General features: G+C 37.9%; 8 protein-coding genes across 39 annotated transcripts in view; 4 read left to right on the plus strand and 4 right to left on the minus strand.

The window, feature by feature from the left end:
- Window positions 1-9,012: 9,012 nt before the first annotated feature.
- Window positions 9,013-25,826, minus strand: LOC112288036 (uncharacterized). Of its 2 annotated transcripts, none has more exons than XM_024531809.3 (26): window positions 23,016-25,826; window positions 22,247-22,322; window positions 21,836-21,958; window positions 21,237-21,480; window positions 20,381-20,887; window positions 20,075-20,263; window positions 19,586-19,900; window positions 18,697-19,353; window positions 18,138-18,534; window positions 17,832-17,974; window positions 17,468-17,659; window positions 16,859-17,044; window positions 16,056-16,607; window positions 15,864-15,923; window positions 15,512-15,632; window positions 15,111-15,318; window positions 14,417-14,852; window positions 13,604-14,071; window positions 13,205-13,321; window positions 12,939-13,060; window positions 11,781-12,678; window positions 11,404-11,658; window positions 11,103-11,288; window positions 10,560-10,901; window positions 10,157-10,328; window positions 9,013-10,047 (listed from the first exon to the last, which is right to left on the minus strand). In XM_024531809.3, exons 1-26 carry the CDS (start codon window positions 25,696-25,698, stop codon window positions 9,467-9,469), a joined length of 10,230 nt encoding a protein of 3,409 aa, XP_024387577.1. In that variant the 5' UTR covers window positions 25,699-25,826; the 3' UTR covers window positions 9,013-9,466. The 2 variants fall into 2 exon arrangements, with proteins under 2 accessions (XP_024387577.1, XP_024387575.1); XM_024531807.3 differs by having other exon boundaries at window positions 15,111-15,327.
- Window positions 25,827-27,030: 1,204 nt separating this feature from the next.
- LOC112288038 (histone H2AX) lies at window positions 27,031-29,331 on the plus strand. Of its 3 annotated transcripts, none has more exons than XM_073536806.2 (3): window positions 27,031-27,133; window positions 28,031-28,283; window positions 28,747-29,331. In XM_073536806.2, the coding sequence occupies exons 2-3, from the start codon at window positions 28,086-28,088 to the stop codon at window positions 28,969-28,971; spliced, it is 423 nt and encodes a 140-aa protein (XP_073392907.1). In that variant the 5' UTR covers window positions 27,031-27,133; window positions 28,031-28,085; the 3' UTR covers window positions 28,972-29,331. The 3 variants fall into 3 exon arrangements, with proteins under 3 accessions (XP_073392907.1, XP_024387585.1, XP_024387584.1); XM_024531817.3 differs by lacking the exon at window positions 27,031-27,133 and adding an exon at window positions 27,240-27,404; XM_024531816.3 differs by lacking the exon at window positions 27,031-27,133 and adding an exon at window positions 27,240-27,277.
- A 4,843-nt stretch (window positions 29,332-34,174) lies between these two features.
- LOC112288037 (protein ROOT HAIR SPECIFIC 17) lies at window positions 34,175-40,127 on the minus strand. 6 transcript variants are annotated; one of them, XM_024531810.3, is made up of 13 exons: window positions 39,943-40,127; window positions 39,352-39,716; window positions 38,760-38,816; window positions 38,419-38,509; window positions 38,222-38,295; window positions 37,870-37,958; window positions 37,417-37,606; window positions 37,161-37,247; window positions 36,818-36,912; window positions 36,446-36,548; window positions 35,742-36,073; window positions 35,401-35,545; window positions 34,175-35,096 (listed from the first exon to the last, which is right to left on the minus strand). In XM_024531810.3, exons 2-13 carry the CDS (start codon window positions 39,541-39,543, stop codon window positions 34,752-34,754), a joined length of 1,800 nt encoding a protein of 599 aa, XP_024387578.1. In that variant the 5' UTR covers window positions 39,544-39,716; window positions 39,943-40,127; the 3' UTR covers window positions 34,175-34,751. The 6 variants fall into 6 exon arrangements, with proteins under 6 accessions (XP_024387578.1, XP_024387582.1, XP_024387581.1 ...); XM_024531814.3 differs by having other exon boundaries at window positions 39,352-39,595; window positions 39,943-40,085; XM_024531813.3 differs by having other exon boundaries at window positions 39,352-39,600; window positions 39,943-40,085.
- Window positions 40,128-43,889: 3,762 nt separating this feature from the next.
- Window positions 43,890-46,009, plus strand: LOC112287964 (uncharacterized). 3 transcript variants are annotated; one of them, XM_090253693.1, is made up of 3 exons: window positions 43,890-44,894; window positions 44,987-45,049; window positions 45,442-46,009. In XM_090253693.1, the coding sequence occupies exons 1-3, from the start codon at window positions 44,655-44,657 to the stop codon at window positions 45,643-45,645; spliced, it is 507 nt and encodes a 168-aa protein (XP_090109819.1). In that variant the 5' UTR covers window positions 43,890-44,654; the 3' UTR covers window positions 45,646-46,009. The 3 variants fall into 3 exon arrangements, with proteins under 3 accessions (XP_090109819.1, XP_024387436.1, XP_024387435.1); XM_024531668.3 differs by having other exon boundaries at window positions 44,992-45,049; XM_024531667.3 differs by lacking the exon at window positions 44,987-45,049.
- Window positions 46,010-49,029: 3,020 nt separating this feature from the next.
- On the plus strand, window positions 49,030-52,384 carry LOC112288061 (endonuclease 4). 12 transcript variants are annotated; one of them, XM_024531859.3, is made up of 9 exons: window positions 49,030-49,479; window positions 49,590-49,770; window positions 50,082-50,195; window positions 50,363-50,493; window positions 50,699-50,782; window positions 50,948-51,040; window positions 51,187-51,254; window positions 51,408-51,481; window positions 51,784-52,384. In XM_024531859.3, the coding sequence occupies exons 1-9, from the start codon at window positions 49,357-49,359 to the stop codon at window positions 51,891-51,893; spliced, it is 978 nt and encodes a 325-aa protein (XP_024387627.1). In that variant the 5' UTR covers window positions 49,030-49,356; the 3' UTR covers window positions 51,894-52,384. The 12 variants fall into 12 exon arrangements, with proteins under 12 accessions (XP_024387627.1, XP_024387628.1, XP_024387629.1 ...); XM_024531860.3 differs by having other exon boundaries at window positions 50,082-50,189; XM_024531861.3 differs by having other exon boundaries at window positions 49,032-49,479; window positions 50,396-50,493.
- A 983-nt stretch (window positions 52,385-53,367) lies between these two features.
- Window positions 53,368-54,412, minus strand: LOC112288062 (ylmG homolog protein 2, chloroplastic). The gene has a single exon (XM_024531869.3). The coding sequence runs from the start codon at window positions 54,293-54,295 to the stop codon at window positions 53,666-53,668; it is 630 nt and encodes a 209-aa protein (XP_024387637.1). The 5' UTR covers window positions 54,296-54,412; the 3' UTR covers window positions 53,368-53,665.
- A 10,855-nt stretch (window positions 54,413-65,267) lies between these two features.
- LOC149988254 (uncharacterized) lies at window positions 65,268-67,657 on the minus strand. Of its 11 annotated transcripts, XR_016505126.1 has the most exons (5): window positions 67,421-67,602; window positions 66,846-67,048; window positions 66,569-66,701; window positions 66,096-66,177; window positions 65,268-65,433 (listed from the first exon to the last, which is right to left on the minus strand). XR_016505126.1 is itself a non-coding variant. In XM_090253694.1 (4 exons), the coding sequence occupies exons 1-3, from the start codon at window positions 67,540-67,542 to the stop codon at window positions 66,571-66,573; spliced, it is 456 nt and encodes a 151-aa protein (XP_090109820.1). In that variant the 5' UTR covers window positions 67,543-67,602; the 3' UTR covers window positions 66,001-66,177; window positions 66,569-66,570. The 11 variants fall into 11 exon arrangements, 3 of the variants coding, with proteins under 3 accessions (XP_090109820.1, XP_090109821.1, XP_090109822.1); XM_090253694.1 differs by lacking the exon at window positions 65,268-65,433 and having other exon boundaries at window positions 66,001-66,177; XM_090253695.1 differs by lacking the exon at window positions 65,268-65,433 and having other exon boundaries at window positions 66,001-66,320.
- Window positions 67,658-67,663: 6 nt separating this feature from the next.
- Window positions 67,664-69,087, plus strand: part of LOC112288101 (alkaline ceramidase) — a 3,129-nt gene continuing 1,705 nt past the window's right edge. The window contains exon 1 of the mRNA XM_024531957.3: window positions 67,664-67,939. The gene's annotated coding sequence lies outside the window, so the exon portion shown is untranslated. The remainder of the gene's footprint in view (window positions 67,940-69,087) is intronic.

Raw genomic sequence — 69,087 nt, forward strand, 5'->3', positions numbered from 1 at the left:
AAGACTTCTCTCGAGTTGCAGCTCCACTTACACGTTTGACTTATAAAGACAAATTCTAATGGAATCAAGAAGCGGAAGTTGCTTTTGAATCTTTGAAGACATCGTTTATTTTTGCACCAATCTTGTATCGTGTTGATTTTTCCAAAGCATTCTTTATGAAAACAGATGCATCGGACTTTGCTCAGGGTGCGATTTTATCACAAGTGGGAACAGATGACAAACTTCATCCAATAGCCTTTCATTCGAGAAAATTCTGAGCAGCAGAAATCAATTATGAGATCCACGACAAAGAACTTCTTGCAATTGTGGATTCTTTTTAAGAATGGCATCATTATCTAGAAGGCGCTTCTAGTCTAGTCACCGTATATGTGGATCACAAGAACCTCAAATATTTTATGTCAACACGCGTATTAAATCGTCGCTAAGCTCGTTGGAGCATGTCTTTATCAAGATTCGAGTTCATCATCACTTATCGGCCAAGAAAACAATAAGGTTTATCTGATGCCTTGTCTAGAAATTCTTATCTTGTACCAAAAGAAGGAGATGTAGCTTTTGAGCAACAAAGAACGATTCTCTTGAAGCCGGAGCAATTTCATCTCCAAGCAATAAAATCAACATTGACTGTTGATTTAACTTTCCTTAAGCAAGTCCAGTTAAGTATGTCTTCAGACTCTCTTGTTCATGATATCAAGAATAATTCTTCTAAATCTCATGATCCATCTAAATTTGAATTCAAGAACAACCTACTCTATTTCGAAGGACGCCTATATGTTCCAGAAGGAGAAGCACGTTTACGTGTTCTTCAAGCTCGTCACGACTTCCCAGCAGCAAGACATTTCGGATATAATAAGACTTTGGAGCTGATATCTAGGGATTTTTGGTGGCCTCAAATGTGGAAGGTAGTTAAAGATTTTGTACAATCATGTGATGTTTGCTCAAGATCAAAAACTCCTCGTCATCGATCTTTTGGACTTCTTCAGCCATTATCCATTCCAAAACAACCATGGTCTTCTGTTTCTATGGACTTCATCACGGATCTTCAAATCTCAAGTTCTTATGACTCTATATTCGTGATAGTAGATCGTTTTATCAAGATGGCACATTTTGTACCATGTACAAAAACTATCATAGGTGAAGAAACAGCTAAGCTCTTTCTTGACAATAGCTATCGCTATCATGGATTACCCAAGGATATTATATCAGATAGGAGAACTCAATTTGTATCAAGATTTTGGCGGACTCTTTTCAAGATTCTTAAAGTAGATATAAAACTATCTTTGACATTCCATCCTCAAATTGATGGATAAACGGAGCATGTTAATCAAGTTTTGGAGCAATATTTAAGATGTACCATTAATTACCAACAAGATGATTGGACAACTCTTTTGCCATTGGCAGAGGTTGCTTACAATAACACGGTACACTATTCTACAAAATAAACACCTTTCTTTATTAATTATGGTTATCATCCACGACTTGATACTTTTGACTTTTCAAAAGTTCATAATCCTACTGCGAAAGATTTGACAATTCATTTATCAGAGCTACATGCAACGATGAAGGCGCAGTTAAAAGAGGCTCAAGAACAACAAAAGGCCAATGCGGATGTCTATCGAAAGGAACAACCATCATTCGTCTTGGGTGATAAGGTATGGCTACTTCGTCACAATATCAAGACCACTCGTCCTTGTGACAAATTGGACTATCGAAGGCTCGGACCATTTTCTATTTCTGCACAAATCAATCCAGTTGCATATCGTTTATATCTACCAGAGTCAATGAAAATCCATCCAATATTCCACATGTCTCTTCTTGAACCATACAAGACAGTGGACATACCAAGAAGACGACAAGCTCCACCTCCTTCTATAGAAGTGGACAATAATGAAGAGTTTGAAGTAGAAGAAGTCTTAGATTCAAGGCGACGCCAAAATAAATTAGAATATCTTGTCCATTGGTGCAGATATGATATTAGTGAACGCACATGGGAGCCAATAAAGAATCTTGCAAATGCAGCAAAGGCGGTGGAGGCTTTTCATTGACGATATCTATCAAAATTAAGATGAAAACCTTCTTTATAAAAGAAACAACATCTAGGCAAGATAACATTCTACTTTCAATTCTTCTTTGTAGTTTCATTGTAGTAGTGGCACTTAGGAGATGGAGAACCAACAACCAGCGGATTCAACTCAAGAGCCTTCATTTGCTGACCTATCGGATGAGACATTACGATTGTCACAACCTTCAAGACGACACAATCGAGATGAAGATCTTCAAGAACAACATGTTCTTCCTCGAATAGATGGTGAGATACAACGCGTTTGGTATCACGATTTGGGAAGGGACTCCCAATGTTTGGTGATTTTGCTAGAGGTAGGAACAACTCCTGATGGTGTTCCAAATATTCTATTCGAAGGAAGTTACGAAGGCCTCAACAATGATCAAATAACTGGGTGGTCTTCTCGCATTGGTATGGGACACTACCGATGGTTGAAAGGCCCTATCAATCATCTTTGAAGAGAACAAAGATCAGAGTATGTGGCGAATATAATTCATTGCATTATAGATTTTCTCAACATATGATGACCGCTCCTTGTGGAACTCGTCCCTAGAAAGGGGGGTAATGTCACGGCCATAATCATGTAAGCTAATAATTACATATAGAAATAGGTAGAAGTAAGTAAAAATAGGTAAAAGTAAGTTAATTGTATAATATTTAATATAGAAGCTCCCTAGAAACTTCCTAGACACTGCTTTGACTTCATAGGTGTCTTTAATTGATTTTTTGGATTAGAAACGTGGTCAACAAGTTGGCCATGTGCCACACATGTTGTTAGCTTGAAGATCAAGCTAACTATGTGGCCCACACATAGAAAAACTTGCTTTGTAAGTCAAGGCATGTGCCCTACTAAGTCAACACATATTGAAGGTCCTATAGAACATCGCCACATAGCTCCTAGTTAGAGAGTATATATAGAGACAAGAGTGAAGGCTTCTTCACTCTTGTCAACTCCTTTCTTGCTTCTAGTCTAGTTTCAAGGGTCTTTAGTTTTCTTGTCTTTTGGCAATAGCCATTCCAGTTTCTCTTTCAATATATATACTTGTTTATATATATTTTGTTACCTCTCTTTGAGTGAAGGCTCACTTGTCTGAATTGTTTTTTTCATCGAGTTCTTGTCCTTGACATAAGTGCATGCCGAAGGATGCATAGATTTAATGGAGGTAGATGTCATGATCTAACATGGCTAATATGTGAAAGAGTGAAGAAATTATTATATTATAAAAGATCTTAGTTAAAAACATAATGGCAAATTATATTACAAATATAGATAATAGTCAAAGGGGTAGTAAAACTAAAATATATCAATATTACCTTTTACAAAATGAACTACTATTCACTTTTATAGGACCATAAAGAAAGAAAAATAAATTAAATTAGAAAATTAAATGATGTAGACATGTGTAGGAGAGAGTTAAAAGTAGATTTTAGCAAAATTTACCTCAAAAAGCCAAGAATTGATACCTAAAGAAGATCGGTTGTCAACTTGGGTCGAAATCAGACCTTGAAGCACAAAATTAGACACCTACGGCAACTTCAGGGTTCTTTTGGAGATCAAAGAGTGGAATATGATAGTAAACTTGATAAGGTTTCTATGAGCATTGGTTTTGTGTGATTTCAGTTTTTAATGACTTTATAAGATCCTTACAAAGTTAAGATTGTTTCAAATGATTCAAAGTTTTGTGAAATAAAAGAGGGTTGATATTTTAGGCAGTTTCAAGTATTTTGTAGCAGATCTATAAGTGAAATTTGTCATATATGTGTGTGGATAGTAGACTTTTTTTTCTACATATATGAGAAATTTGAGACCAACTTAATAGTACAAAGGAGAGATATTAGCATTGAAAGATCAGTATCAAGGTTGGAGAAAGAGACCAATCAACATCTAAGCAGATTTTAGGATTTTTCTTCTATTTGGTGAGTGTAATCATCTTCAAATTTATTGTACTTGTTTTTTTATTCAAAGATTGAGAGGTGTATAAAATTTTAAATAAGATCAATAATTTGATCTAAAGATATTGAGGTTCTAAACTACCTTAAGATTTAGTTTAGGATTTAGGATTTGTTTAGGATTTGGTTTACGATTAAAGGTTTGATTAGGATTCGATTTAGGATTTAAGATTTGATTAAGATTTTATTTAGGATTTAAGATTTGATTAGGATTTGATTTAGGATTTAGGATTTGGTTAGGATTTGATTAGGATTTGATTTAAGATTTAAGATTTGATTAGGATTTAATATTTGATTAAGATTTGATTTAAGATTTAAGATTTGCTTAGGATTTGATTTAAGATTTGTTTAAGGTCTGATTTAGGATTTAGGATTTGGTTGAAATTTGATTTAAAGTTTAAGGTTTAAGATTTGGTTAGGATTTGGTTTAGGATTTAAAATTTTATTAGCATTTGATTGAATTCTATTAGGATTTAAATTAGGATTAAATTAGAACTTAATTGAAATTTATTTAAGATATATTGTGCTCATTTTAATATTTTTTTAGAACTTCTTAAGGATTCTTTTAAGGTTTATTGTAGATTATCTTTCAACTCTTTTAAGATTTCTTATTGTTTCTTTTGTAATTTTTTTAAGATTTCTTTTTAAATTTGATTAAAACTTGTTTAATATAATTAAGATTTAATTAGATTTTAATTAATATTCTATTAGAATTAAGATATTATTATTGTAATTTCCATTCTACCTTCTACAATCAAGTGCTCAGTACACTCTCAAGTAACATTTCATGTATTACGACACCAAGGTCTATGAAGATTGATCAAGTATTCTACGTGTCTCTTTTTGAACCATATAAAATAGTGAATATTTCAAGAAGAAGACAAATGCCACCTCTTCTTATTAAAGTGGATAATTCAACAAGCTGCAGTTTGAACAAGACATTGCAATTATCACAACCTTCAAGTTGACTTAATAGAAATGAAGATATTCAAGAATGACATATTCTTCATCAAATAGATGGTGAGATATAATGCATTTGATATCAAGGCCTTAGAGACTTTCAATGTTTGGTGATTTTACTATAGGTAAAAACAACTTTTCATGATATTATAAATATTTTATTTAAAAGAAGTTACAAAGGCATAAAAAATAATCAAATAACAAGGTGGTTTTCTTGCCTTGAAATAAGAAATTATCAATGGTTAAGAGGACCTATCAACTACCTTCAAAAGAAACAAAGATTAAAGTATGTAAAAAATTTAAATTATTACATCTTGGACTTTATCAACATGTAATCATTGCTCTTTATGGAACTCGTTCTTAGAAAGGAGGTAATGTCAAAAATATAAATAATTATTCCGATAATTATTAATATGATTAAATAGAAGTAAATAAAATTAAATTAATTAAATAATATTTTATAAAAAAACTTTCTAGAAGTTTCATAGATGTGACTTTGACTTTATACATGTTTGTAGTTGATTGATAGATTAGAAACTTAGCTAATTAGTTAGCAATGTGTAACATGTATTGATAGCTTATGGTACAAACTTACAATATGGCGCACATATAAAAAACTTGCTTTGCAAATTAAGCCATGTGTCTTACAAGTTAGATATGTATTGGAGGTCCTATAGAACATCACTACATAGCTCCTAGTTAGATAGTATATATGGAGGCAAGAGTGAAGCCTTCTTCACTCTTTTCAATGCCTTTTTAGTCTTTAGTCTTGTTTAAAGACTTTCTGGTCTTCTTGTCTTTAGTAATAGTTATTTTAATTTAATATTATACCATCTTTGAGTGATTTTTTAATCTTTTTGAATGACACAAGAGTATATTGATCTTTTGGTCATTTGAGATTTATGTCCTTGACACTCTATCAAAGAATATTTTTTAAAAAGAAGTGGTGCAATTTTTTTTTTAAGCTTTTTTATTGTGGATAGCTGTAAGTAGTAGAAGAAGGGTCTAGAAAGCATAAACCTAGACTAATTTGCAGCTTCATATAAGATTAGATAAATTTTAGGTAAAATAATCTATTATTAAATTTTTATTTTATGTATATTACATGATACACTCTGACCTTGAGGTTGTAATTTTAATATATGGTATATATATGTTGAAAGTATGATAGAAGTTCTGCTAAGAAATGACAAATTTTGTATTTTTAATGCTTCTTATGAGACTATGTTGTTGTTTTCTTAATTGACATATATAGGAAGAATTTTTGTTTATTATTTATTATGATTTTTCATTGTTATATATCCATAAGTAGAATGATTAGAAGTGAAAGTGAGAAGATCCTTCATTAGGAGGTTTAGATCTTCTATGCTTAATTTTGGATGATAAGCATTCTAGATCTATCAAATTAGTAATATTATTTGCAAAAAAATATTACACAATTAATTTTTGTTTAAAATATAAGTATGAAGCATTGATATAGTCACATAGAAACCTTCAAGAAACTAAAATTACTTTAGGTTTAGGCTACAAACACATCTCAAATTACTATATGCACACTTATTTTGTTTATATACACATCCAAGACCTCTAATTGGTTAATCCAAATTCTTTCTTCTTTCTCTTAGTTTAGTCCATAGGAGGTGAGAAGTAAGAATTATGTCCAAACAAAGAGAGAAGGAAGGAAGGGATTGATATCCACGCTAGAACTAAGAAGAAAAAATAAAAAGTCTAGGTCCGTGTTGGCACAAGAAAGGAGGAATCTAAATTAGCCAATCAGAGGTCATAAGTATGTGAATAGACACAATGGATGTACACATAGCAATTTGAAGTGTGCTTGTAGCTTGAGCAATTACTATATGGTCTTTAAGTAAGAATTTATTGACTATATAAACTCCTAGCTAAAAACTTTCATTAATCATTTTCAAAAATTGTGAACGGCAATAATAGGATACCAAATCCTTTGTCACAATCTTATTACAATTTTCTTGTATATTTTATCCTTAAAAATACACATTTAGATTGCTATAGCATTGGAGAATTTTGAGATTATACAAAATAAAAATTAAAAAGAACAAAATGCATGTCTAAAGTAATTAAAATACAATGTTGAAAAAGTCATTGTTTATCAAATTGGTCTTGTTGGATATTGTTTTTTTGATGTAATAGAAGTAGATATGGTGAGTTGCAAATGGATATTAATTGAACAAGACTTAGTGTGAAGAAAGTGAAAAAAGGTGGTGTAAACAAGTACAACAACAACTTTGCCAAAATAAATTGGAAGATGTAGAAGGAGAAACAAGCAAAAAATGAAATAGAATCCATCAAATATTTTCTTGTAAGTAGTTACATTCATGTTTTAAATTTAAAATATTTCAACTTTATAATTTATAATTTAAAATATTTAAAATAAGGAGGGATATGTCAAAGCACATTAGCTATGTTCTTAAGATGATATAAACCAATCTCTCAAATGTGTATTAAATGAGGACCATTACTAATATCAACATTGATCTAAAAAAGATAGTAGAACTTATATAATTTGGAAATTTTAAAGTTTGACTCCATATTATTTTCATATATTTAGACCTAAAGTAATAAAATTTAATTTTTCATAAAAATTTTAAAACACCATTATTTAATATAAATTTATTATTTATATCTTATACCTATTTTAATTTACTATTATATAGATTAATAAATAGAATATTCATAGACTTTGAATTATTTAATTATATATCATTTAGTTTTTTTTTTTAATCTAAAAAAAAAATAATATAGTTTAATTTTGATTTGATTTTTAATATGATGATCTTTTAGATTTATTTGAAATATTCAAAATTAATTCTTAAACCATTATGTAATTTATGTAGTTATATAGTTAATATTATAATAAAAAATAAAACGTGTTTTACTCCAAAAAAGCAATGGTGCTTCTATCACTATATTAATGAGTCAAAATGCCTGATAAAATAAAACAATGTATCAATTTTGATAAGGTGAGGCAAAAGCCTCTTATGGCAATGTGTAAATTAGAGATGCATGAGAAGGCACTGTCTTGGCTTCTAAGATTTGCAAGTCTGTTGGAGTTTTTTAACTTGTTTTAGATATTTTAGCCAATTCTAACATTTGAATAAATATTTGTAAGATTAAATCAGTAATAATATAATCACAACCTGATCAATAACAAGCCGTGAAACCTTTGTTGAATAGAATTTTTGAGCTTGTATAGCATGTATAAAAACAAGTAATATTTGATAAAAATCATTATTTGATGATATTATCAATAAAATTTACAGCAATTAGACTAAGTATAATTAAAATATTATCGAACAAATCTTAGATATGAATAAAGAATTGGTGTGATTACAAAGTATATACATATAAAATTTGGCATACATAATGTGTATGCATATGATATATTGTAGAATTACTAGTTCAAAAATCAAAAATCAAAAAATCAAAAAAAAAAAAAACACTTTAAAAAAAAAACACTTTAAAAAATGTATTTTTTGTTTAACACATGTATTAAAGAAAAATTAAAGAACTAAAAAGTGACACTGGCAAGAAGTAAGAAAAAAAGTCTAAAAAAATGCAAAAAAACTAACAAAATCTAATGTGATCAAAGGAAGCTTCTCACCTCAAAAGTTGAAAACACTAATTGAAAGGAACATGGAAATGAGGTATCAGAATGAAGAACCAGAGTTCAGTGCCATCATTTAACCAAAATGCTGATGAACAAGAGAACTTACGAATGCATGAGGTAGGATACCCCTGGGGGTTGAAATGGGCCATAGTGAGGGAGTTGCATGAGGTGATCACTTGTACCACTTGGCAAATCCATGAGGTTCCTCAGGTCCTGAGTCACACCAAGTCGTCTGTTGAGCTGTCTGCTGATACGGTGAGTTTCTCGAATGGCTGGACACATTGGACACCTGTGCTGCTCAGTCAGTACCAAGCGTTACGTAAGCAATGAAACAATAAGTAAAAGAGTTAGAGTTTCGTTTCAGAACGAGAGGTAAATTATACACCCACATCTGCAAAAGTCACAGGAATACAATGCTGGTATAATGAATGATACAACATTTACAGTTCAATGTCGCATCCTGAAACTACATCTGCAAACACCGATATGCACACCTCGCTTCTTATTACGAAGGAGCCCAACTAATATACACACTTTCACTAGTGTAAGTAAATATCGCAAATGAATGACGCAAGAATACCCCGTGAGTGGGAAGCCTAGTTAATAGGAACCTCGCCCTTCCATTCTAAAACAGCAATGTGATATATTGGCAAAGGGCTTATCCAATCCCTGCATGACTCACGGTGCATGTATCCACCACTGCTGCTCTTGGTGAAACATCAGTTCAAGTTTTCAGCCTTGAATAATATCTGTAGCCGTGGTCAGGCTGAGAAAATGCTTGTCATGCTTGTAAATCGTATTGAATGCCCACTCATCAAGTCATAGTAGGAGACGTGTACCAAATCAAAATCATACTACATAAGAGGGATGTAGGTGCCGCCATGGCCTTTTCGTAGGATTAAGGGCCCTGCAGAATCTGGCACCTTATCTAGGGCTTGCATGCCAGCATCAACAATATCAGAGAACCCAGTCGCAACGGTGGCCAGCTGAACACGCGACTTAATATCTCGGACAAGTTTTAATAAAAACCTCATGGACTTGGCCAAATATGTCGAGCCACCTGGAGGAGCTCCACCTGAAGTAAGCCATTTAGTATAATGATCCAAGTGATCTCCTCGTGCAGAGACCTCCGCACGATAGAACCGGGCCAATTCCATAAGGAGGGTGAATGGAAGGGGGAGAGACGCAACAAAGTCTGATAAATATTGATCGATACGACCTGACTGTAACATCTGATTCCATAATACAGGCACCCATTCTTCTGTTTGATTGAGATCATAGGCCTCGGCCACAATAAGAGCCTCTTGAAAGCGGGGCTGTTCGACCAGCCGACGCCTTGCATTTGTTTCCGACAAATTAAGCCACGTTAGCTCCGGGATTCGTAATTGAAGAGATATGAGTGACGCTTGTGCACAACACATACTGGTATTCCTGCCTGCGAACACCGAGTCTTTAGGGTAAGTACAAGTGAGTCAGGTGAAACCAACATACTGCAATTTTTCAGTTATGCAAATGTTCGGCGCTTTAAGGACTAGTATGCATACCAGCAGAAATATTTGAAAATGCTTCCGCTGCCTCCACGTACAAGCGCATTGATTCCAGCACATCTTCACAATGTTCAGGGTCAGTATGGTCTACCCATTTCTCCACAGATTTTCGTGCCCGCATAAGTAATAAAATAGCCATTTCCTGCGGCATATTGAAATGATTGTACACCTGTATTTCACACTCGGCAGATCCATCCCATAGTTGTTAATAAAAAGAACTTGTCAATGCGGCTTGAAAAGGAATATGTACACATGCTGCTCAAATCCACCAGAACCAAATCCATTAAAACCAGAACCCATGCGTAATCATACTTTAAGTCCACACACCAAATACGTTAAAAAGAAACCAATATTTACAGAGGTCCTTGCCAAGCAACCACTTGTCAGATCGGGCACACACCTGTATCAAGGCATCCTGGTCATTGACATTAAAGCGCTTGAGGGCTGAAAGTACAGCCATACAGAATCCACGAACAGAAAGTGGTGAAGTTTCTATTGCTGGATCAAAGAATGGTTTCTTCTGAAGAAGAAGTTGCAAAGAACCATGCTCGATTAAGACATCCAGTATGAAGCGGAGTCTGTGAAAGTTGCTGATACCCGTGACAAGTCGTGCAAGAAGAGCAAATTCGCCCTCCATAACATATAAATCCACACGTGCGGAAACCAAGGAAACTAATACATCAATCCCGTCTAAGCATGCAGATATTTCATAGTAATGATGCGCCAAGATGATAAGCTCCACCTGCACCATAATTCACCCGGCTTATGAAAATCTCGAACAATCCTTCTTCACCAATTTAACTTCAACATTGAATGTGATGAATGGCAACGTAATTTAGAACATCGATCTTTGACCAAAACTCTCCATGCCAACATTAACACATGAGGACGAGCTATTTCATGATGTGCTTGAGTAACTGAATAGGTCAGACGTTCCAGATACCTCGCACGAATGTGGGATTTCACGGCCACTGATGACCAAACGCATTAGTGCATGTCCAACTTCAGGTTCAACTGGACACAGCTGAGCCCATAATTTGAAATCAGAGGACCTCCACAGCAGCGGCGCCGGACCTTCTTCTCTGTATGAAGACTCCATAAAACCTCCACGATGCGCTGCTAAAAGTCCCTGAAAGTCACAAAATCAAAAAGTCTATTAAGCAGCTTGCACACGTTAGAAGATTCTTCATAAAAAATCAACAAACGGGTAAAATACAGAGAATTTGGAGTTATCCAGACGTTACCTTCAAGTAGGATTCAGCTAGGATCCTTGCAATGGCTGGTGCTTGTATTACGTGAGTGTCTACCAGCAACTTAGCCTGAGGAAGTGCTTCTTTTCCCTTAAGTGAGAGTAGTTGCAGTAGTTGGGGAGGCGTCTTTGAAGTTGCTTCTGTATAGGAGAGACCCAAGAAATGTCCGATTTGAGCCACTGCAGCAATTCTTTGGCAATGACCACGTCCACAACCCTCTGGACAGGCATTTGTCAATACCTTCAACACCTGCATTGTCACCAAAATCGAAGTCATTTAAACCTTGAGTATCAAATTCCACACCACATTAAAATCTATCGTTCATGCAAAGAGTAGAACAGCAATTAGTCGAAATGAAGGGAAGTATATACCTGCATGGAAGTAACTGAATCAGAAGTTTCAAAGATACCAGAGGAACGAAGACATTCTACCACTGTTGGATGAAGGAATGCAGGAACAGAACCCTTTGCTGTAGGCACAGACACAGTTGCAATCTTCTGAGCAGCTTCAACAAGAAGAAGCTCCAGAGGAACATGTGTAGGAGCCAGCTTCAACTGCAACTGTCTGGCTGCAGTAATCTGGCCAACTTCCACCAGAGCTAAAACTGCTCTTTCAACTTCTCCTTCTCCAACTCGTTCTTCCCACCCTCTTGTTTCAACATCGCGCATTGGAGCATGGTCCTCTGAAAGGTTCATCTGGCCGTCGTTAATTTGTGGGTCTCTAATCCGATCTTCGTCAACTGGAAGGCTGAGATGCCTGCTAAGAATCTCTCGATCCTCGCCGCTGTTAGAGCGATTGATACTTTCACGTCGATCAAAACTATGATGACGATCAATGCTAATTCTTCGACTTTCTTCTGGAGAGCTAGGAGAACCATCTTCCGTATTGTCCATTTGTGAACGTCTTAACTGCTTGCTTCTACGTTTCATCCTTGCAACTGACCCACCCTGCGAGCTGCTAATCTCCCCAATTTGAATGCTTCGAGAACGAGACAACGCACGATCATTCTCTTCGGCTACAATATCAGCTTGAGACCTCGTATTGAACCTTCTCAAATGACTGTCAACAGCTGCAACAGCGTTTGCTGTACGGTCGACAGGATTTCCAGAATCAAGTTCTCCATTCCGAAGTCCAACGGTGCTAAACACTCCAGACCGCCCCAACAGAATAGTTTCCTGATCTCGACCAGCTTGTGCCTCCACTTCAGCTTCAACTGCAAGAAGCCATATTCGAATCTCTAGCTCATGCAACAAATGCAACGGATAGACTCTGCCAGGAAAACAGCTGCATGTAAGCATTCTTGATCATGGTTTCGGATCCCACAGAACTCAAATTTTAAAATTAGATATCAACAATTGTGATCAAGTGAAACATCAAAGTGAAATAAGAAGCACAATACCCCACAGCTTAACAGGTATAACATTTTCATGTAACGTTCCCTCTCTCACCTTCCAACAAGAAAAAGACAAGATGCAGAAATAAACGCATGCTCTTAAACCACATGAAGGAGAAGAAAGGAGGATATTTACGGAGAGGAATTATTGAACGAGCCACTAAGCCACTGGAGGGCTAGCAAGAGAATACTATGTAGTTCTGTGGTTGGAACCTGCCCTTCTACTGCATTCGCATGTTTCAAGTAGAACAAACCTGCCTGTGTTCACGATGCCAACCGTTTCCATCAGTTCTGATCAATGCACATCGTATGTGGAATTCAAATGCTTATAAATCATACTGAGTTTTATACTCCAAGATGTAACATTAGTGACAGTGCATGCTAAATTGATAAAGCACTAACCTGCAACGGAGGATATGAGTGCCTCATGAAAAGTGCTTGACAATGACCCCAAAGAGCAGCATGTTCCTCTGGCACATCCCACAGCAACTCTTTCCACTCCTCTACCATTGCTTCTGCCTGTCATGAGAGCAAAAATAAATCTTAAAAGCGAGCCATTGTAGTGACAGAGTACAAATGATAGTGACTTTATGAAAAAATTTAGATACAAGACAAAAGGAATTCAAGTAAACTCCACCCAGTATTTCGAGGAGCCAGAGAATGGAAGGTGCAAATTATCTACTCGATGGAATCAATACTTCAGCAGGAACATTGGGTGCGGTAAAAATGGTTCAGGAATTGTGTCCTACAAACACAGTACCAAAATCTATTGAATATTCTGCTTTTGGTTAAGGTACTAACTTGAGTCTCAGTTACATGATGAAGAGCAGAGCTGGTGCGTTGTGAGCTGAGATCCAGCTGTCCCGCCCAACTCCGGGCTTCCTCCCACTGACCATTCTTCTCCAACTCCTGAAGCAATACATCATCCTCAAGATCCTTTGCATTAGCCAACAAGCCTGATCCAGAACGTAAATCTGGCTCTGCCAATTGCATCTTCCAATATAATTTGCGGAATCGAATGGCTGCTAAGCCACCATCCCCAAAATCTGCGGCTGAAAGTAGTTGCAAAAGGCAACGGCGCTCATACGAAGATGGGCATGCATCTAACATGGCATCTGCAGCTGCCACAGCCGCTGCTGTAATCCATACTGTGTTACCCTTCGTATTTCTAGAATACTGGCTATGCTGCTTGCGATAATCCTCTTTAAGGCAGTGTGAGAAAGATGCCAAATGAGCCCCCGCTTCAGAAATACGCATTTGAGCAAAAGCCTACGTTGGCCCAAAATTCACCATACGATTTGGTTAGATAGAACGTACGTGGTTATTTTACATCTCAGTACATGGTCTGCATAGATAACCCAGTAACTCATATCACCAGACATTCTTATCATCCAATTCTCCGGAATGAATAGCAGAGAAGGGTTTCATTTTAATAAACTATTCACTTGGTTGGATGAAACCCTTAATAAACACATGGGATGTACTAATTTCATTGTAATATGCACAGAGAGTTACGTTTGAAATCTTGAGGATGAAAAACATTTCCTCAAAAAAAAACTGATTTACTAATACATCCAGAGAAATCTTAATAAATGAACAATATTTTGAACTGACCTGTAAGAATCGAATAAATGGCAAAAGCGGTGATGTAGGTGTAAACAACTCAAACGCTCGAAGCAAGGGAACAAAACGTTGCTGCTCGCACAGAACAGCCACCATGGCTGCCAAAGACTCCTGTTCTTCAGCTGCGGTTGACCCAAAGGAGTTGATTACCTTATCCTTCTGTCTAGCACCAACCTCATTTACCAACTTGGTAGTATGTCTAAGGGTTGCCTCCCGAGGACCTATTTCAGCAGCGGGTTTCTTGACTTCTTTCGCTGCTACTATATCATTTGATGATGACACGCAACACTGCCTCTTTGGGTTTCTCCGGTCAAATCCGACTGCGCAGGTACTGTTTTCAAGCTGAGCATTTGTTGATTCCACAGCAGCTCCCACAGGAGCAGAAACTTGAGTGAAAACATCTTTCACCCGGATTGCAGAAGTTTCCCTGACAGATACAATACGCGTTAAGTTTTGAATGTAGACCAACATCAATCAATCCACTCGCTCACAAAAGAAACTCCAAATAATCCAAATACTGCTGCTCATTTCATTACAATGCATATGAGTCCCTGCTTCATGTTATGAAATACATGGAATGTTTTCAGTGGGGTTTCGAGACGGCAAAATTTCTAAAAAATAACTATAATAATAAAATCAGATGAAGATGTAAAGAAACAAGCAAAAACTGCGCTTTTGAACAGACCTGGCAGCTGTTAATTCCAGCCATGTAGTCAGGCATGATAAGGGTGTCACATCAGTAAAACACGACGCCACAATAGCGAGCAGTGGCCATCGCAAAACTTTGGCTCTGCACAAGAGTTCTCGACCTGCTTGTTTTTTTGTCTCACACTCTGCTAAGATGAAAAATAACTCTCGTGGCGCATCACTCTCAAAAGTAGCCAGCGTTTCACCTGCAAAACCTGCTAAAAATTTAACCTATCCAAGTCGAATACATTCCAGGCCATTGAACAATTAAATAATGGGCAACATTTTCTAATGCTTGAAAGACACCACACTACGGAAACAAGAACATCCAAACCATCCATAGTTGAGAATAAGAACCCTAAGAGTGTCACATGGACCCACGTATGTTTGGACAAAAACCTGATGAAAAGTGCGAAACGTTTCCATAAGTTGTTGGTGGTTTTGGTGAAGCCGTAGGTAGGCATTTTAGCACAGTCAAGATGTGGCTGCGAAGACGCAAATCTACGAATTCTTTGGATGCCTGCCCATGATAAATGAAATAGCAAGTCGGACGCTTATGAAACAAAGATAAAAAGAAAAAAGAAAAAAAATCAGACATGGAAATCACAGATCTAAAGATTAGTCAATATAGGATTGGATCTCAGAGGCGAGGTCCATCCATCACAGAAAGAACTTAGACTATGTGAGCAAGCAAATGGATTGAAAAGCCATTTAACATTGACATGAGCCTGGCAAGTTGAAGAGAACTTACCACATCAACAAGGATATCTAGGGGGCAACTTTCAATCTGAGCCTCTGCTAAAAATCCGACCTGTCAAACCAAAAACAATGTTACTCAGTCTCGCTCTTTTGCAATCGCTAAGCAGGTGTTACTTAAGAACAGTCCCACGCATACATGGCATGAAGAGTGTATCTCGTGAAAGGCAAGTAAAAACGTGATTACCCAATCATTGTATCTGGCTATTGTTGCCAGATAAGTTGTACTCAGAGGAAGCTGATGTCCACGACAGAAAGCTGTCACAAGACTCCACCGTGAACTCATCGATCGTTGCACAGTTCTTAACTCAGCACCATCACCAACTCCATTCATGAGCCAAGCTCCGGCATTGCTCTCTAGCTTCTTTAGGCCATCGTGATTCAAACTAGACTTCTCAAGTAGCCGCAAAATAGCCATCAACGGCTCTCGAGGCCTTGTATTCGCCACTACTTTGCCGTTAAGTATTCCGATGCCGGCATTAGTGTACTCCTCTGCAAGCCCTTCAACTAGAGATCTCATCAAAACAGCTCTAGCATATTCATTAGCTGCAATTTCCTGCGATCCTAGATTCAGGCTACCGTCCTTATGCTCTTGGTCTCTAATGTAGAAGGATATACGACTAAGAACTGCAACATCCACTTGCAGGAGTTGTGCTGAAAGGCCACAAAGCTCTATGAAAGTTACACAAGCGGCCACCACATTGATGTTCTCAAAACTTGTGATAGCTAGAGGGAGTACCTGCGAGTATTACTTCAGGTCAGACACTAGAGAAACCACTTCTATGAAACAAAATACGAGAATAAACCATGGCATATAGGAATCCAACATCAAGTATACGACTTCGGTAAGATGATCAACAGAATGTTGATTAGACTGAAGTTCTACTCTCCCTGTCCGGACTAAAAAGACATTAACATGCAAGATTTTATGCATATACATAAGAAGTCTAGCAATTCAATGGCATAAGGTTGCGAAAAAAAATAACGTACCGAAGAAATAATGGATTCTTCAGTTTCCGTTAGATTTGATAAAAGGTTTTGAGGGTCATAAAAGGATTGCCGATCTAGTTGTAAGTTGAAGGAGCCTGAGTTATGCAGCCGCGTGGAAAGAAGCGAGTTGAATGCTGCAAGAGGACGACCCCTTCGAAGATGAAGCTCAGCCTCCATACCAGCCTCCTACGCGCCAAGAAAAGAAAACACCACATTAATAAGTTTTAAAAAATTATATTAATTTTGAAGAAGCTGTGCTTACACATACATCAGCTTTCAAGCGCAAAAATAGTTCTGCTCAAACTTCGACAACGAAAAAACATACGTTCGCCGTGAAGTGTCAAAAGATAACCATTTTTTATATACCTCAGCAAGGCTATAAAAAGAAACATCTTGTTTCATTGACTTGAATGCGGGACTTAGAATCCTAATAATTTGTATGAAGTAAACTTTTTCAATGACGGGGCGTTCAACCGCAAAATGTGCTACAAAATATCCAAAACTAGAACTATCAGGATATCAAAACCTTTCTTATAAGCACAACAAAGCCCAATGTTTATCAAGTTCATTATAAACCCATACAATTCGTCAAGATAAACGCAAACTGACCTCCGGAGAAACAGCGTGTAACTCTCCCTTAATAGTCATCTGTGTAGATTCTTCCCAATTTGAAACGGTGGCTTCTTCCACCTCCATACCTACTCTTCGAGCTGCATGCTCTCTAGGGCCCGTGTCTGGCACGGATCCAAGTGTTGTATCATTTCCTTGTGAAATAGCCACATGACTTTTTCCAACAGCTCCCTGATTTCAATGGAAGAAGCAATTCATAGATAACATTTATCAGCGTGACACTACTGGTAAAGACTTTCAAAATTGCAGTAGAATTGTTATTCAAACTAAGCTTATCTAAAAATAAGCGAAATAAGGAATAGACTAAGATCACAGCGTCAGCTCAAACATTAAGAACAGAGACCTGAATAGCAAGTTGGAGGAGACGGCGGACACTTGTTGGTAGCCAACGGGGCAATAATTCTCTCAATGACGTATCGTCCGCTGCAGATCTGAACATAGATTCTCGCCATTCCAAGTAACCAGACAAACCCTTCATACTTCTTCCTTCACGTTCATCAAATAAAGTTTGAATCAGAAGAAGAAAAGGATACAAGCTAAACTGCATGCAATCATCTCACCTCGAGGATAAGAAATTTAGAAATAAGCAGGCAGATATGCCATCCTATGTTCTTGTGAACTTAATGACTACCATTAATTGACTGTATACCTGTTTTGGGTCCAAGAGGCCGAACAAAACTCCATGCATCGTGTCCATAACATGCAGCGAAGAGGGTGTGGTACAGAGTAGGAAATTTTTGAAGCCCAGGTTGAAGATCCACCATCAAACACTGCCATGGGCGGAGGTCCTCCCTGTTGACACTGTCCAATACTAAGCACTTCTGAATAGGCAAGGGTCCATACATAAAGGTTGCAACTGCAAATATTTCTCTATTCTGCAACAAACTGCTTTCCCCCATCATAGATTTTAATCCGCCGCCATCTCCTGACCCATGGCCAGAGGTTAAATCTTTTCCAGAGACAGTAAAAGCATTCGCAACAGAAGCATCGTACTCCCGTCCTTTCAAGCGTGAAAGAAGGAGCCACTGTGCCCAGTTGCAATTCCCCTGCACTCAAGTGGGTGCACTATCAGATGAACATTAACTATTTTTAAAGAAAATGACATATTCTAGATGTCGTCTGCCACTTGATTGCATTTGACTAACGGGTATAAGTAAGAAAATAGAAAGTTCAAGAACATCAAGCAGAGATTGAAATTAGGGTATTACCACAACAGATTGCATATCAGCCACGGACCCTTTAACGAGAGCTAGGGAGTGGTAATTCAGATATCGCTCCAAGAGATTGGTAAGTGAGTACTTCACACAATGCCGAACCACAAGTTCATGCAGTGCTTTAACAGTGTCTTTGTGAACAGTTTCCTTCCTAGGGACCCCAATCAAAGATGATGGTTGTTTACTAGTGGTGCCGGATGACTTTCCAGAACCACGTTGGAAAAGAAATCCGGCAGATGCTATCAACGACACAAGTTCAGAAGTTCCTTGCCAATGTGTGCGTAAGAATATCTGGCTTCTGGCAAGCTTCACTTCCATCATGTGCCATAACCAAGCACTGCACATGGACCGCATGTTGATACTCAAAATATGCACCTTAGGTATGCAGCACATTATTTCTTCACAATGTTGTGCTCTTGGTGATTGCTCATCAGATAAATCTAGATCCGGATGTTTGCATTCATCGTGCAGATATTCAACGTCCTCATCTGTATCAAGATGCACTCGTAGTTCGTCATCGTCAAGAACAGAATGAGGGATGTCGTCTAGTAAGGCCGAGACCTGGGACCAGTCGTTGTGTACAACATGGTATTCCAGCTGAGCACCCCAAGATCTATGTTCTTCAGTGACAAGTGATTGATCCAATATTACCTGCAAAAACGCCTCCCACATTCTCAGAGAAAACCCTGTGTAAAGGAAAAATGACTACGTATTAACGACATTCATTCGCCAATGATGTAACTAAGAAAATTTTATAAAAAAGATAGTTATACAACCAACGCAGAGTGAAACCCACCAGAATGCATCTTCTGAGAAATTGAATACGCAAACTTTATAAGCATCCCAGAGCGTTCGAGCCATTTAAAAAGGAGATAACACTTACCCGGTCTACAGTCACCTCGTCCCAAGCGTGCAACCACACAGCAGCCGTTACCAGGTACCCCGCAGCTGGGTTTGCTTGATTCCCATCTGCACCATCTGAAACTTCAGGAGGAGCTGCATAATTCCACGACCCCAGGACCACTCCATCTACCTCCCCACACCGTAGGATAAATGGGCTAACCAATCCACTGCCGCACCTTAATTGTAATGATTGATCATCGTCTTCATTTGACGAAGGCACCTCTACAGTATGGCTAGAAGATTTTATCTTCTTACTGCGGTACGAGCTGCGAAAACTGCTGATAGGATAGAGATCCTGTCAAGACAAAGGCCACTATCTTCAGCCAAGCACGTTCAACCAGATAATGGTCAGAACAAATAAATCATGCCAAAAATCTCGAAACCTTACCACTTGAACGTATAACACCTACCAACTTCGGGGCGAGACAAGAAAAATTCAATAAATTAAGAAGATACAGCACTCTGCTACCTCTAAATATGCAACGATTTCGAGGAGTTGAGAGTCCCGAGAACCCAAACGATTAGAACTGCGCCGCAACTCTGCCCTCATTTGCTTCCGAAGACCTCGCCTAACAGTTCCGAATGCTAGCTCATAGAGAGCAACGTCAATCTCCTCACCCAGCCTTCGCAAAGCTGCCATTGCCAGAGCTGTTTTACCCTGAAACAGAAAAAGCCATAAATGAGCAATTGATGCTTCACATTGTGTAAAACAAGTCCCCAAACATGAGTAATGATGCACTATCATATGGTTTCAGGCTACTAATGACACGTTTACCTTGCACAACAACTCGTACACGATTCCTCGCCCGATTCCCTGAACATCCTGAAACACATCAATCATCTGGGGCCGCTGGGTATGAGAACCACTCAAATATTCCCTAGACCGGATTTTATGTAGCTGTACAACAGCCAGAGGAACACGTCCAGCGCGTAAAGCATCTCGTACAACAATTTCAGCATCCACGTCCTCACTCTCCCAGCGTGCAAACATGTCCCCAGCACTTTCAGGCGCTGATCCTCGTTTAATCTTTCCATCAAAGGAACCACCAGTAGGGGCACCCCAAGAACTCCCAGAACCAACTAGTATTCCTGTCGGCACTAAAGCACCTGAAGTGACACTATCTTCAGAGGCTAGAAGCATTTTAGGTTGCTCCTCCTTATTGATAAGCACATTCTCTAGTTCAGCATTTTGCACAGCATTTTCAGGGGGGAGTTCAATGATTGGCTTTGTTTTGCTAAGCAAATCTCCTGATGATGCAACTGCTTCATTGCTCGCATCCGCCTGTTCAAGCACAAAAACAAGCCAGCACCCTGGTTGTTGAAGAACATAGGAATCGTATTCATCAAAACAACCGCACTAAGATAGTGTGAAGGATGAACCGTTACGAGACATTCCAAAGAGTAGTACTTTAGGTATATTGTCTCGTTATATTAACGTTTTTACAAAATCAAATAATCTAGATACCTAATAACACACGTAATATAGGCAGTGATTAAAAGACACTTCGCAGAAGCACTTAGTTTAATATCAGAGGGTTCGTTGCACTGTTTAAGACTCAGAAACGTCCAATACTTTCGATTTCTTGCACGTTCCTAGAGCTTCAAATGACGATGAAGGAAAGAAAAGATACCTTAACGCTTCTACTTGGTCCATTGCGTTTAGACTGTAATCGCCCCTGTACACTTCGAATCACCTCAAGCAGTCGAGAAAGTTCGTTAACATGATCTACAGGCTTGAGATTAGACAGGTTCTTGGGTGGGAATCGTGCAGACAACGCAGGAACTATTGTTTTACTAGACCTGGAGCGTTGTCGCTCCCAAACCCCATGAGATCGAATAAGCCTTGTTGAGAATCTAGCTGCCAATTCAAGAAGCCTGCAATAATCACAGCTCAACTCAGCAAGCTACTTCCAGTAATTGTTAGGATAAAAAGTACTCCCAACACGGTTTGAAAAAGGTGTTAGTTTGAATGAAGCTTAAGTTGAACAATGGACCTGGCAGCCCTGAAACAGACTATCCCTTCATAAACATTACCCTTTCACAAAGAACTAAATGCATTCCTATTTCCTTTTCAGGAAGATAGACATAGGTGGGAGGTTTATTCCATGAACTAAATTAATCCACTAGACCTCCAACAGCAAGGACACAGATTATCTGACCAACGCAGTTTAGTTGTTAAAATAAAGAGTTAAGGATATGTAGATTGGGAGTCAGAGGAAAAGTAGAACACCTGCAGGCTTGGGCAAGCTCGTTGTCGGATCCAAAAGAATTAGCTATAAGTTCAATAGCAGCAAGTAGCACCTGTGGTATTCCCGCTTCCGCAACCCCAACCTGCACAAGAGCCTCCAACGACCTGGATCACACATTTTGAGAACTAGTTAAGCTACTAGAGAACCGCGACTGCTCACAGACTAACGATATTCCATTGCTTACCGGGGTGAACTTACGAGACAGCATTTCCCAGGACAGAAGACAAGAAACTCAGACTTTCTGATCAATGTAATAGAAAAGTAACAGCATCGGAGAGGTAGAACAAGAAAGTAAAGAAGAGGGGACACGCGTCAAACAGTATCAAGATGATCGGACATTTCATTTCATAGAAACTGGAATAATGAACATTTCAAAAGAGGAAGATTCTTACTCCTCTACTTCATCCACTTGAACATAGTCCAGAGCAAGTTGCAATCTCCGAAACCTCATAAGCTGTATGCTCCATCCTACAAAACACGAACTTTGTGGTTAAAGATTCAAAAAGTTGATTCAATTAAGACCAGGTGGATCGAGGAGTATGAAAGCAGATCTCATAACGAAAAATGAGTTTCAAATGAAATTGCAAGTTCTCCCTAGTCTAGCTGGGAGTTCAAAAGTTTGCAGGGTCAGAGATCAGCTCGAGCAAAATAAGTATCCACAGAGGTAGTGAATTCATGACTTCCTAATTTGTTCACATTCTAGCCAACAGTTTTCAGCTTAGACTTGTGGTGACATCACCATTTAGTCCATCGGTGCTCCGATATTACATATTACTTGTAAATTCACAATGGAAAAGACTGTGTTCCAATAGGTCAAAATGAAACTCCTTGTATCCAATTACTTATATGCCCGCTTATAGGGATCCAACAACAATCTCAGTACAGCAGTTTCGATTAGTGTTAAAACATAAGCCTTTAAAAATGATTAGATGGAACGTGGTACAAAAGTTCTAGGTTAAATGTCCTTCCAGACTAAAACTACCTTCATTCAAAGGCTGTTGGATTTCACACGGTGGTGGAATAAGAAGAATTAAACGAATACTACATCGAAACATGTAAACAAACCAAATGGGATTCACACAGTAATCCTAACAAGCAGTATAAAATAAACCACAATATCACAGGCTCAAGCAGCTTAGTTAGTCGTATTGAGATGCTCACCGTTCTCCAAGCACAATTGTTCTGCCTCCTTCACGCTGTTGAAGACAAGGCACCTGTCCAACACTTCTGTCTGCCACTGCCGAGGAACGGGTTTGAGGCTTTCTAGAGGCAGCAAACAGTCCCATTTCCTTGACCCATTTTTCATTCCTATTCCACTTCGCCACTTAGTACCTGGCAATTGATGTTGTTGACTTGCCACAGGAGGAAGAACTACATGTAGCCCTGTTTGAGATATAATATATAAACACCCTTGAGAGCTGAACATCAAAACGTCGCCTAAGGAGAATTCACTTTGAAACTTAGAGAAGCCTTCATTGTCGTTCATTTGAGACTCATCTAATAGTCCATGTTTAATGCGCAATCCATGCTGAGAAAAAATGAACTTGTCGAAAGTGTTAAGTACAGCACACGTGATGCTGTATGGACTCAAAGCCATCCCAAGCAATCCCCTCGAAGGCTCGTTGGGCACGAATAACCTTCTCAGAGGCTGCGATTGTGTATGGACCAGGCCTAATCCTCGAATCTGGTATTGGGTGACACGGTCCCTGGATGTAAAACCACTTGCTCCCAGAGCACAGTTGCTAAAGCTGTTTTTCACAAAGGTAGGCAAAGACGAGTGACATGCCTCATGCTTGAAAGACGTGCCAGTGCCAGAATTTCCACCCTCAAATGACCAATTATTCCAATTTCGGTATGGAATAGCACTTCCATGATTTGCGCCACCTATATCTGATCCCGCTACTTCATAAATGGTCAATGGCTTCGTAGCGTGGCACTCAGCACCTCGATTCCCAGGAGTTTCTGACGAAATGAACGTATCGCTTGCAAAGTAATCATCAATAGAGACTAAAGATATAATCCCATTAGCATCACTAATTGCTAACAATGAAGAGTCAGCAGTTACCGTAACTTGGTAGAACCGGTTCTTGGCTCCAACATCAGAACCTCCAACAGTTGTCGTTAAACCCTCGAGAGTCTCTTGAGGTGCAACGCCCTCACTCGTGGCATGCTTAAATTCATGGTCTTCGCCAAATGGCGTCTCAAAAGACTTCTTCCCGTGTTCGATCTTTAAATCTACTCTACAGAATTGCGGGATATCAATTTTCGTAATAAAAGTTCCTGCAAATAAATTCCACAAAAAAACCATTCCATCTTCTTTCAAGGCTACAAAAACACTGTCGGATAGCTGAAAATCTGTCCATGGTACATTTCTCGTGAGCCCTGCTCTTGTGTCATGGGAAAGGATGCGCGAAAGGACCTTCAATTCCTGACAATAAACCCCTGTAATCACAGCACTAAAATCATCAAGAGATTTGAATTCCCTCGTTGTTGATCCAACTGTAAGTTTTTCCCCTGCCACTATTTCGTCTTCTGGAACATGCACTGCAGACTTCTCCACCAGTATAAGTGCTACAAGGTTCTGGATAGGACTGGACAGCAACCTTACAATCTGTAAATCCTGCTCTGGTGTATTACAGCCAGACTCTCCTGGAACCTGTGCACTTTGGGTGGTTGCTTGTGCAAACTTACTAAGGAGTGAAAAGGAAGGAGATGAATAGGACATGGAGAATGAGATACACTCGGCTAATGCAGGCCAAGGTTGATGTTTGAGAAACTCCATATGCAACTCGTCCTTCAAAGGCTCGAGTTGCCCATTTACGATGAAGGACTGAAATGAAGACCCGCCAACTATGCCAACGCTCGGTACCACTCCTTCGCTGCTTAAATCATCTGTATTAGTATTGTTATCGTCTCGAAAGCATAGTTTTCTTTTGCCACGATCATCAACAGAGTCTTTGATTTCTTCCTGCTCTTTCCAATTCCGCCATTTACCCTTCTTGTCACCATCTTCAGTCTCCCTCGAGTCCAGTCGCAATTGTCCACCATTATCTGATGTGTGGTCCACCGTGCTAACTCCCTCACCATCATAATTGCGGAAAGCATGAAGTACCAAACCATCTCTCCCTGCTGTAAAAAGTATGTCGTTGAAGGGTCTAGCTTCTAAATTCGCAGCAGACTCGTCCCCGCAGCATGCCCATGCGAAGCAGTCAATACCATCAATTATACTAAAAGAAGAAGATAGCTTAGTTGCTCCGTTGGACTTCACAACAAAGCTTGGCGCTGAGGCCTGTTGTAACGACGTCGGGGAGGAAGTACAAAGAGGAGTGGAAGCAGATGGAGTGAAGTAAGGAGTGGCTGGATGAGGTTGGACAACGGAGTTTCCATGAAATGTACTGGACAGGCGCCTGGGAACAAATGCAGGAGTTCCATAGGGTGTGAATTGTGGTCCTAAAGAAAACCGAAACTCGGAAGACGGAGTGGTCCTTGATTCATGGCTCTCGGAACGCAATGAATGATGGGGAGTGGAAGGAGCTTCGATCTGTGCCCCTGCAGAATAAACTTCAGAGGATCCAATGGATGTGGATGCTGGGGATGCCAAGCTGCGCAGCGGTGAGGAAACCAAAGATTCTGAGCACGTCGCAGCTTCTTCATGTTTTCTGGGAACGAGAGGTACAATTACAGCCTGCTGTTTGTGGGAGAGAAGAGCAAGGCGTGCTCGGGAGGATGAAAGAGCACCAAAATTGAAGAGGGAAATAGGAAGAGGTGTACTGGCCCAGTTATGAAGTCTAAGCAAGGCCACAGGACCTCCCTCCTCTTGTTGCATTCCATCTAACTGACCCATTGGCACACCAAGGTGTGGGATCGATGGAATCACACTGACATCCAAGTCGGACTGTCAATTTCCTGAACATAGGAATGCTGTGAGAGAATAAAACAGTCCCATATACGCCGTCTGTCATCAACTCCTACAATCTGAAAGCCACATTCGGCATACAAAGCAAGCGTCAGAAACTATTTGAGGTAAATGGCAATCTCCATTTGTAAAAGGAGTCGCACCTTGCAGAAATAGATTACTTAATTGACGCACTCGCGAACCTAGTACTCGAAAAGAGCATTGAAAATGTCTATATACTCATATCAGTCCAGGGTAACTTGTTTGAGGAAGGGAACAGGAACACAAGCATGATTACAAACTTTTTCACTCATTCAATTCTCCTACTATCAAGGTACGAAAATTACAAGTGATCAAAAGGAAAAAGTATTTGTCAGAATCATTATATTCGCGATTATTTTCATCATTGACAATTTGCAGATGGTCGCAACTCCTAAACCAAGGCCTTATCTCCAAAACCCTATTATCCTTATTCCCTTCTCTAGACACCGAAAGACACATGTTAACGCGTACTAACGTTACCTGCCACAACCGAGACGCTGACAAGAAAACTAGTAAACTAGACTCCGAGGAGAATCCCTCAGATCTCTAGGCGCCCTACACGCTTAATCACATGTTAATAGAACGCAAAGGAAGTGAGATTCGGGACCCTCAAGATACGCCAGGTTACACGGGTTTGCCCTCAAATCTCAAATCCCTTGTGTTTTATGTAGGCTCAGGCACGTTTCACGAAGATAAGCTACTCGAATTCCCATGATCTACACCTCCCGAAAAGAGATGCGAGACAGAAAAAGAAAAAGACCGTCTCATCGTCAGCAAGGTGAAAACAATCAAATGACTGCGTTTGTACATGAAGTCGACTGTTTCTCCCCAGCTACACTCTCCAACAAACCGAGATCAGAATGAAATCCTCTGGCAAGAAGCGACAAGACTCACCTCCGCAAACTAAAACACCATCACAAAAACCCAGCGACGAAAATCCAATAGTAATCCAGGCCGAACTAATCGCTTCCCCTCACGCTCGCCAATACAAAAATTTCTAGGCGTGCCAGTAATCTGTAGTGAGCTCTCTTTGTCCAGCACCACTCGAATTTTTCGCAGTTTGCGTAAAGCATCCGTTCCGAGTTGTCGATCAGCAATTCACCCCACTGATACCGTGGGAACTGGGCACATGAACCGCGCCCTTAGTCACAGACCATGCGATAATATTCATCTGGTTCTACAGGCCCAGTTCACTTCCCCGAAGCATATCATTTTTGCATTGGATTTCCGAGCTTCTCCGGGGTTCCAGCACCTACAAGCCCTAAATCTGCCCCAACTGACAACTCACACTGACTGAGATGAAGGAGCTAGCCATGTTGGATGACACGTAACGAACACTGAGGTAACCTTATTCACCCTCCAGTTGTGGCCTGGTAGCCCCCCCCCCCCCCCCCCCCCCCCCACATACTTTATAGTCCCAACGTCTTTCTGCTGTCCATCTCTCTCTTGCTGCCTTCGCTGCACCCTTTCTTCGTCAACACCGAAGGTGCGTCCTCCCATTTACCTTTCCCATTTCGAATCTTTTGTGTTGTTTATGTTAGTTTCGTGGTGTCAGAGACAATGATTTTGATATGACTTAATAGGATTTGCAGCTCTTGGATTTCCTTCTGGAGGTGTGTCCTGCCAGCCCGTCTCAGTTTTTTTTGTGTTTGTTTTGAAGTAAATTGTTTCTCGATCAATTTTGGGGAGTTGTTTTCGAAGAGCTCATTCTAACAAGTGCATGGTCCGAGATCTCTGTTGTCATTGATGTGTGGAAATCTATTGTGGCTGGTTTGAATTGGGTTTAGGGTAGTGCAATTGTTTTTTTGTGGGGATGAATTTGCATGTGTGAATGCGAAGAGTCGGTTCTTGTTATACGTGTGTGTTTGATAAGGTATGTTGGAGGATGATGCATAGTTCGCACGGCCTGGTGCCTGCCGTCAGTACTAGCTTCCTGTTCATGCTGGAAGTGAGTGTTAGTTTCTGTGAAATGTCTGTGAGCTTGTGGCGTGGAATAGTAAAAAATCACTTACATTTCTTGGAACTGGCATTCTTTCGCTGCCTGAGAACCTCACACGTAATAAGCTTTCCGTTTCCCTTTGATTGGTGCCTCAGATGTCGTTTATGCCCTGTCTGGTTAGCATATCTCATGGTCTGATTGAAGACGAGCAGTATGTCGTGCTTTTCTTGTGATCGAAGTGGGTTGACTAAGTTGCATAGCATTGTTGTACTAATTTTTGAACCGGATTGTCTTGAGCAGAGAGGCGCCTTCAAATATATTTGTCCGTGAAAGTGTGTGGGTGCCATTTGCAACCATGAGTTCTCCAGCTGCAACCGCCGGAGGCCGCGGGAAGTCTAAGGCCTCGAAATCTACTTCTCGGTCACAGAAGGCCGGTCTTCAATTTCCGGTAGGAAGAATTGCTAGGTTTTTGAAGGCTGGTAAATACGCCGAACGTGTGGGAGCTGGTGCACCTGTCTACCTAGCCGCAGTGCTGGAATATTTAGCGGCCGAGGTGATCATTCTTTTTCAATTCTGGACTTGCACCATTCCCATTAGCGTTTTGTAGAATATGTCCATCTTGTACAGTCTTATTTACTTTCATCATGACAGACAAACGAAACAAGTGCACGATCGTTTAACGGTAACTACGGGTGGGATTTGGAGCACTTGTTGCGCTGAGTGTCGCTGTTACGTCTTTGCGATATATTCACATTGAACGATGTTTCTGCACTTACGTTGCTGTTATAAGATCTTTGATTCCTCGATGACACTATGTCAACTACAATGAGCTACTGAGATTAGTGTCAGGCCTTTCACCGTTACGTGAATTAGGTTATCCAGAAATCCATTTACATCCTCTTGTTGTGTCTGCTAAGCTTCTGTCTCCACTTCGCGAGCAGCACTGCGCCTGAAAAGCGGCTAAGTGGTTTCAGTTTGTTCGTGGTCTGTTTCTGGCGATCCATACATTTGTGCAGGTACTTGAATTAGCAGGAAATGCCGCCAGAGATAACAAGAAGAATCGCATTGTACCCCGCCACATCCAGCTGGCAGTGAGAAACGACGAGGAGTTAAGCAAGTTGTTGGGCACTGTCACAATTGCCGCCGGTGGTGTCCTGCCCAACATTCACACAATTCTATTGCCGAAGAAGACTGGTAAGGGCGGCAAGGACATTGGTGGAAGCATCTCGCAGGAGTTTTAGAGCTACCCTAGTTTGTACATAGCTCCGTCGCTTTTTCTCCCTCAATTTGGAGAATGCACGAAAAAATGGCAATGGTCTTTTTTCTGGGAACTTCGACATCACACAATTATTGTGTTTGGGCTCATCGGCTTCTGAAGGCTCCAATTTACTTAACCCCGCTGAAGCGTAGGAATCTGTGTCGCGAGTGTGCATGGCATGCTGCTTCTGCTTGAACTGTAGTAGACGTGGCAACTTTTACAAGTTTTTGGATTGAACTTGTCTTCTTTACCGCTTTGTGTGGCAATCTGCCACTCATACTGCCGTATAAAGAAGTCATTTTTGTAATGTGACTCGATTTTCAATTGACGCACACCTTAGCGATGTATGTCTAAATGGCGGAGGACCATAATCTTGCTTGCCCCTTGGAGTCCTGGAAAGCTTCTTTTCAAAATTTGAGAAACTAATGTGGTTTTCTGTGCATAGCATGCCCCAGTCTCGTGGGTTTGAATCAGGTTTGTGCCAAACTCTGAAGTCTTCCAATGTCGTTCACTGTTGCACCCTCGTGCTCTGTTAACGTCCTTCAATCCTCCGATCAGACCATCGACATTCATCAAGTACGTGCATGGAACATTATGTCTACGAAATTACAGCACATCAAGGACATTGATGGATGCCTTCCTTGATCGCTTTACTCAACGTTCATGTCTATTTATGTATATACAGAAGAACAAATGAAAGACAAGAGTTGAGCTCATTTTTACTTTGTATACATATACATGTATATTTAGCATAGTTATACACCAGGGTGAGTTGACCTCATTTTTACTTTGCACATATATAGTGTTCCCTTCATTGAGTAACCCCCCTTCCAAAAAAAATAATAATAACTCACAATAATTAATTATAACTTTGGGAAGCAATTTTGTTTCACGATATATAGCTACTAACCTTTTGATTTCTAATAATTAATCTAATTTCATTGACTCTTACTAATTGATAGGTAATAAACATTGGCATTTGATTTTTTGAAGTCCTAAGGTATCCAAACTTTGACAAGGATTTTGAAGTGCACACGGATGCTAGTGGTTTTGCAATTGGAAGAGTGTTGATGCAAAAGGGAAGGCCCATTGCATATGAGAGTAGAAAACTCATGGGTAGCCAACTAAGGTGGCCCACCTACGAGAAGGAACTCTTTGCAGTTGTCCATTGCCTTGAAGTATGGAGACATTATTTGGGTGGCAGAGAGACAAAGGTCTTTACTAACAATATATCATTCAAATATTTTGAGACTAAAGCACAAGCCTAAAGAACTAAGGTGGTATGATGTGATAGTCTCTATGAATGTAGTCCTCATTCACAAACCGAGATGTGAAAACTTAGTGCCAGATGCATTGAGTAGGAAGGAGGAACTCATGACCTTGTTAGCCTTGACCTCAAGCAAGAATGACACTCCTTTGGAGATGGAAGTCAAAGACATATACGAAGAGGATGAAGAAGCTATTGAGTTAAACAAGATGTTTGACTACAAGCTAGTCTCAAAGAAGGCATTGTCTTCTAAGTTCCCTAGACTGAAGATAGTCAAAAGAGTCAATGAGCTGATCTATTACAAGCAAAGTAGATTATATCTTCCCGAAGGGAACCTAAAGAAGAAAATGATGAGGGAGTTCCACAATATGCTCAAAGCGGGACACTGTGGAGTACTAGTGACAACTAAGGAGTTGTCCAAAAGTTATTATTGGCCGAATCTCAAAGGAGATGTGGAGAAATATGTCTCTTTTTGTGCCAAATGACAAATGAATAAGGCTAGCACTCAAAAGACAATGGGATTGATAAACCCTCTACCCATCCCGAAAGCACCATATAAGTGTCTTTCAATGGACTTGATGACATCCTTATCAATAGTGCAACGATATGATGTCATCTTTGTGGTGGTTGATAGGTTTAGCAAGCAAGCAAGGTTCATCCCAACAAAGTAGGGCGATGGCAGTGAAGTCACAGCGTGACTCTTCTATAAACACAGGATATGCAAAATGGGATATCTAGAGAACATAGTGAGCAATTGAGATGCTGAGTTCTTGACTACCATTTGGCAGTACTTAATGAGGAGGTCAGGAACCAAGCTCATTTTGACAACTACATTCCATCCTCAAGGAGATGATCAAACCGAACGCATGAACGCTATTCTCAACATGTACCTGAGAAACTATATAGCGACAGATCACGGAGACTAGATGGATGTTTTATCGTAAGTTGAATTTTGCTACAACACCACCTACTCAACAAGTATTGGCATGAGCCCATTCAAAGTGGCTCATGAGTTTGATGCATTAAAGCCTACTAACCTAGTATTAGCAAAGAAGGATGAGGATTTCTCATCCACATTCTTTTCTAAGGAAGCGGCAATGTGAGTCTCCAAAAGAGAACACATATAGAAGAGGGCAACCTACTTTCTGGAGTGCACTCAGAAGAAATAAAAGCAAGTGGCGGATAAGCACCGATGCAATGTTGTGCACCAAGTAGGAGACATGATATGATTAAATACCACAAACTTATCGATTCTCAATTCTTTGTCATACAAGTGGGTACAAAGATGGGCAGGACCTTACAAGGTGATCAAGGTGTTGCATAAGGATGTATACCTTATTGATATTCCAAAGAAGGGCAGGTTCCACCATGTATTCCATGTATCAGTATTGAAGAAATTCACACCGAATAAGGACGAGCTCCACCCAGAGCAAGTATTAAGGCCAGAGCCTTCATACAAAGTTTGGGACAAGAAAATGGGACAAGTTAATGGAATAGTAGGTAAGAAAAGATTGAAACAAGGTCTAGTATATCAATGCACCTTTGAAGGGTTTCTAATGATGGAATACCAATGGATATCAGCCAGTTACCTCAAGCATGTGAAATCACTCATCGCGGCCTATGAAGTGAGAATGTGTGGTACTAACAATGAGAAGCGAGATATTAAGAGAAAGACTCCGAAACGATGAAGACATTGTTCTCTCAAAGTGGGAGAAAACAAGCCACTCATCAACACAACAATATAAGTAAGAAAGCTAATAATGTGAAACCAATATCTTGGTTGGACATGTGGTTGAGTAGAAGAGTGAAGTTAGTGGAAGTTACCGCAAGGAGGCGTGCCGCTAAGTCAGCTCTCGAAGTAAAGTAAGAGACCTCACTCGAGACGGGGGTGAGATTGTGAATCCGGCCTTATTGGGATTAACTTGTGATTAGTGAAAACTATGCATGAGAGTTGCTCCTTGCGTCCGAAAGGAATACAAGAACCAAGGCAAGGTGAGTCTTGGTGCAGACCTGAGAGTCGACAATCGCTCATTGCACACCTGGTTGGATCAGGGCTTTGGAAGGGAAACAAAGCTAATGGAACTGAAAGAAGAAAAAGGGGAAGAAGTGACAAACAATGATTCTTCCACACACACACACACACACAAAAAAGGTATAAGCGCCAAGTGAAGTGTGGCAACTTCACAAGAACAAAAAGTCCATTGTAAAGGATTATAAATAAGAGACTTAACACACCAATGTTAATGCAGACATTAACGTTTAAAGTGAGGGAGAATGTCACCTTCCTAAAGTGTGGGCTAAGGGATGACTCACGTAAAAGGAATCACTATAAGGTAGTGATTGTGAGTAAGACCCATAAAGAAGAACAAGTCACCTAGGTGACTCGGAGTGGCACTTGGAGATGATGACTTGGGGAGGTCGCATGAGCTTAAGGCACATGAGGACTTCCTTGGCCCCGCCGTGGCATAAGGATGTCACAAGATGCTTGGATTGGCTCCAAATACGGATAGGGTGTTGGCCAGAGCGCAAAGGCACTCTAGGACGACTAACACTGGGAGGGGGTAAAGTTGAAGCCCCTCTCACCAAGAAGTAACCTTGGTCCCGGGTGTCGGAGGATAGATGTCGGCGCTAGGGTCCAAGACGCTAAGAAAGAGGTAGGATCGTCTGACTTAGCTACTAAGCGAGGGTGAATGGAAAGCTGCTAACCTGGAGGGGTAGTTGGGTACAGGTGACAAAATACTCGAGACTCAAGTAAAGTGACTGGTAGGGTTACAAAATCATACACGATTGGGTGAAGCAAGGCCATATGGCCACTAAGGATAACATAATCAAGGGCCTTGACAAGAATGGTTTTTTTTTGTCTTCAATGAGCCACCTCTAACAGTTAATTCTTTTTCTTGCAATGAATGATATTATAACAAGGAAACACTGTGAACATATATATATATATATATATATATATATATATAAAGAAGGATGAAAATTTGAACTCGATTACATATTTATAAACTGGAGGGTGTGAGTTGTGATCCAAGAAAATGGCTTCTAGCATTTCCAACAGTGCCAAAACTAGCAAATCTAAAATTAAAAAAAAAAAAAAAAAAATGAAAAAAAAAAAATATATATATATATATATATTGAGTCATGGTCTCATAAAGATGAAGTGAAGTGGGCACATCTCAATTTGGCCAAGCTCAGTGGATGTAGATGCTTCTAGGTCAGGAAAATAAAGAAGAAGAAGAAGTAACTTTAAACATAGAGATTATTTGATATTAAAAAAAATATATATGCATCTTATCAATTATACTTTTTTATTAATATTTTCTTTATTTGTAATTTTGAAAGTTACAGCTATAATTTTTATACTTGCATTTGTTTGTGCAAACTGCTAAATCCAAGCAATTCTTGTGATTTTGCATTATTACAGCACAAACAAGAAATTTATCTTCTTATATTAAATAAATGTATTCTAACCTATGTTTTGAAATTTTGGGTTTAGATATATTATACTGAATTTAAATCCATCTTGATTTAGTTTTAGGTTCATCTTGCGCTGAAATATGGATTAATTAGTAACTAGAAATTTGTCAATAAGGGAAAATGCAATTTTTGTATAAGCTAAATAGTTTGACAATCACAAGAAAATTTCCTCAAAATTCTCTGTTTTTTATCATAAAATTAAGAAGCAACCATTACAATGTAGATAAAAAAAAATGCAAGACTAAATTTGTGTATCGATGAACACAAATACGAAAGGTCGCACAAATTGAAGTTGATACAATATGAATCTTTTCTCTTAAATATATCATAGTTGAAGAGGGTTGTTTTGTTTCTATGTTTAATATTCCTGTGTGTATGAGTGCGTACCAGAAAAACCAAAAACAAACGAACTGCTTGATGGGTGTAACACTGCAACATGTGCCTTAATGTGCAATTTTTCTTCAATTCAAAAGTAGTTTGTTTCAGTTATTAGTACAGAAAGTTGAAGATTACATGTGGTGATGAGAGGGGCTTCCAAGCTATTCCCCAGCAACCCATCCACTTAAAGCGTTAACCAGGAGCAAATAGCCTTCGACCAAATGCATTCAAGGCTAACTGAAATCCTAACCCAGGTGATCACATTATAATACCCATGTGGACTCCTTGAGGTGAAGCTCAAGCCTATGCACCTGCATCGACTTACCAATCACCTTCAACTTCAGTGAATAACACCAACAAAAAATACGGAGGTGCTGTTTGTTTTGGTAATCAACCTAGCGATCAAAGATATGCGATCTGAGCTTGTTATTCAAACTAGAATGAATGAATTGGAAAACCATGGGGAAAGAAGCTGGGTGATGTCTGTGTCTAATAAGTTTCAAACTTGAAGTTGATCCAAAACTTGTTACCAGCTGCAATTGAGGGCCTTGTGATGGCTCCATGCACCCTTGCACGAACCTAGAAAGTCTAAAAAACCACAGTTAAGCGTGTCTCACCAATTCGTTTCGAAGTGGTGTTTAGTAATTGTCGCCATCATCGTCACCTTCAGCTTCTCCCTCGGTTTCTCCGTCGGTATTCTCCTCTTCATCAGCAACTTCGTCTTTCAGAGGTAGCTCCTCAGCTGCCTCCGTGTCACTACTTAGGCGCACTCCTCTCAAGTCATTGAACTCTTCCATTAAATCACTTCTGTCTTCAAGTGGTATAACTAGACTTGAACCCACTTCAGATTGGGCTTGCAATTCCTTTTCTTTGGGCCTCTGAACGTGCTGCTCCCGCCAAATCCGCAGCGTCTCATTTGCTTCCGGAACCTCACATATACAAGCTGCAGGGTTGTCGTGGAACCCACCACGACCAGGTTTAACCTGCAGTTCGCAACGAGGAATGGATGTATAATCAGAGGCTACTCTGAACAAATTTAATCCCCTTTGATACAAAACATTGATCCGTTAGAGAAGCTTCCACTTGCTATCTGAGTGCAGGACGATAAAGAAGTATTTTGCCTTGGGTGAGGGCACCCCAACACACGCTACGCATTAGCTTTGAACAAACAAAGAGATTGAAGTCACTTCAGAACAATACAACACATAGAGATCAGTTGAAGGTACGATGGTTCTCATGACACGTAGAAAGGTTTTGATAAAATACTTATAACTCTTCAATACTAACCTCCATAGGGTCACCTATGAAACCCTTTTGATGATGTCTCACGCTCTTGGCAAAATCTTCCCAGGACATATTATGCCTGGCAGAAAAAAGCACTCCCAACTTCCTGACATTGGGTCTGATAGTTCGCTTGTGGCCATTGAAACGTCTGCATAAGACACCATAGCAGCAAAAATAACCTGTTTAGATACTAATGAAAATAGAAACTCATAACTTCAAAAATACGTACTCAAATCCACAAAAAAAATGGTGCTAAGAAACAGACGATTCGGGAATGCACAAGTTGATTCCATGCATCAAATCAAAAGTGATGACTAACGCTTAACTAAGCTGAGCCTAGATACCTTTCACCCGCCAAAATCCGAACCATATTCCCATTATTGTTGGCCACAAACACATCACTTCTTGAACAGACGATATAGTCTATTGCAGCCATTCGTGACGAGAAGTTAGCAAAAGGTGTCAACTCCACCTGATTTGCTAAAAGCTCTTTAGTATAGAAGTTTGGAAACAAAGCTTTTAGAGGTGCCAAAGAGGCTTCTCCATTGTAAACATCACCAGATGCCACATACAAATATGTGTTATTCCCATAACCTAGTGCACGGAGCATGATGCCAACTTCTTCTGGAGTCAGAGGGCATTTCCCGAGGCGTCTTTCTCTCTCAGGGTTTTGAAGCTGCAAATTTAACGAGTGAACAACAAAAACAACTTCAACATCATATTCTGGCTTCCAAGTAGCAGAAGAATCACTCAAGACTTCCAAGTAACAAATCTTTCCCCAACAAATATATTACTATATACCATCATGAATATGAAACCATTTGCCACTTGTCTAATAGTATCTAGAAAACTACATTGCGGAAGCAAGAAAAAGCAGCAAACACGAAAGCCCCTAAAACTAAAAATTGATTGAAAATCAAACCAGACAAAGATTCGCTAATATATTTGATTTCAAAATCACAACAACAGAACCCTGATTTCACTCGAAACAAGATCCTCAATCAGCCAACTACAGAAACGATACTCAACTTTGCAGTAGATGCCTTACACGTAGTGACTTCCAACGCTTGCGGATGGAGCCTAAATCCCGTCTCTCTCTCTCACCGCCACCGTAATAGCATCCCGAAAAAGCTAGCATATCAGATTCAAATCTGCAAAAAGAGGTGATCGATAGAGATTAATACAAACTCGGCATTCAGAACCACTTGAGAAAGATGACATGTCCAGGATTCACTGAGAATTTCGGCCAAGTCTCTCTGCACAATGAGAACATAGAGAACAAAGAACGAGGTGCTAAATTTAGACCTTTTTCATTTGGTAGCTTGCTGATATGAAAAATACTAAACAATGAAATAAATTAAAACAACCCATGTGATGTCAAGAATTGCTACCGTATGATGTAAGACGGTTTAATCCAGACCTTAAATGCAATGCAATATATCGCCTACCCTTAGCCCTCATCCTGTCAACAAGCACTTGTCCTATGTCTTGAAGAGATTTCGTGAACCTCAGTGCCTGGAAAGAGCATAAGACGTGTCAGAAGCCGACACCAACTCATTTTTCTCCAGGAATTAGAAAAAGTTAATTGAATTTCAATGAAATTTCATGGCAACAACAGATCCTTCGCTTGTGGAAAAAGAAAGCGGTTAAATCATAGGAGGTTTTCAACTCAGTCTGTACTAAGCACAAAATTCCATAATGCAATTTTCTGCTATTTTTGAAAAAGAAACTATGGCCACTATTCATGCAGTTGATGGAGAAACCTTGTAGTTTGTGCGACATCTCAACTTTTGAAGGTCTGTTTCCAGCTCGTTCGCCAGTCGGTAGTCAAATTTAGTAAGCCGAAGAACCTGCAACAATAGTTTACAGGAATTGAACTTACAACTAAGATTTTATTACGAAAAACTGAGGAGTACCATCGAAAACTTAGTGAAGAATGCGACTTAGTGGTTCACAATAACGTAAACATAATACAGCTGATCATTAATATGCTTTAGTAGGAGTGTGCAAGATCCTTACATGTTTCCTTTTAAGGAGATGCCGAATCCGTCGTGAATAATACCATGCTGGGACCTTACGTGGGACTCGTAGATTATAAACCTGCTTCGGAAGACTTTTTCTAACAGTTTGAGGCAGCTCTTTGATCACTGTCACGTCAGGAGCTACAGATTGTATGAACCAGTCCACATCAAAAATGTCACTAAAATTGCTGTCATCCACAATCCCGTTCAAGCACACCATCACAACTTTAATTATCAGATAAAGCAATTTGGAATCAAGATTGCTTGATACTTAACAACATTCAGAGAAATGTCAAATTGCATGACTTAGGTCATCAGCATCGATGATATCGAATTAAACTGGACTAGACCAACTCAAGATATTAAAGAAAGCATCTGATAACTCTCATAATCAAAACATTGAAATGTAAACCTAACGAGTTACCCCAGCAGGAGAACATGAGAGTTCTACCTCGGATCCTTCCAGTATGATCGATGGTCAAAGTGCGGAACAACAAGTGTGGCATTCAGGAGCCGAGCAACCACCACAGAATCCGTAATCTGCAGCGCCAGTGACCAGACGCTAGTTCATTATGGACAGATTTAAGAAGTAGCGACGAGACAAAAACTTGAATGAGTTGTAGATGACACATGAGACTGGCCAGAAATAGATGAAAAAGGAAGTGGTAGAATCACTATCACAACCCACAGGACTCAAAATCAGAAGCACATCTATATCACTCGAAGTACAGAATTGAACCTGAATAATTTGAATTGATAAACCATGGACATCACATGCTGTGCAATATAATGTCAGAACATACCCCTACTCTCTGCTGATTCAGGCCTCCGCTAGCTGCAATTAGAAGATATCCATTAACTTCCATATTTGGATCGACTGCATCACAATTACAGAGCTGTCAACAGAATGCCATATTCCTGGGCAGCACACGGTTATCGAGAACAAAGTCTATAGTCCTGTTACAAATGAAAAGTGCTGTAAGGAATGAATGACACCTACTTGAGTAGTTCTTGCTAGGTTTGATGCATCCATAGTAATATTCAGCGTTTTCAGAATCCCAAACATGCGCTGCGGAGGCGTCCCACTGGTCCTTTCATCCACATTTTCAAACCACCAACCGTAAATTTTAACTACATAAAGCTGCATGACTTCATCACGAAGTAAAAGTAATCCAAGAATGGGTAGGAACAGTATTCGAAGATAAACCGCTCAGCTATGGATACGTGCTAGGAAGTGCCAAAGCAGAGCTGAAATTCATGCGCAAAAACTCAAGGCAAATGTATAAATGAAATGCTGAATAATGGAAGGAGCTACTAAATTCAGCACAAGTTAAAACTTACTGGAACATCCCGCAGCTTTCGCAACAAAGAAGGTATGTCTTCAGCTCCTGAGGTAGCCTTTTGCATAAATGCCGAGAATCAGTATTAGGTGAAAATGGAACTAATGAATATAGAAGACATTGATATGGTTCTTTGGAATGAAAATAACTGTGGTATTCTTGTCAGCAAAAGGTGAATGACCACCTTGACACGTGGAGACACATTTCTCTACAACTGCTCCAATAATTTACTGTGCTATGTATGACTATGAAATGCTGTTGAGAGTTTGCATCTCCGCACATCAACTCGATGACAGCGTATATGTCTAGTTCACAAGAGGTTTGAGTCCGAATGAAATAATTTCTTGATCCATTTTAATGCTTTCTCGCAAAAGAGCCACCATTGCCTTCTAAAAGACTGTCACGAAAATTACATCTTCAAACCATCCAAGCAAAATCCTCAACTTCATTGTGATCGTCTAGACTCAAAAGTCTGCGGAATGGTCGCCTTTTCGAAGGCATCATGGGCAGGAAATACACTACACATGGGTTGAACTCCAAAAGACGCACTGTCAGCTAAGTCGAGGTTTAAACAGATTGCAGATGTAGCTTACCTGTGCCTCAAAGTCCTTGTTGCGAGACTTGAGAACTGGATCTGAGTAGCGCAGAGGATTCTCCATTTGAAGAAACCGGAACGTAAGCATTAACATTGTCACCAGGAATATGGCGCTGAGGCAGATCACGTAAAAATAGGATATTGAAGTACAGAGCACCTGCCTCGATTTGCTTCTAGCTCGCCCCATCATGAAGTCCACTAAAACAAACTCATTTCGTGGGTGGGCGAGAGGATCTCAGCCACTTAGCTTGGAGATTCCAAATACCCAGCACTCAGTTCGAAAGTCTCATAAACCCAAAGCCCTAGCTCGAATGGAAAGATACACATTGCATTGCGTATACCAACAAATAAATCGACAATAGACTGAACAAGGAAAAAGTTAAAATTTAGCGTCAACATTGCAATTGCAACTCAGGCAAACACGAATCTCCATGATCCTCCAAAATCTCCGCAAGTGCAGGAGAAATAACATAGTTCGCACAGGTCTCGTAGTAATCATTCCTAGTCATTTCTACAAAATGATACGTAACCTGAAACATCATCACAAATTCAGCACCATAAACTGAAACCCTAATTGAGTAACACAAACCTCGATTATAAGCTCCCCACACACGCGTCGCATCTTGTCATTGAATACATCACAATTAACCTATTCCACAGGAATCATAATCTGCACAAGACTTCCTGAAGAACTGCAACGCAAACCATGACAGACGCGTCCAAACGAAATCCGATTTTCCAATTCGTACGCATTGGATGCTTTTACCGATTTATAACCACACTCTTGATTAGGTTTCTATCAACTAGTTAAATCTGCCAAATTATTCGCAAACCCAATCTCCTTGTCGTTTTCATTCGTGCCAGTGGATTGGACTATTTTTTCGCACTTTTTAGTCCGCAACGTTAGATATCCACTATTTGCCGATTGCTGCGACTAATTTTGCGTCTCACTGAGCCTGCTGTAGAAACTAGGTCACTCAATTATTCTCACCCCAGCTCTCAGAACTTTGACGAAGGTGACGTAAGAAACCGATTCAATTTAACCGCTCCCTCATTTAACAGCGAGATAAGCTATGTAATCTTTGACATCTATGAGTTTTCAACAAGTTGCCAGCATTGGAGCTTCTCAACAGGAGGATGAGATGATTTCATTGTTGATTACGAATTTATTGACCATGGCTAATGTCCAGCTTGATCTTCCAAACTGTCAAAGATTATAAGAACAGCGATAGTGGTGTTTCGAGTAGAAAAAAAAATTAAGTGGAAGAGAGAATGTTGACAGTTCAACATCTCGACCAGAATTTATTGTCAGGCCACATACCACTATACACTTTATTAGACTGTAAAAATGTATGATGATAATGCTTAGAAATGTCCGCCAATAAAGACTGGATGCGCTTCCTGTGGGTAACATTCGACTACTTTTACTCGTGCTCTCAGTAAGAAACCTCGGCTCAAATTACATGAGTTCCTCATGACCAAACATTGTATTAGTGCACAACGGATGCATACCGTGTGCTAGATCGACTAAAATCACTTTTCGATTGAAAGTGCAGGTCTTGCGTTGAAGTCATTATCATTTACTGATTGATGTCTTCACTGTAAGCTAGAGCTGTAGAGTCGCCGACCACCGAAGCACTCAGAGTTGATGATGCCATCGGAATCTCTTAGGACGCCTATTTAACTGTTGAAGGCTTATCCGACAATGATTTCAATGTGATTGATGAACCACTAGATTACATGCACTCCAATTTCGATGTTGAATGAGACCCCCCGCAAGTGACTAATCAAGCCGCTTCCATTTCATCATCAAACACACTTTCGCCTTAACTTGATCATGCGTAGATTCATGAAGGTCAAGGGTGAGTCTGAATACTGGACATGGAAATTACCAAGGGAGAAAGTACTCAGCGATCACGATCAGTGGGATTTCTGAACTACTCCTTCACCTGAGATCATGTCACCACAAGAGGCAACGGAACGACGATGATCGCTGACGACATTGTTTCACTCGGCTCACAGGGTTTTTTACAGCACCTTGTTGAATTCAAGTAGCTGCTACTTCTGCTGTGTTGGACTGGATTGGAAAAGATGTATGAGGCAAAGAATAAAGGGAAGGGAGGTGACCAACATGGCGGCGGACTGTCAAAATTTTCAAGATGACGGAAAACTTTGGCTACGGATGATCATGTAAGCATCAAAAGCAATAATGGCTCAAGAGCTCAGTAACATAAGTTCAAATGACGCTTCTATTAGGTTCATTGCCATCTGCGCACTCAGGCCAACACACGGCCATCACCTGTCACTATGTAGAGATTAGGTTCGACCAACTTCTAAGCACAGGAGGGTCGACTCAAACTTTGACATCACTAAGACGGTAGCGGGTAAGCCTCGCCTTTCACGTCTTCCTCATTTCTCCACGGCGGTACCATTCTCCACGAACGAGTTGATACGGCAGTTCCGCAGGCAGCCCTTCTCACTATATCTAGAGCTATCTAGACAGGTCCAGGGACTCTAACCGATGGACTTCTGACCTACGTCACTTTTCTCAATCAACACGCTCTGCGTGACCATAAAGTGCCTCGTTTGCGCTCAAAAAACTCACTGAGAGCGCACCTGTCCACTTTCATGTCTTGAAGACAATGTAATGACGACGATCAAGGGGCCGAAACTAAAAGAAAAAAACCCAATTCCTTCCCAATCTCGTTGAAGATTCCGAGAGCAGAAGCAATACAGAGCCAGAAGATAAATTTAGACCTTTCCGGTCCACGGCCAAGGCCAACCTAACCAAGCATTGCTTCAACGCCAGCTTCAGACCGGAAGCTAAATTGGTTTTTTCAGTGTCGCAGGCTGATTTCCCATGGGTTCTGAATAAAGACACAACCCAGCATGTCATGGGCTCAATGACAGTAATGGGCCCCCCGAAGTCACAACCGGTCATAACAGTGTCACTCGCAATGCAAATCGTTGAGACCTGCTCAAGCAACAGCACACCATAACATACTCCTCCCACAAGAGAGCAGCTGCGTGGATTTCGGACGCGATATTCGCTCTTGGGGGTCCTGAAAAAGCCTCCCGTCACATGCAGCAATCTGGGATGGCGGCATCACCCTCCATTCGTTCCGAATCTATTCTCCCATATTGAAATGCACGCAATCACTGTCAGAGCACCTTCGCAACACTCCAGTGAGCTGTACAGATTACTTTTAACAAGCTATTTATCAGAAACTTCAAAACTCATGCGCTTCAATTGTGGGTGGGAAGATGCCACGACAACGGAGATGGAGTCGATTGCAAAGGCCTTGCACCTTGACAGATCGGTAAAGTTGGAGGGTACAAACTCGAAACCAGCGGGGCAAGAGTGGATGGCAAGGCTGGAGGGTTCAACAAGTAAGCAAACAAGCAGGAATTAGAGACTAGGTGCGGGGACAAGTGCACTGGAAGCTCAAGAGCTGCGAAGTGAAGAAGCAATGGGGGTGAATGGACAGTCTTCAAATTAGGATTTCCTCAATTGGACATGAACATCACGTGCATGCGTGAACGCACTTATATAGAACTATCGTTCGTTCATTCGTAAAATTCATTCATTCGTGCAGGCCTTCCATTCATCGAAATTGTGCGTTCATCCACTTCGGTTGTTCATTTGTTTCAGTCGTTTGTTCTTATCGGTTGTTCATTCTAATTATTCATTCATTCTTATCTGAAAGAACAAATGGTGTCATGGTGCAAAGTGAGCATGACACCATCAAAGGCAACTTGAGAGAAAGACGTAGTAATATTGAAATTGATATCCATCTGGTAACTTGCAAGAGCTTCTACATGGATCAAAAGAACTAATTTGACATTCCTTTTTCTTCCCCAAAATTAAATGTACCATACACATATGCATGTAAATATAAATATAAATTTTCACACACACACACACACACACACTTATCAAAAAAAATTACATGTGTGGAAAAATTCTGCTGTGTAATTTATGTTTAAATTGATGCCAATGCAAAATATGAATCTTGGAAGCCAACAATTGCATTTATTTTGAAAATATAAAAAAAATCATATTAAAAAAAATATAATAGATGTGTTTCAAAAAGTCAATTAGAAAGTTAGCTTTTCCTATCAGTCCTAGATAAATATGCATGTCCTATAAATATACGTGAGTGTGTGTGTGTATAACATGCAATGCTTTATTCACAACAAAATCACTGATTTAAAGTTGGACACCTCACACACTCAACCACCAACACATGATCTGGATTGCCTACATGTATGTATGTATGTATTATTACCACCATTCTAAATGGACAGTAGGGGGATGCATGCTGCATTCACTAGAGATAGCACAGGAAAGGTAACGTTTGCGTTTTGGACAAAGAAAAGAAAAACGGCTAAAGTTATGTTATCGGGATCTGCGGCTGGGAAGACACCGCAAATTATGCAAAATGGGAGAGAGGGGGGTGCCAGGTTGGCAGCGGAATTAGGATGAGGTGGACAAAAGGTAAAGTCCGATGCTCTCGGTGTGGAAGGAGATATTATCAAGTGGTTTCTCTCTCGCAGGTTGGCTGTGGTGGCACAGGCACACCTCCCCAGAGCCCATCATCCATCGCTATTCCTGCTGCTGCCTCTTCTCGCTCGCTCTCTTCCCTCATTCCCTCTTCTTTGCTGCTCGAATCCCTTGTGCCTGCTTCCCACTCCCCTCGCTTTCCCGTTCCGATCCCTTTTCTCGCCGCAGAATTCCGTCTGGGTTTGAGTTTTTTTGGTGCAGTTCGAGGGTGGGTGTGAGCTGTGCAGAAGCGAGGAACGATGCTTTGTGGGTTGTGTCATCTCAGGTAGTGGATTGCGTCTGAGAGTTTTAGCGTGTCTCATGGTGTTGTGATTACAGGTGGATCGAGGATTTGTGGGTGGGGGGTTTTTTTTGGGGTGTTTCTGAGGGTTGGAAGGTTAGGGTTTCGTGATTTTTGTAGAGGTTTGCATCTTGGTCTCGGGGTGTAGATTTGGTGGTGACACGAGATACAGCATATGGGTTAGGGTTAATAGTGAGGTATGCGTTTGGTCGCGTTTGGTCGCCTCCCAATGTGTTCAGCTCAATTTGGATTTGTTGTGGTTTGGAGTAGATTTGAGTTTGATGAGTCGTGGGGAGGATTTTAGTGTGAAGCGCTTTTTTGGTTTGTTTTGAACGTTTTTGACATTAACATCGATTTGAGATTTTTGTCTCCTTTACTTTTTTCGAGTCTGTAGGCGGAAGTACTTGGAAAGGAGTTCCTTTTGCATCTGAATCGTGGTGTAGGTTAGAAAAGAGAGATGGCTGGGATCTTGAAAAAGATTTTTGGTGGTTTTTCGCACCACCATAACAAGAAAGAGGAGAAAGAAAAAATTGAGAAGGAGAAGAAAGTTTCAGAAGTTGTCGCTCCACAATCGATACCTGAAGAAGTAAGTTCGGGACGAGGAGGACGAGGTTTCAGTGTGCAGGTTGCCGTTCCGGCAGATCCTGTTGTTCATGCCCCTGTTGTTTCTGAATGTAATGGTGATGGCGGAGTCCAAGTAAGTTTTAACTTCGTCAAATGCCTGTTCCTTTTGTTTTCTCGTCATGGCAGTGTTCCATGTTCTGTTGGTTATAAGTGTCGAGGTTGAAGTGCAGTAGATCCAGAAGTGAAAGCTGTAGCAGCAGCAGCAGCAGCAGCAGCAGCACATATTTGGCAAGTCACGTGTGATTTAAAGCCCACTCTCTCTGATGCAAGACGTGTAACAAGGATGTTGCTGTAACTTCAGAGGGCATTCAAATTTTCTGGCTGCCATTGTGTTTGACAATGCAGCTCCTGCAATGTTATACACACACTGGGCAGTTTTTGATCTCTTGCTGAATTCTTCAAGTTAAAGATGTGTGACCTGCTTGAGTCAATTATATTAGTTTAGAAGACGAGGATTAAATAGGTAGTCAATCGGTTCCTAGCGTTGGCCAGCTGTTAATGATTACGGCTTCATTTCGTATCTAGGAGTTGTCGAAGTCTGACCTCTTTCGTCTTTACATCGAATAAGTGTTTAACTCGATGTTTCGGCTTTCGACACTTACTCTTTTCGGTATGCACAGGGGTTGACATGGTATGCTAAAGAGCTTCGTGCAGACGACGATGGCGACGTTGCGCAAGAGTTTTTGAAGGAAGTCATTCCTGAGTCGCGAGACCCCAGTGTAATTACTCCGTCAGGTTTCGAAGCAGTGGCGGCAAAGCACACAAGACCGCTGAAATTTAAAGGCCCTGTTTGCACACAGAATGGAAACGTGCATATTTCTTGAGTTTTCTATGAAATAGCTGTGGATATGAAGAGAACTTCATGCCGCATTAACTTAAATTATAATTTGAGGTCAGTCGTGTAAGGATAGTTTGGCTGTTTCCTCCATTCTTAAGGTATGCATGCCTTTATTTGGACTTTACGTCCTGACGATTAAAAATCTACATCTAGCGTCAATTCTATGAATTGCTGAGAGATTCACCTTTCAGGTGCTTGTTTCTGATCTTCCCAGATCGGATTTAATACTCCTCCTAAGGTAGGTGGAGTTCAACTTGGTGTTGAGGTATTTTGTTCATCTGCTGCACCTATTGATGCTTATGTGCACAATGGTGCTGCCTGTTGAATATGGATCGAATTTCCCTTTTTTACTGAGGCTTGTCCTTAGCAGCTGTATCATGTCTCTCATACTGCGTCATCTGAATCTGCAACTCAATTGTTACACTGTTGTTTAGAGTTCCATTAGGAGTCTCATGTGGTTCAGGACATATGTCATATTTATCTTATTTTAGAATGTGCTGCAAAGATTTCTGATGGGAATGTGAGATGTTGCCTTTACTTCCGAGGTTTTACTTCGTGGACGCTTGTCAGTCTCGCCACTTTGAGAGGGACCATTCGTCAAGGTGTATGTTCGCAGCCCATCACGTGATTAATTTTCAACAATATAGAAGCTCTACTGCTACAGGTAAGCCATACTGGAACCTTGCAAGTTCACATCAGAAGTGAATTGGCGACTTTGGAATGTGACACACATTGCTACGGAATATCCAGAACGTGGTGGAGGTATGGAAGTAAAGTTAGTGCTCATGGAAATAGCATGGATTGGACAAATCTACTTGTTGTGGGATGCTAAGAGTTGTCAACTGTACGATAAAAGCATTTGCATGGTTGTCAACATTTTTATATGTTTCATTGCTTGAACAGCTTTGCAAAGTTGTAAGCATTTTGGCACTTAAAATAGCATTTTCCATAATTATGCATTCAAACTTCTTCTTCGATTCAATTTCGATACAATACTCAATTCATTAATGTGGGGCTAGAATATCACATTACCACTTCTATTTTTGTGTTGTTAGTCAAAAGTTGCGGCTTAGAATTGTGAACTGGGCTAGTCATCAGGATTAATTTGCTTTGAAGACATGGTTTGTGATGCCATTTCATTGCATTTTAGTTGTAAAATGGTATCACTTGACTATATTTGAGGTCATATCTCTTTTAACAGACGACGCTTTCGAATAATTCTGATTTAACATTGTAAAATGTTAAAAACTCAAATAATATTTCAAAAACCCAATTTGCAACGAAGCTAAAAATAGAAACGCCTTTGCATGATGTTCAAATAGCAAGCTGTAAGAGAAAGCATATGTTTTATTTTTACGAATTGCATTACACAAATTGCTTTGATACTTTGATGGAAATCTTTGACAGCATTCTTAAGCAAAGTTCATAAAGTGAAGCATTTTTGTTCTAAAATTTATTTCCATTCATTAAATGATTGATTTCTTTTGTACCCTTACGAGGTTTGTTTTTAAAAATATGTGTATATATTTAACACATAGCATTATTTTGCTATGTGGATATATTTAACATGTTCACTTATAAATATATGTTTATATATTTAACACATACTAAAATAATAAATAATGGGTTTATTTTTAACAAAAAAACACAAAAAATCAAAAATAAAAACATGTAATATATACATATATATATATATATATAGTGAAAGTATTTTTATTAGCTTTTTTTATATAAAGAAAAAAAATGCATCCATTGACTCTTCAGAATACATATATATATATATATATATATATATCACTTATAACTTATATTCTAAATTAGGTCTTGTGAAAAAATAAAAATATCAAAAGCAATACTCATTCTACATGTATTTATTCTTATAAAACTAAGATTGCCTAAGCTTAAATTTAATGCAATTTAAGCTTCTAAAAATACCTCTACTATAGAGAAATAAAATAATAAATATTTTTATTTTAAAGTTCATTTAAATAATATTATTTTATCAATAATAAAAGATAATATTTATTATCTTAAAAATATATTTTTAAAATTTTTAAAATAAAATAAAATAAAATATTTCACTTTTTAAGTATTTTTTTTTTGTTAACATCAAAAAATATTATATATGTCAATGGTTGAGTTTGTTGAAGTTTCAACTTGCAAGTCTTTGGTTTGCAAAAATGTCTTTAAACTATCCAAGCTTTGAACTACCTAAACTCTAGTAGTTCAAAATATTTAATATTTTGATTTAACAATTCAAATCTTCATGTTTTTGTTATGTAATTTGATAGTGAATTACAACTAACCTTAGTTTTTTTTTTAGATTTTAATATTTGTAAAAGCATTACATTTAAATATGATACTTTGTAATAATACAAAGTAATTTTTTTCTTAAATAATTTTATTTATTAAAATATGCACAAATTCAATTTAACACACAACATAAATGAAAATTATTTTGGGACAATTTTTCTTAGTATAACTGTTTGATAGCAAGTGATTTAGTATAGTATTTTCTTTTAATCAATTCTAATTAAGAAGTAAAATTCCAAAACTAGTCCATAAAATGTTGACAACGTTCATCTATACATTGCACTTTTCAATGAGTTTCAAACCTCAACTAAACTAGGAGTAAATAAATCAACATGTGTAAGAGTGCTATGACTAACTCTTTGCAAGTTCAACAAATACAAATATCAATCATCAACATTCTCCAAAATTATACAATGTGCACAAATCACAAGTTAACAAAACCTATTATATTATCCATAAATCTAGACAATAATAAACATCAATACAAGGAATGAATGTTAGACATTCTAAATGAGTAACACAAACCATTAAACCATTGATGCTATAGTGTGTGGTGCAAGCATAGGAACAATTAGGGGGTTTCAAACATGGCACTTTTGCAAAACTAAATAACTGAAATTCAATACCTAATATTTTTAGAATCACTCAAAATATCAAATCCAAAACATTACCATTAACCATTGAGGGAAGAGAGTTGAGGCGAGTGACCCTGTTTTTTATACTTGAAATGCCCCTCTTTTCATATTTCAATTTCAAAATCATCCAACTCGTGAGAGGTAGGTGATTTGGTGAAGTATCAAGTGATATTTTGAAGTGTCAAAAGATTTTGAGCAAATATCATGGGTGAAATATCACCCGAGAAGGCCATGTTTGGACCCAATTGACATGTATCAGTCAGGACAGAGGAATATTGAGGAGGAGGAGCTTGGCCACCACCTACACAGCAGCACCACCACCAGAGTTGTTGTTGTTGTACCATAGCTAGTGTGGGAGTGAGGGAGGCGTGGGAGGTGCTGCGTAATGAATGAATGGAGCACTCACCTGTCAAGTTGCAGGTGGTGGTGGTAGTGGTGCTGCATGGATTACACACAGTCTAAGGGAGCAGCTCCGCCATGCCAGCAATCTATCTAGTCTGAGCAAACTCCAGCTTGGGTTTGCATGATCTCATGCCCAATCTCTGCCGATATAAAACTCACCCACAACATGGGGTGTAGCCACTCAAACCTCTAGCTGGACTGCAGTACATTAGTGCAGGATTCAAGGACGCTGGGTTAGTGTTTGTCTTGCCTTTGTTGTGGGTTGAACGCCCACTGCATCGCTTGCAATCATCAGCATATTCTCCACATGCTGTGAGTTCTGTGGATACAGTTGGGTGGGATACGGAATGGCGTTAACGATGATGTTTGCTGTTGTTACTGTTGCTGTTGCTTTTGGAGTGTTGTTTCGTGTCGAGCAGGTTGTTGCTTGGGGAGCTGACGGACACCGAGTCACTTGTCTGATTGCTGAGGTGAGTTGGACTGCGAGGTGCTGCAGGTTGAGTGGTTGGATGTTTGTGATAAGTTGAGGATGTGTTGGCTGGAAGATCTGTTGGAGATTATGATTCTGTGGGTGCTGCAGCCTCTGTTGTATGAGCCTACCAAACAAGCTATCGCTGCATTGCTCCCCAAATCTGCCAACGGGAACTTGGCCGACTTGTGCACATGGCCAGACGACGTGCGCTGGATGGATAAGTATAAATGGACCCGGGAGCTTCACTGGGTTAACACCCCAAACCACGTGTGCAAGTATGACTACAATCGTGAGTCTGCAACTCCCATTCAAATTACGTATAATTATGCAATTTTGTTTCAGTCAGAGGGTTGTGGAAGATGCAGTTTTCTTTTCATGTTTTGGTGCAGATCTGGGAACAGAGGATATGATCTTTGGTCTTCAGTCTCGACATCCTGAGGGAAAATTGAAGTCCACTCTTGAGTGTCGCTTCTGCTCATAGATTCACACATCTCTACAGAGGAACTTATGAAAAAAATTTATAAACTGCAAGACCATGTTTTTCGTGGTTTGTTATTATCCATGTCGTGCTGAGAAGAAATGAAACGATTTGTATGACAGGAGATTGCCACGACCACATGGGAACTCCAAATGTGTGCATCTCAGGGGCTATCAACAACTTCACCCATATATTGTGGAATCACACCAGAAACCGCAACATGAAAAACGGTAGAGGTATTCTACTTTGCTGCTATGAAGTTGCATTAAAAATGTTTCTCTGTTTGTTTATTTTCATTCCTTACAAGTTGGAGTTAGAACCAATGTGTTCGAAGATCTCGCATGGTTTTCTATTGAGCTCACAAGCACACTAAAGCCTGCAACTAGAAAAAGAATCCACTCAGATTCTGGATCTTCAAGTTATGGATCCTCATCAGACATATTCACTTGTTACCGGGCATTTGTATTTGGGGAAGCGGAAGATGTGACAGAAGCTCTTCTCTTTCTAGCTCATTTTATGGGTGACATCCACCAAGTAAGTACTTGAATCACTGGTTTTTAAGATCCCACATAGCATCATCCATCTAATTTAAACGTATCCTTCTCAGCTCCACAATCAACTACAGATGTGTGTTTCTCGAACAAGAAATTGTGTACAATTCTGATGTGTAGGATATTTTTAGTATGCGAACCATCGAGGTGAAGTTCGTGTTTGACAAGCTTGACTGCGTTGATTGCAGCCATTGCACACTGGCTTTCGATCAGACCAGGGAGGAAACAACATCAGCGTATATTGGTACCATCGGAGAAGTGACTTGCATCATGTAAACCCTCTGCCTGGAAATGAAAGCAGCCCAATTACCTCGATCCTTTGTCGAATTGAAAAGTCCCACATGCTGTTTAACCAAAAAATAAAAAATAAAAAAATAAAAAAAATAGAACAAGTTAACTTCTCATTTCTAATCTCAGCGTTTTGTGTTGCGGAGCAGGTATGGGATACTGAAATTGTTAGCAAAGCATTGAAAGAAAACCACAACTCAGATCCGGAAATCATGGCTGACAGTATACTCAACAATGCAACAGTAAGAAAACCTCACATGCCATTAATAACGAAAGCTTCATATCGAAGAGATGAGCAATTGCACATCAATAGCTTCTAAGATCTGAACTGTCTACATGCTTGAGAAACTGTTTCATATATCCATTGATGGGGAGGAGAGAGCTGCAGGACAATTGGGCAAGTGAGGTCGACGCTTGGGGCATTTGCCACAACCGCAAACTTTCCTGTCCCGACACGTGAGTGAATTCTCCAAAGGCTCTCTCAATCTTCTAATGGCAAAAACTGAAGAACCGAGAGTGCAAAACCAGTGCATGTTATTTATACCCAAGTATCTATATTTTACGCTTTTGAGATCATTGATATAGATAATTGATCTCCATCCTTGGCAGGTATGCAACGGAGAGTATAAATCTTGCCTGTAAGTGGGCATACAGTGGTGCTGCCCCTGGAACTGCACTTGGTGGTGAGGCCCTTACACTCACTTTATTGATTTGAGCACATTCTCAAAAACCTCTACTAAACGCCGCAACCATTGAAAACCAAGCGTTGTTCTCCCTGCGCTTGTAGTAAAATAAACTTCCAGGTTGACAGACAGATGTGTTCACAAGCTGACTCGTTTTGCGTTGCAGCTGCTTTACTGGGTTTCTATGAAGCTAGAAATTGTAATGTCTACAGCAAATAACGTTACTTTTGTTACAGAGAAATACCGAATGAGCTGAACATATTTGCTAATATTTATATATTTTTTTCTGGCTACTTGTGTAGATGAATACTACACGTCCAGGTTACCAACAGTTGAATTGCGGTTGGCACAAGGAGGTGTAAGGCTTGCAGCAATTCTGAACTCTATATTTGATCCAAATGCCCCCCAGTGAAGTTTTCTTCTCGTCTCATAGAAAGCTTACAAGGGAGACACGTTTGACAAAACTAACAAAAAAGAAAACAAACAAAAAAAAACAGGACACAGTTTGGTGATAATTGAAGGGAGATTGAATCACAAACCAGTTTGACAGAAAGAATAAAATTAAAGTCCCAAAAAGAGTTATCAAATGCTTACACAATAGCAGATTCTCTGATTGAGTCACCTTGTGAATACAATCGTTTTACATTTTTTGAGAAGAGTCAGTATGGAAAACTAAGCTTAGTGAAAACAACACAACTATTCCACTTTGAAAAACAAATGTAGTAGTACAGATTGTAATGTCTTCTTCTACAGTAAATTTAAGCAAATACGAAGTCCTTAAATTGTAGAAGTTGGTTTATCAATCGTGTAAATAATCTTATGCTATTCTTTTTAAATTGTATGTATAGTATTCACAAATAAAATAAAATAAAATAAACTGACGCAATGTTATTATTCAATGGATCCTAATATTTGTCACGATCACACAATATATGATTTTTTATACTATATTTTAAACATCCACACAACACCCACAAACTTTTAGTGAACATTTTTCTCCCAACAGTATGGATGATAATGTCATCATCCACTGACATCATCCTTCAAGATGAATGAATGTCGTTCGTTGAGGTGTCATCCTTTGGGGTTCATTCCTTCCAGCAACAGACGAAGTCTACGAAATATCTGCAATCCTGCGTATCATGCACTCGGAGATAGATATCTTCGACACACTTTAGTGATAATTGTTTTCCATCTCAAGGTGCGACTTTGCGGTAGTTTTAATTCATGAATTTCATCATTAAAAAGTAATATTGTTTGGGTTATGAAAGCTGCACTGATCGTTGACAAGAGCATGTTTAAACGGCCTTGGAAATGGAGGAAAGGTTTGAGCTCGAATCCGTGTTCACTGTATCAAATCCCAAACTTCATTGTGCAGAATGTGTCGTAGAGGGGTCCTTAATCTGACACCCATGCTTCGGAATGCCTACGAAGTGAACAGCTGTGCCATGAAATGTTTGATATGTAGCAGCCTACTTGTACTCTAGCTCAGCATGCTACTGATAGGGGAATACAAGCTAGCAAATTCAGTGTGTGTGGGTAAATCGAGAGCTCGGCACAGTTGCTCCAACGTTGATTTTGAATCCCTAAAGCGACCCCTAAACGTTTGCAAGCACGGTGTTGAGGTTAACTTTGACGCACGTTGAACGTCGTTGTGATTCCTAAGTAGAGTTAGTGTGCGAAATTGCACTTGATGAAGAGAGAAAAGTTACCATCAAATGGGTGATTGTGCGGATCCCACATAGAACAAAGAAGAAGGCGAAGAAGCTCGCGCCGCTGTCGCATTTGAACTTTTCAGGTTTCAGTAGATGACATTGATGGCACCTTACATTTCAGGAACGAGACACTAATTGCGAAGTGCAACAAGGCCGAAGCAACCACAGCCATTTGGGTGCAAAGAAGAAAATTCTGATATCCAATGATGGGCTACATGAATTTGTTATTGCTACTATCAGAAGACAAGTGCAAGCCAAAACGTGAAGAAAAACCTTGAAAGAATAATGCAAAAAGGTCCTGACGCTCCACTTAAGGAGATAATCTCTAATTGGGTGGACGGCAGAAGGGGAGGGAATGGGTCTAAAGAAACAAAGGACATTAAGTGTACAACCTCGGTACAATTTCGCTCAAGGCTCTTTGAACCAATCTCAATTCTACAAAAGCCTAACTGGACGGGGAAGATGAAGCTCACTTCGGTTCAGGCCCCTTCAGACCTTTCCTGCGCTGCACCAACTGCCTCCATCCGAGCTTCTGCTGTGGCTTGTGGTCGAGCTCACAAGGAAGAGCCTGAGCAGTACTGGTGAACACATTGAGCACCGTGAAAGCAAGAATGGGAGATAGGTCAATGGTACCCAACGGGGGAATAATGCCCCGGAACACGTTCAAATAAGGATCGCAAATCGTGCTCAGCGGGTTCACGATCACTTCAGGCGCGCTAGGGAACCAAGTCAACACCAACCGCGCAATCAACACCGTATTGTAAAGATTAAGAAAGTTGTACACAGAGCTCGATATCACCATCTCCGCAACAGAGTCACCAGGGATAATAGCCGCAAAGTTACGGCTCCGCAGTGCCACCTGCTTCGTCGAGGGAGCTCGGTTCATCTGCACGCCCGCCTGGTAATCCCCCAACCGCAACACCGCCTGCTGCAGGGCGGGATTCCGGGCCACAATGCTGTCGCTCACCTGCTTCAGCCACGCCTCCGCTCGCAGCAAGTGCTGTTCCGCCGCGGCCCGGAGCTCTCCACAGGCCCGGCGCGTGAGCAATGGCAGGTTGGGGACGCCATCCAGGTGGGATTGCTTGCGAAGAGGCGCCATAGCCAGAGCTTGGGTTGGAAATTCGTGGTAGGGCTCGCAGCAGCTCGGCAACGAAGGGAAGCTGTGAATTGCGGCACTACGGCTGTGGAGCTGACGAGAATAAGCTCGAGACTTCGCCCCCTCCCTCCAGATAAGAAAGCAGAGGGTTGGTTGCCTACATGGCCCCCGTGGCTCTGCGACTTGCCACGTGACACTGCCTTATTGGCCCTCTTTTAGCACACATGGCTCCCCCACCCCCCATCTGCACTGCCACCTAGGTGCTGACTCAGCTCCTCCGCGTGTGTCCCGTTGGCATTGCGGAGGCCGACGTGGAGTTGATTCGGGGGTGACGTCGGATTGTTCCCGCCTTTGGAGCACATGGCGTCCATATCTGTATAAACCATAGCACATTAAAATGATGCACACTTCTACATCCTTAAGATGAGAAGATATATAGGATCTTGATCATATTCAGAGAAGAGCATCGTGATAATGCAACATACAACTATCCATATGCAAATGCTAGGGTTCTAATATCTATTCCTATGTTCTTCAATGCTTGTCTTTGAAATTTATTAATGATCATTACAAATCTCACCTTCATTGGAAATTGCCTTTGCTGCAACTTGAACAAAATCTCTACAAATGATGGATCCTTGGAAGAAAAGTCATATAATGTGATCCTTGGAAGAAAAGCCAACTATCCTTTGTAGTCTCCAGGTAAAAAAATTACTTTTATAACTTGATTAGTTAGTTGTATAAGGACCAATTGTGATCTATTGCAAAGTCCTTGATGCATAGCAATGTTTTGCAACAACATAATTGGACATCCAATCTTGAGTTCCAGGCTACATGGTGGCAATCCAAATGGATATAAACTTTTGAAATTCTTAGTTGGATAATAATTACCATTATTGGTACTATCTTTTATAATTGCTATATCTACATTGGGATAAATATGTGAAATTTCAAAAAGTCTTTGCATAACATCCTTGTTTAAATCATCAACATCATAATTTTCAGCAAATAAAATAAACATATCAATGAAATAATCATCCAAGTATTCCATTATCATTCAATCTTGAATAAACTACTTAAATCAAATCATTTGAAATTGAATCTACTTATATATGTTTTAAAAAAATTATATTATTTTTCAATGGATCTATAATTGTTGATCCATTTCTAATCTATAAATAAAAAATAATATTATATATATTAAAAATAACAAATATATCATTTTTTTTTAAATAACAATCTTATATAATGCATACCTTCAAAAGTTCTTTAGCAAATAATTGATTTTCATGAAATACACATTTAGACACATGTTTTTGAATAATTTATATACTTTAGTATTAGACTAGATATTTGATCATTGCAAAAAAGCATCAACAATCACTTTTCTTGAGCCATTAACAACAATATGAAGAATTTGCTGAAAATCTCCACCAAAGATTATAATAATTTTGTCCAATTACTTATTAGTGTCATTTATGTCTCAAAGAATTTTATCAACTGCCTCAGCACAATTGTGATGATACATTTGTATCTCATTCCAAACAATGAGAATTGTCTTTCTTAGCACATTTGTGTATGGTGCATTCATTGTAATATTGCAAAACAAATCTTTATAAAGATTGAGCAAAATTTTAAACATTAAGTATGCAATCCGTCCACTACTTAACAGTTGTGCTGCAATTCTTGAAGAAGCAATATACAAAATAATTTTTCTATCACTTCAAAAATTCATTGCTATTGTATTATAAACAAATATTTTTCCACTTGTTCGTGGTCCTTCTAAAAAATACATCTTCCAAGATTGTTATCCATTGAAGCAAGGATATCAACATATATAATATGTTGTTCATCATTTGACTTTGGCACACATTCTTCTACCATTCTTTTTAACTCATCATGATTCCATGTCATATGCTTTATAAAAATTTAATTTGTATCATTTTCATTCCAATTCTTTTTCCACAAAGGCATCATTAGAAAATCAGCAAGTATTTTGTTTGATTCTTAAAAAATCTTATCAAGAAAAAATAGTCCATAATCTAATATATTCCTTTGCATTGGCCTTTCAATTCCATAATCTTGAGTTAATTGATAACTTATATCATCACAAAAAAATTCTTTAAACTTCTCTTATAGCTCTTCTAGATGTACAGGTAAATATTAATAAAATATAATAACAAACAATGCTTTTAATTGCTTCTTTATTTTTATTACAGAGGTTTCTTCTAAGCATTGATTCCATTCTTTGTCATCTTCCAACAATATGCACTTTTATAATTTGGTTGAAATACTCTATTTATATTATGTAAATCTTTTAATGAATGTGGTCTATATACCACTATTAGAATTAAGCCAAAGATAGAATCTTTTTCTTACAATATGATCAATAAAATATAACCTTCTAATAGCAAATTCATATTGTCTTAATGTCCATGTCTTTGAAATCTTGTTCTATACAAAATATACCATACATCAATATATTACTTGATTTCATGATATTCATTTTTAATATATATTTTTGTATAATCATGCATTTAATAATTATACTTGTGAATATATTTTTTAATACAAATAGAAGCACAAATCTCAATGTTGGTATTGTAGTTATACTTCTTACTAAAAGTAGGATTGTATGGAATAATATTTTGATTGTTTATAACTTAATTGTTAATATTAAAAGTTCTTCTATCATTTTTTCTATGATTTTGATGATATCCATCATTATTCATTGATATTACTTCTTATTAATCTTTTGAATATTTCTTTTTTCATATTCTATCTTTTATGTATGAAACTTACATATTTCAAGGTCAATATGGACTATGAACCATACAAATGATAATTATCTCAAACAATAATGGAACTTCTTTTTTACTAAAAAACTTTGCAAAAATAATCTTATCAACATTAGTTAAATCTCTTATTTTATTATTTTGATAAAAAGTAAGAGTTAGAAGTACATTTGCAAAAGACCTTATTTTTGAAATTCAATAGTATGCACTTTTATAAGTCCATGTCCTAAAATGTGATGCTTATAAAAATCTTCAATCAATGCACAATGCTTTAATTCAAATACTCTTGCTATTCAATTATGTCGATCTTTGATACATTGTTCTAAAAAGGGTGTATTTGAGATCTCCAGCCACAATGGATTTGTTGTCATTATATCAAATATATTTAGATCTTGACAGTATCAAATAATGTCCATAAAATCTTAAAAAATTTCAAACAAGTTTTTTGTACTTTCAATATGAGATGATAAAAGAATTATTCTTTGTCTTAGATTTTGCATATTAACTTCTTGATTTTGCACATCTCTAATAATGTTTACTAGTCTTTGAAATAAAGTAATACATAATCTATTTGAATTTATACTCAAATATTTATCATCAACATATATATATATATATATATATATATATATTTAAATAAGAAGTATTAGATAAAAGATAAATATAAGTAGATTTCATATTATCTTATGGCATAGATTCCTAGAAGCTTCATAAATGCATATTTGTCTTTATACATGTTTATAGTTAATTGATAGGTTAGAAACTTGGCAAACAAGGTAGTTATATATTACACATGTGGATAGCTAGTGGTACAAGCTAACAATGTAGCGCGCATATAAGAAACTTGTCTTACAAGTTAAAACACATATCTTGCAAATTGGACATATATTAGAGATCCTATAAGAGATATATGGAGACAGAAGAATTATTCTAGTTGATAGTATATATGGAAGCAAGAATAAAGCATTCTTTACTCTTGTCAATGCCTTCTTATTTCTAAGTCTTATTTCAAGATTTTCTAATATTTATGTCTTTAGCAATAACAATTACATTTTAATATTGTATCATCTTTGAGTAATTTTCTAATCTTTTTGAGTGACATAAGAGTGTATTGATCTTTTAATTCTCTAAGATTTATATCCTTGACAATTTGATAAGAGAGCCAACTTATTGTCTTTGTTTTGTGTTAGAAGTGAGTGGATTACTCTACTTGTATTGTTGTATTTTGAAGATTATGCACTACCTACTTTTAAACTTCCTTTAAGTTTTCTAACACTAACTATTCTTTTTGAAGAAAATGGACTATCTTTCTTTGTAGAAACTTTCATTTGATATTAGAAGTTAAAAATTGCATTCCTCTAATTTGACTTTTAGATTTATTTGAGTTGTCTATAGAAGAAAAAAATTATAGTTGCTACTCTCAATGGAAGTGAGAATTCATTTATAAGTATTGCAAATATTCATGAGCTTGTTAACATTCTAAGAGTAGAAATCTTATTTATATCTAACATCAATTATGGAGGTAGTATTTTGATACTTATCAAATAAATCAATAATAAAATTCAAAATCTATGCAAAAAAATTGTGTAATTAAGATTTATTTTTGAGAATATCAAGAGTAGGCTTGGTAGAAGAATTTATTAGTTAAGCCATTTCATGCAATAATTAACTTTTTGTAAGAAGCCAAAAACAAAGATTTGATTGAAGAAGTACAAATCAAGCTATAGCAATAATTTCTAAGTTTACAAAAGCTTATTCATCAAGACAACAACCTATATAAATTGACAAGATATATTTTAAGGCTTTTATTGAACAAGAAAAAATTCAACTCCATCAAGAAGATTTATGCTTATATTAAAGAAAACCTAAGCATTACTCAACATTGTCCAAAAGTGCAATATAACCACAAAATAAGGAACATGATTTCCAAAATAGAAAATATGTCAAAAAACAATTTTTTTAGCTATAATAGGAACCGTGTAGTTGAAATCTTATATAACACCTAATAAAGATCATATTTTCTCTTCAAATCCCTTACTCTGTTTTACAATAGAAGTTTATTTGAGACCAAATAATCACAAAGTCTTTGCTTTATTAGATTCAAGAGCCTCAACTTTTTTTTTATAGATGAAGTCTTTGTTAAAAAATAAGAAATATCTTTGATCAAGAAAAATAAACATGTGCAAGTAAAATTCATAAATGGTTGTTTGTTGTCTTTTTAAAATATTACCTATATAAATTTCTTTAGATGTAGTAACTAAAGATTATAATAGCTTAGTAATATTCAATGTCATCAAATCTCTATTCAACTCAATTATTTTTAGATTATTGTGGCTAAAAAAATATAATCCTAACACAGACAAGACTTTTTATAATCTTGATTTTTTTTGTAGTTTAATCTAGGATTCTACTAATTGAGTAGAAATCTATAAGTTCAATAAAACCAAATATTTTTAATAGATACAAGAACATTCATACATGTAGTAAAAGAATGGCCAACTTTTGCAATATATGCAACATTTATTTTTGACAAAAAAAAGACTTTAAATGGCATTTTGAGCTAGTATAAGATAATCAAGATGTTTTCAAAGAAAAGAATGTAGATATTCTTTAAAAGTATCATACTTATGATTTTTCTATTGATCTTTAAGATAGAGCTCAATCAGCATTTGGATCAATCTATAGTTCATTGTAAAATGAATTGATTACATCCAAAAAATAAATTAACAAGAACTTGACTAAAAACTTCATATGAAATTTTAAATCCCTATAAAAAGTTGTCAAAGACATGAAAATTGAAAAAATAAATCCTCAATATATTCTTATATTATTCAAAAAGATTAAAAAATCACTCAAAGATGATATAGTATTAAATTAGAATAATTATTGCTAAAGAAAAAAAGACGAGTAAGTCTTAAAAGAAGACTTAGGACTAAAAAGGCATTGACAAAAATAAAGAAGGCTTCATTTTTGCTTCCATATATACTCTCTAACTAGGAGCTTTATAATAATATGCTATAAAAATTCCAACATGTGTTGACTTTATTAGACACATGTTTTAACTTACAAGACAAGTTATTTATATGTGTGCCATATAATTAGCTTATTCCACAAGTTATCAATACATGTACTACTTGGTTAACTTATTGATGAAGTTTTTAACCTATCAATAAACTACAAATACATATAAAGTCAAAATCATATCTATGAAGCTTTTAAGAAGCTTATCTAAAAGATATTATAAAATTAATTTATATTTATCTATTTCTATTTAATTATATAAATAATTATTAGAATAAATATATATATTTGTGATATTATTCTTTTTTTTAGAAACAAACTCCATGATGAGAAATCATCATCTTTCATGGATCTTGCAATTCTTTATCTTCATTTTGATGGATGTTATTGATGAAAAGCCTCAACTTTCTTTGCTACATTTAGAAGATTATTTTTTGGCTTCTATGTACATTTACTAATATTATATCTATGCTAATAAATAAGATATTCTAACTTATCTTGGCATCGCTTTGATATTGTAAGCTTGAATCTTATCTTATTTGTGAATAAGTCAATCTTGTTACTTATTGGTTATATCTATTAGAAGACTAGTCATAAAGACAAATAGTCTTGATATTGCAACAAAGTAACCATACCTTATCACTTACATTGAATTATGGTTGTTCCTTGCAATAAGCATTTGTATTGATATTTTGTCATTCTTAGGCTTCTTTTAATTTTGTCTTCATGGTTGCATATACCTTTAAGAAACGATTAGCCAAATCTTCCATTAGAAGATTATTAACTTTTGAAAAGTTAAAAGTATCAAGTTGTAGATGATAACCATAATTGGCAAAACAATATATTTTTTTGAGTATAATAATGTACCAAATTATTGTATACATTTTTTTTTTGATACAAGATAAGAACTTCTAAAAAAGCCATTTGATAAATTCTTTTTATTTTTTAGGTTGATAAATAAATTTGAAATCAAATCTTAATAAAGATATACTTCAATGGACTAAGCAACAATTTAAAAGACATGCTAACATGAAGTATTTGAGGTTCTTGTAATATATATGTGTATGTATATGTATATATATATATATATATATATATATATATGTATACATACAATAACTATATATAATAACTAGAATAAAAGTGCCTTCTAGATAATGACTTCATTTTTGAAACAAATCCATCATTGCAAGTAGTTCTTTGTTCTAAATCTCATAATTAATCTCGGCTATTGAAAATTTCTTAGAATGAAAAGCTATCAAGTGGAGCTTGTCATCTACTCCCATTTAGGACAAAATAATACCTATAGCAAAGTGTAATGTATTTTTTTTGATAAAAAATGCCTTAGAAAAATTGACACAATACAAAATTGGTATAGAAATAAATATTATTTTTAAGGCTTTAGAAGATACTTTAACTTCTTTATACCACTAAAGTTTATCTTTACATGTCAGATATATAAAAAGAAGTGTAATTTTAAAAAAATCATGATAAAGTTTTTGTAATAATTGACAAATCTCATAAAATATTGTACATCTCTGATTATTTTTAGAATATTCCAATCTATAATAGTTTGAGATTTCTTTGGATCCATCATTAGTCCTTTGTTGAAAATGATGTATTTTAAGAAGTCAACTTGAGTAGTGTGGAATACATATTTTTCCATCTTGGCATACAATCTTCTATCTCTAAGTTTTTGTAACACATAATGAATATGAAATTCATATTTTTTTATGTTCTTAGAGTAGATTAGAATGTCATCTAAGTAACAAATAATAAAATCATCAAAAAATTCACAAAAAACATCATTCATGAAATATTAAAAAGTAGTTGATCCAGTTATGAGTTCAAAAGGCATGATATTGTATCTGAAAAGTCTATACCTAGTTTGGAAAGTAATATTCCATATATTTCTTTCTTTGATGCAGACTAAGTTATATGTTTCTTATAGATTTATTTTTATATAGATCTTTGTTTGATTGACTTGATCAAGAAGTCTTGAAATCAAAGGTAGGAGATACTTATACTTGATGGTTATTTTTTTAATTTTTGATAATCTAGGTATATCTATAAAAATCTATAATTTTTTTTATAAATACAATAGGAACTTATGTTGGAAATTTAGAATGACATATGAAGTTCTAGTCAAATTTTCATCAATGTACTTTTTTAGTATAACCAACTCATTTTGTGATAAGGTATAGATTGGTCCAAATAATAGTTGAATTCTTTCTTATAAATCAATTGAATAATTATAAGATTGATACTTTGGAAGAATATCTACATTTTTCTTTTTAAAAATGTCCTAAAAATCTTGATTTGGCTAGGAATATCACTTAATGTCTTTCTACCATTAAAAATAGGCATGGCATGTATAACAAAAGATGATCATTCTTTTGCTTTAGTAATGAAAGCTTTTGGATGTATTAGTAAAAGTTTAGATGTACAAGACTTATATATTTCTATTTGGCTAATAAAATTTTAGATCAAACTATAAGAAAAGTTAAGGTTATAAAAAATCTAATCTATTTGAGAATTATACTTTTTTTAGTAAAATAATCTTAAAATAATTAGATTAGATGGAGATCTTATTATATTAAATATTACTATACTATTATGATCTTTAATTACTACATGTAAAGGAACATTTTTATGGATAACAACTCCAAAAGACATCAAACAACCATCTATGACTTTTATATGTATAGATTTGATTTTCTTGATTAATGATATTTCTTATTTTTTGACAAAGGCTTCATTTATAAAACAAGGTGAGGCTTCTAAATCAAATAAGATTAAGACTTTGTGATTTTTTGGTCCTAAATAAACTTCTATTATAAAATTGGGAGAGAGATTTGAAGAAAGAATAGGATCTTTATTAAGTATTATACAAGATTTCATCTACATGGTCTCTATTGTAACTGAAAAAATTTATTTTTTGACACATTTTTTTCTTTGAGAACCATTTTTCTTATTTTGTAATTGCATTACTTCTTTGAAGAATGTTGAGTAGTGTGCTTGGATTTTTCATAGTATAGATACAAATTTTTTTAATGATGATGGATCTTTTCTTCTTCAATAAGAAGTTTAAAACATATTGTATCAATTTGCATAGGCTCTGATTAAAATAAATAAGCTTTTGAAAACTTAAAAGGTTTCGTTAAGGCTTGAGTTGTACTTCTTCAACCAAATCTTTGTTCTTGGCATCTTTCATAGAATTGATTGTCACATACAATGGATTGAGCGATAAATTACTTTTGTGAATCTATCCTTAGCATTGTCTATAATAAAACTTTGATATTATCTTTTAATTCATATCAAAATGGATTGATAAGGGCTTTATCATTCTAATCCACATTGTACATAAGATTTTGGAATTCAGCACCATATAAAAATGGCCAAACGTGATTCTTGCCATAGCAATAGAAACTTGGTCTTTGCTACCTTTTTTTGATCACTTTCTCTGAACGTATTCGTAAATACTTTTAAGAATGAATTTAAATCATAGAATAGTTATGAATCTTTTTCTATCAAAGGTGCAAACCAAAAGAAAGTAATTCTTAATAGAAGTGCATCTATGAATCATACTTGAATAAATCCATTAGTATATTCCAAAGGATGCAACCTTAAAAAGAGCTTAATTTGTTGTAGAAATCCTTAAAAATTTTGATCTTATTCCATCAAACTTGTCAAGTATACTAATCCTTACTTTTCTTGTAGAAACAAGACTTCCTGAATTCATTTGTGAGGTTGATCTACTTACTTTATTTAACTATATAAGTTCTTCATATAGACTTTGGATTTCTACCATATGTATAAGAATAATATTTCTATGATTTATACTAAAAATATATGAGATTTCTACTCTTAGACTGTTAAAAAAGTCATGAAGATTTGTAATAGTTATAAATCTATTTTCACTTTTAATGAGAGTAGCATCTATTATCTTTTCTTCTATACACAACTCAAAAAAATTTAAAAAGTTAAGTTAGAGGAAGATAATCTATAACTTCTAATATCAAATGAAAATTTCTACAAAGAAGGATAATCCACTCTCATTAAACAAAATATAAATGTTAAAAAATCAAACTATTTATTTAAATATAGGTAATCTGTAACCTTTAAAATACAACAATAAAAGTAAGTAATCTACTCACTTCTAAAACAAGACAAGAACAATAAATTAATACTCTAATAAAACTATCAAGGATACAAATCTTAAAAAAAAAAAAAATCTTCAATACACTGTTATGGCATCCAAAAAGCTAAAGTCACTTAAAGATAATATAATATTAAACTAGAATGGCTATTGCCAAAAACAAGAAGACTAAAAAGATATTGACGAAAGTGAAAAAGGCTTTATTCTTACCTCAATATATATACTTTCTAACTAGGAGTTATATTGCAATATGATATAAGACCTCCAACATGTGTTGACTTTGCTAAACATATGACCTAACTTACAAAAAAAGTTATCTATATGTGCACCACATTATTAGCTTGTTTTACAAGCTACCATCATATGTGGTTCATGGTTAATTTGTTGACCAAGTTTCTAACCTATTAATCAATTACAAATACATGTAAAGTCAAAATTGAATCTATGAAGCTTCTAAGAAGCTTATCTAAAAAATACTATAAAATTAATCTACATTTACCTACTTCTACTTAATCATATAAATAACTATTGAAATAAATGTGTATGTCTATGATAAGAGCTTTTGTCTTATTTATAAAGAAAAAAGACAAATCTTTGTGAATATGCCTAGACTATTGAAGATTCAACAAGATCACCATCAAGAATAAATATCTTCTACCTTGATTTTAAAACTTATTGATCAACTCAATTAAAGAATATTTATATCATACTTGTTTATATAAGGAAGGTAAATTTGTGTTACTTCAAATTCACACCAAAAATCACATGATATTACACAACATGCATTATCCCATCTTTTGCTTCAGCCTGTCCTCCAACCACCAAAGTCGTCCAGATCTTTATAAAAATTATAAAATGTCTTTCGCCTACTGCTTTGCTTCTATGCCGCCTTTCCCTCTCTCACTTTGCTGCTGAAGATTAGCTCCGCCCTCTCCCCCGATTCTCAGCCTGTCTTGAGCAAAATCCTTGGACTATTGTTGTATAAGAAGCTAAAAATTCCGGGGTGTACCATGTCGTAGTTGACAAGTGAGAACCTGAAATCCTGGACGCTCCGTGCTACGATCTATGTGCCCTGAACCTCGCTCTTTTGTCAGATTATGATTTTTGGCTTCTGAGTTTTTTTTTACCCATCATTGAGGCGTAGACTTAACATTTCAAGAGTTTCTCTGATCCAGCAATCACAGAACAACGAAGTATTACATCTTCAGATTCCAGTTCCAGGGATGATAGAATTATTAAGATTTGTTGTTTTTAAATGAAAGAGGTGAAATGGTGGTTTGTATTGTTTCGCTGTTTGGGGCCATTAGCCACATCTGAGCACTGTTTAATTTGTTGGTCAGTCATTGTTTTTAAAGGCGATTTTGAAATGTTTGTACAATGGGTTTGTAGGGCGTTAAGATTTTGAATTAGAGCCGGAGCTACCGTCGAGGAATCGTTACAAAAGCCTTCTCGGCGTTGGCTTTGCTACGTGGATATGGTTGGTACCGAATGCCTGGGTTTCCCTTTGATGGGTAGAAACTTAAACTGGCATTGATTGTTGCGAAGACTTCCCTCTCAGAATTCATTTTTTGTTTCTAGCATAGTGTGGGGCTGTGGAGTGCTTGGTAGCTTCTGATTTTTGTGTTTGTTTGAGGCAAATTTACCGCACAACGGCTCTCAAGGAACAAGACCGGACAAGGTGAGAGTCGGGGGACAGGCATTATTCTCCTACACACGGTAGGTGGCTTCAGAAGTGATGCATGTGTTTCCGTTAATAAATTTCGAGATGGGACTCATTAATGTGAGGCTGTTCATGGTTGTAGGTGCAGTTAACGATTGAAGCACATACCGCTTGTTCTCAATCTCGGCTTCTAAGGTCTTCCTGCTGGCTCCATTCCAAGTGTTGCTGTCAATACGGCTCTTAAATCCCACTGCAATGAAAGTTGAAAAAAAGGTAAAAAAGTAGATTTCAGATGATGCTTGTGTCCACTGCTTCCACCTCCACACAATCTGATTGCGTCTTGTCAAACGTAACGTTCACGTACTTATGTTTTGGATAGAGCTTTGAGATACACTGCATATGTCAATAGGTAAAACTTCTTATGTGAAATTCGGCCACATTCAATGCAAAACAACAACTCCCTTGTTTTGCAGAAAGTACAAACAACACTGATACCAACCTTAATCAAACTCAACTAACATCAGCATGAAATAATTTGTCATGCAGTGTAGTTCAATACAGTTTATGTCGGGCAAATATGGAAAAAGAATCTACGAACACCCTTCCATGGAAACCCATTCACATCGTCAACCTCAACCCACCTTCAGGGCGTCAAATTTCCCAGAGGAGTCTCGAACCCATCAAGCTTGCAGTGCCGACAGTCCTGACATTCGACGACGACCACCACCACCACTCTCCGAGGTCTCGTTCCTTGAAAGACTTCGTGCGGTAAATCTGCCTCAAACAAACACGAAAATCAGAAGCTACCAAGCACTTCACAGCCATTGTAAATTCTTGTTCTCCATGTACAAAAACAACATGTGTTAGGCTCCACGTAGCAAAGCCAAAGTCGAGAAGGCTTCCATAACGATTCCGTACCATGGATATTTAAATAAAATGACAAACACTGTTGAATACAAAAGAGAAAAACACAAGCTGCCAGAGTTCGGCGTCGACACGCACTGTAGCTCCCAGTCTTCGGTATCACCAGGAGGTGGAGGTTCGTAACAGTGAGGCAACATTCATACTCTACAACATTGGTTATTGTAATGGAGCGAAGTCTGACGATATTTTGTACATTGCTGCATACCAACTCAGAAACCTGACGTTAACATGCAAAAGTGAGTAATACTTTGACGCACATACAAAAGCGTGTGGCAAGAGTTGAGACCTCACATATCGAGCCCTTTTGATTCGCTTTGCACCCTAAATCAAGTCAACAAAGCCTTCGAAGCAACATCACACAGCAAGCATGCAACAACATCGAAGAAGGGATAAAGGATGCAACGCTCATCGCATCGGACCGGCCACAAACGATCTCCCAAACGTGTGCTACCTAAAAGTTCGGCCCGAGCAATACATGAAATTAGTATCATTTATCAAGCACATTGCAAACATTAAAAATGTGCACAGACAGCTCCGCAACACAATAATATTATCCATTCACCTTGTACCTATCACTTACAGAAGCTCCCGCCGAACAGAAGAGCCACAGAGAGCACTCCAGATCACAACTGAAGAGACGAAAATGGATTATATAATAGATATAGACTAACGAACAGAGATTGATGCACATACCCAAACATACCCGCGAAGTCTGCGACTATGATATAACCGGGTATTAGAAGCGGATTATCCTCGGGATCAGATACCCGTATGCGCACCGATGCCCTAGAAGGGAGGTACCTCGGGGCTGGACGTCGACGAGTGTGTCGTTGTGGCAGCGACGAGGAGAAGCGCGGCGATGATTCCACTGCGTTGTTGAGCTCACGTTTCGAAGGTCTGTTTGTCCTCGTTTCGATTTCTCGTGGGGGACCTCGTGACGCTTCCCCCTCCCGTCGCGTTTCGTCATTCTCATTGCCCCGTCGCGTTGGAGCCTCTCACCCCCTTTTTGCTCCCACCTCTGGTTAGGGTTTAAGTGATCACTCTTCCCAGCTGCTGTTGCTGTTTAGCGCTCTGCTCATCCATTTCGGGTAAGGACATTGTCTTTGTAAATTAGGAGTGTCTTTGTTTGGGTTTGTTTGAGCTCGGTGGTTCCACGTGGAGAAGGGTCGTTGTGTGGTGTGATTCGTTGGCGTTTTCGGGGTCTGAGTGCGGTAGGACGAGAGATTCGTGTCGATGGTTGTTTGATTTGGCTTTTGACGGTGAGAGAATCGGCCTTTCAATTGTCGAATCTGAAGTTGGGAGCGTGGATTTCGGGTTTGAAGGGAGATTTCAGTTTGACGACTTCATGGGTTCGGGGGTATGGTTTTCGGCTGGCGATCTGAGTCAATCAGCCGCTCTTGAGTCCCTTTTCCTACTGAGCGTGATCTTTGTGGCGGTGATGATCTCTTGAAGAGTGAATCGTGGAGGAGATCCTTAGAGGGTGTTTGTTCCCCGTCCTCTCTCCTGCATCTTGGCATATTAGTGTAGTTTCAATACTGGTTGTTGAGAGTCTATTGTGTGCTTTTTTGACGGGATCGCTTCCCGGATTTTGCATGCAGTTTAGTTTTTACAAGGACTTTTGCAGAAAGAAAAAAATGAACGAGTCACAAGAAATTTAAGATTGTAATGAATTCGACACTTGCAAATCTTTGGTTCTAAATTCTGAAACCCTACTTCATTGGCCTCCCGACGGAAAGCTTGCCGTCCTCTATTTTCTGTGACGCCTTCAAATTTCTCAGTCTACTTAAAGACAATGATTGCTTGTTAGAGGAAGATACAGGAAAGTGTGTGTTTCCTGAACGCTAGTACTTAATTTTCTTCGGAACCCGTCATCTGATTCAGCTCATCATAGTATAAACCAAAACTATACCTGCTGATTCCATCGCACTATCTCGCGAAGACTGGAAGTCTTTTTTCGAATTCATCAATTTTAGAATTTTGCCTTGTGCACATATGTATTGCCTCCAGTTTTCCATTACTGCCTATTCTGATTGTCGAAAGCGTAGACTGTTTTGCCTGAATAGAAGTGGGAATGTGGGTTTTATGGATGAACTATTTTTGTGTAGCTTTTGAGGGAAGTTTCTTGTGGTTTATGGTTTTTTTGCTGACCTAATTTTTCTATACTTATCAATGAGTATTCTCTTGTATTACTTTATCTTGCTCTACTGGCAATATTTTCCTTTTTATACAGGAAAGT

Source organism: Physcomitrium patens, chromosome 10 (assembly GCF_059467195.1).
Source record: "Physcomitrium patens ecotype Gransden chromosome 10, ASM5946719v1, whole genome shotgun sequence".
Lineage (NCBI taxonomy): Eukaryota > Viridiplantae > Streptophyta > Bryopsida > Funariales > Funariaceae > Physcomitrium > Physcomitrium patens.

Bases quoted from the DNA above. Each gene is read 5' to 3' on its own strand.
- LOC112288036 (XM_024531807.3), bottom strand. From the start codon at position 25,698: ATGGGTCAGTTAGATGGAATGCAACAAGAGGAGGGAGGTCCTGTGGCC. The intron at 19,354-19,585 runs GTAAGTGTTATC...GCGTTTTTGCAG, and splicing joins ACGAGGTGACTGTAGACCGG to GTAATATTGGATCAATCACT. The intron at 18,535-18,696 runs GTAATACCCTAA...ACTTGAGTGCAG, and splicing joins CTGATATGCAATCTGTTGTG to GGGAATTGCAACTGGGCACA.
- LOC112288038 (XM_073536806.2), top strand. From the start codon at position 28,086: ATGAGTTCTCCAGCTGCAACCGCCGGAGGCCGCGGGAAGTCTAAGGCC. The intron at 28,284-28,746 runs GTGATCATTCTT...ACATTTGTGCAG, and splicing joins TGGAATATTTAGCGGCCGAG to GTACTTGAATTAGCAGGAAA.
- LOC112287964 (XM_090253693.1), top strand. From the start codon at position 44,655: ATGGCTGGGATCTTGAAAAAGATTTTTGGTGGTTTTTCGCACCACCAT. The intron at 44,895-44,986 runs GTAAGTTTTAAC...TCGAGGTTGAAG, and splicing joins ATGGTGATGGCGGAGTCCAA to TGCAGTAGATCCAGAAGTGA. The intron at 45,050-45,441 runs GCAAGTCACGTG...CGGTATGCACAG, and splicing joins GCAGCAGCAGCACATATTTG to GGGTTGACATGGTATGCTAA.
- LOC149988254 (XM_090253694.1), bottom strand. From the start codon at position 67,542: ATGTGCATCAATCTCTGTTCGTTAGTCTATATCTATTATATAATCCAT. The intron at 67,049-67,420 runs GTACAAGGTGAA...GTTGGTATGCAG, and splicing joins GGAGCTTCTGTAAGTGATAG to CAATGTACAAAATATCGTCA. The intron at 66,702-66,845 runs GTACGGAATCGT...TGTTTGAGGCAG, and splicing joins ATTTTATTTAAATATCCATG to ATTTACCGCACGAAGTCTTT.
- LOC112288061 (XM_024531859.3), top strand. From the start codon at position 49,357: ATGGCGTTAACGATGATGTTTGCTGTTGTTACTGTTGCTGTTGCTTTT. The intron at 49,480-49,589 runs GTGAGTTGGACT...TGGGTGCTGCAG, and splicing joins TCACTTGTCTGATTGCTGAG to CCTCTGTTGTATGAGCCTAC. The intron at 50,196-50,362 runs GTATTCTACTTT...GAATCCACTCAG, and splicing joins CAACATGAAAAACGGTAGAG to ATTCTGGATCTTCAAGTTAT.
- LOC112288062 (XM_024531869.3), bottom strand. From the start codon at position 54,295: ATGGCGCCTCTTCGCAAGCAATCCCACCTGGATGGCGTCCCCAACCTG.
- LOC112288037 (XM_024531810.3), bottom strand. From the start codon at position 39,543: ATGATGGGGCGAGCTAGAAGCAAATCGAGGCAGGTGCTCTGTACTTCA. The intron at 36,549-36,817 runs GTCTGGATTAAA...CTCTTTTTGCAG, and splicing joins TATATTGCATTGCATTTAAG to ATTTGAATCTGATATGCTAG. The intron at 36,074-36,445 runs GTAAGGCATCTA...TTAAATTTGCAG, and splicing joins AGCGTTGGAAGTCACTACGT to CTTCAAAACCCTGAGAGAGA.